The sequence below is a fragment of the Pongo pygmaeus genome, chromosome 7, assembly GCF_028885625.2.
Source record: "Pongo pygmaeus isolate AG05252 chromosome 7, NHGRI_mPonPyg2-v2.0_pri, whole genome shotgun sequence".
NCBI lineage: Eukaryota > Metazoa > Chordata > Mammalia > Primates > Hominidae > Pongo > Pongo pygmaeus.
In genome coordinates this window covers 21346114-21418202 of record NC_072380.2, presented here as the reverse complement: position 1 = coordinate 21418202, position 72089 = coordinate 21346114, and the positions used below count along the sequence as shown (strand labels likewise).

The 72089-nt window shown below is 42.5% G+C and overlaps 1 long non-coding RNA gene across 1 annotated transcript; it reads right to left on the bottom strand.

The window, feature by feature from the left end:
* Positions 1-29129: 29129 nt before the first annotated feature.
* Positions 29130-39479, bottom strand: LOC129042468 (uncharacterized). Its single transcript, XR_008504136.2, has 3 exons — positions 39311-39479; positions 30682-30806; positions 29130-30467 (listed from the first exon to the last, which is right to left on the bottom strand). It is a non-coding gene; the product is annotated as an uncharacterized LOC129042468 (long non-coding RNA).
* Between the last annotated feature and the right edge of the window lie 32610 nt (positions 39480-72089).

Sequence of the window (72089 nt, the reverse complement as noted above, 5' to 3'; positions counted from 1 at the left end):
GGGCAGATGGCCCCATTCATCTCTACTTCTAGTGCCCCTTCCATCCAGGGGGCCAGTTCTCTAGGCCGGTGCTATAAGCCTGAATCAGGATCCAAATGGACGCTGGTCTTTTCTCCTCTTTAGGATGCCATCTCACCCTTTATCCCATGCACAGGGTCAAAGTGATGCTTCAAGCAGCTCTAGGATTCACACATCTACGGGGCTATACTGAGGCCCTGTGGCTGTGCTCCAGAAGAGCATTCTGTTGAGTGTATCTCTTTCACTGGCAGGTATGGCATTTCTTTCTTAAGTGTGCATGAGATTTGGTTGCAGGAATGCTGCTGATATGCTGATTGCAGATAGCTCTCGCCTATGTCAGGCCAAGGATAAATTTGGGGCTCTAATCTGCCTCGGGTCCATCAGCAACCCTTGGGGCTGAGCCTCATGCACAGACTCTTGCCCGAGTATGTTCTGCCTGCAGTGTCACCTCCAGTCTATAGCACCCTAAGGTGATGGCGATAGTGGCAGGGGTCTTTTACATTGCACACCCCTGCTACTGGCATCTGAGGTGGTCCCTCATCCCCTCTGTGCCAAGTATCAGGTAGTCCTGATACAAAGTAGACTTGTATTTGTGACCTTCATCAGGGAAGCACTGTAGCAGCTTTGAGGGGTATTGCAAACTTGAGGGCAATACGTCTCAAGGGCAGTGTGTTGAGGGCAGCATGTGGACAATGAAGAGTCCCATGCAGTGATATAATTGGTGTGAAATACACAATTCCAGGGAACAGCAGAAGCAAGAAAACCTTTATACTTTCTGGGCAAATAGGTTTCAAAGAGCTACAGCATTATAAGTAAATAACAACATTGCTATCTTTTTCTTTTTCTTTTTTCTTTTTTTGAGACAGAGTCTCACTCTGTCATCCAGGTTGGAGTACAGTGGGGGTAATCTTGGCTCACTACAACCTCCACCTCCCAGGATCAAGTGGTTCTTGTTCCTCAGCCCCCTGAGTAGCTGGGATCACAGGCATGTGCCACCACGCTTGGATAATTTTTGTATTTTTTAGTAGAGACAGAGTTTCTCCATGTTGGCCAGGCTGGTCTCGAACTCCTGGCCTCAAGTGATGTGCCTGCCTCGGCCTCCCAAAGTGCTGGTATTACAGGTGTGAGCCACTGTGCCCAGCCTTCTATCTTTTTCCTAAGGTGAGAGATGGAAAGTTAGCCAGGAATGGCACATTTGTTAAAGAACATGAGGAGATGGTTTCTGGGCCCGAGAAGGAAGAGATGCTGCCTGTACTCTACAAAGAATCATCAGGCACACCAATTGGTCAATAAAGATACATCTCTTATTCAAAACTAGGAATTGACAAACTTCAGCCTGTGCCCGCCATAGGCCAAATATGGCCATCCCATTCATTCACATATTTTCTGTGGCTGCTTTCTGTGCTATAACAACAGAATTGAGTGGTGGTGACAGAGACTAAATGGTTTGCAAGGCTGAAAAAAACAATGTTTATTATCTAGCCCTTACAGAAAAAGTATGCTGACCTCTATTCTAAATCTTCATCCATAAATCACTACACCTTACATGGATCCATAGATTATTTTTTTAACCTCTTATTTTGAAACAACTTCAAACACAATTTGTGTGTGTGTGTATGTGTGTGTGTGTGTGTGTGTAGTACTAACAATTCTCATATATTCTGCCCCAGAAACCCCTTTCATGTTTTTCCAATTGACCCAATAATATCCTTAATAGCAAAAGGATCCAATCTCAGGTAATGAGGTCTGTCATGTCTCTCTAGAATCCTTCAATCTGGAACAATCTATGAGTCCCTCCTTGGCTTTCATGACCCTGACTTTTATTTTTAACTTTTTATTTTCAAATTATTATGGATTGACAGGGAGTGGCAAGAAGAGTCCAGAGAGGTCCCATGCACCCTTTGCCCAGTTGGCCTAATAATCCTGTGTTAGGGTTTGCCAGAGAAACTGAACCAATAGGGTGTGTGTTTGTGTGTGTGTGTGTGTGTGTGTGTGTATGTAAACAGAGAGAGAGAGATTTATTATAAGGAATTGGCTCACACAATTATGGAGATTGGCGAGTTCAAAATCTGCAATGTGAGATGGCCAAGCTGGAGACCCAGGAGAGCCATTGTTGCAGATGAAGTCCGAAGTCAGCGTACTGGAGGATTCCATCTTACTTGGGGAGGCTGGTCTTTTGGTTCTATTCAGGCTTTCAACCGATTGGATGAGACCCACCCACATTATGGGGGACAATCTGTTTACTTGAAATTTACCCATTTAAATGTTAATTTCATCCCCAAACACTCTCCAAGCTGACACACAAAATCCACTATCACACCCTTTACGGTAACCACTTACATAGGTACAGTATAATATCAACCAGGAAATTGACATTGGATCCATGGATTTTATAGCCCATTTTAAAATTAAGATTTCTTTATATAGACAGGACTCTACCAAAAAACATTTGCCCAGGGTAGCCCTGCTTGCGGTTTCTAACCTTTGCTCCAGGGAATTGTAGAGTTTTGATAAAAGCAATTCCCAGCTGCTGCTGAAGTATGGGAGAAGTCGGGGGGGTGGTTTCTGGACCCCCTCCCTGCTCTTGACAGAGCTGTTGCTCTTTCATCTTTTTGGCCGATTGAGTTTCACTTGGAGGAAAGGTCTCATTGCTAAAACAGGTTGGATTTCTGTGGCTCCTGGCCATTTTTAGGGCACCCCTGATACATGCTTCTTGCCAAAATTTTCCCCAGACCTGCTTCTTGTTCTCCCCGCTGGCTCCAAGCAGGTCCTTCAGCCTCTTGACTTTGATGCCTGCCCCTGATCTCCCACCAGGTTTGATCTTTCTAACACATGCTTTTGGCATCTCAGGCCTTGGCTACCTTCACTTCTCCCCATTTTCCTCCTCCTCTGACCTCCAGATTCCCTAATATCTCGGGTGAGATCTTGCTTTCCTTTCCTAGCCATAGAGAGCCCCATTTCCTACTTTTGCTACTGGTCACCCTTCTTGAGAAATGGGCAGTAGGTTAAATGCCCTTTCTCCTTCTTCTTTTTTTCTTTTAGACAAAGTCTCCCTCTTTTGCCCAGGCTGGAGTGCAGTGGAGCGATATCGGCTCACTGCAACCTCTGCCTCCTGATTCTCCTGCCTCAGCCTCCTGAGTAGCTGAGATTATAGGCATGCGCCACCACACCTGACTAGTTTTTGTATTTTTAATAGAGACGGGGTTTAGCCATGTTGACTAGGCTGGTCTCGAACTCCTGACCTCAGGTGATCCACCCATCTTGGCCTTCTAATGTGCTGGATTATCGGCATGAGCCACCGCGACCGGCCTGCCCTTTCTTCATCAAAATTTACTTCTTCATAAAAATTATCTCAAAAACAAATCAGATATGATTATATATCACAAGACCACAACCAAAGTGGGATATTTGAATAAACTATTTCAGTCTTTGATCAAGTAGATTAAATGACAAATAAGATTATAGAAGATTTCAGTGATTTATGAATAATTTTGATTTTTTGATAGATATTAAATTTTTAAAATCATACTCTTGCTAAATATATTGTTTTATTTGCTTTTATCATCTACAATGCCAAAATTTGCTAACTTCTAGCTTTTACGGCTAACATTCAGTTTTTAATTAGAATATTGGGTACCTTAATGCTTGAAAATAACTTTACATTTCTAATTATTTAAAGTTTACACCAAAATAAAAACCGTTGACCTGCCTAAAAATTTGAGGCTTTTTGTTTCCTTTTCCTTTCTCTCTTTCTGCTTTTTGTTTCTTTATTTGATTTATTTCATCAAGTTTATAACCACACCTAAAGCAAATTATTTGGACCATTCTATTTAGTTTCAATGTTTATCACCAGGCTTTTTGAGGTCCCCCATCTTCCTACAACTCTTCTATTCTTGATTCCAGTGTTCTAGAGAATGTTGTAAGAAGTTTTTCAGAAAGAGAACTCAAGTATACTTTCTAAACTTAGAATGTTTAAAAACTGATTTTCTGTTGTCATTATGTATAAAATAATTGGGTCACATCCTTTTCCCATAATGCCAGACTATTTTTTCCTTTCTATTTAGAGATTGTTACCAAGTCTATCCCTTAAAACACTGATTGATTTTCTACAGTGTTGAATCCAATGTGGAACATAATTTAGCTGTTATGTTTCTTCATGAAATTTCTACTTATTTTGCCTAAAATTGGCAAAGTCCTCTCACGTTTTTATTGCACACATGAAACATATTTCCTATATTTTCTTCTGTTCCCCACAGTGAATAAGACAGATTCTTCTCTGAGAACTGAGCACGTTGCTCTCCTATGCTGCAGAATGTTTTTGAAGGTTTTATATTTACTCAATGATTCACTTAACAAATATGTATTGAACAGTACATGCCAGGCACTGTTCTAGGCACTTAGGGACATAGTGGTTAATAAAAAAAGACAAAAATCTTTGCCTTTCATAGAATGTATACCCCGGTCTCCCAATGAATATTGACATTAAACAAAATTAAATAAAGTACACAGAATGTTAAATAGTGATGAATGCTAAGGAGAAAAATAAGGCAGCAAGAGCAGTAGGCTAAGTGTTGGGGGGGTTAACATTTTAGGTAGAGTGGCCAGAGAAGCAGATGAGATTGAATAAAGATATGAAGGAAGTGAGGGAAGAATTCATCAGCTATCTGGGGAAAGAGATCTGAAAGACAGGCAGCAATTGATAGTGCAAAGGCCCTGAGGCAGGAACCCACCTGGTATGTTCTAAGAACAGGAAGGATACAATGCGCTAGAGCAGAGCGAGCAAAGGAGAGAGTGGTCGGAAATAAGATGAGTGACACAGCAGGGACAGATCCTGTAGGATCTTGAATTCCATGTGAGGACGTCAGGTTTTACTCTGAGTGTGGTGGGAAAGTTGGAGGAGAGATATGACATCATATTTTGATAATTCACTTTGGCTAGTGTGTTGGGTTTAGTGGGGAAGGGCAGAAACTGAGAAACCAGTTAGGATGCTATTGTCATAATCTAGGAGACATTAGGTGGCTTGAACAGAGGATTAGCAGTAGGGGCTGTGAGAAATGGTCGACTTTAGCTATATTTTGAAGACAGAAAAGGATTCTGGGAGATCGAATTGGTGTGTGAGATAAAGAGTGAGTTGATACTGAATCTGGGGTTTTTGGACTGAGCTCCTGAAAGGTGGAGTTCCGTTAACTGAGATGGAGGAGAGGTGCAGCAGGCTTCGTGGGCAGGAATCTGGAGTTCCATTTTGGTCATGTTGAGTTTGAGATGTCCATTGGACCACTGGGTGGGATGATGAGTAGGCAATTTGATATATGAACCTGGAATTTGAGTGAAAGGCTTAGGCTGAAACGTATTACATTTGGGGGTCATCAACTTATGGATGGTAGCTAAAGCCATGAGAGCAAATGAGATGAGCAAGTGAGAGTGGGACATCACCATGTTGATGGGCCATGGAGAAGAGAGCGACAAGCAAAGGAGACTGAGGAGTGGCGGAGAGACAGGGAGAAAACTGGGCAATTGTGGTGTCGCAGATGCCGAGGAAGAAAGAATTTACATGAGGAGGGTGATCAGCTGTACTAGTGCTGCAGATTGGGTCAAATAATGAACAACTGAGAATTCACCACTGAATTTAGCAACATGGAGGTCACTGAGGTCTTAGAGGAAAGCAACTCTGAGGAGTGATGGGAGCAGAAGTCTGATTGGTGTGAGTTTGGGAGAGAACTAGAGGGAATTGGAGACACAGATGGGCCTACCCTTTGAAGATCTTTTGCTATAAAAGGAAAAAGATAGAAGGGGGCACTGAGAGTAGAAGTTAGGGCAAGAGAGGGTTTTCTTAGTGGAAGAAATAACTTGTGTTTGTATCCTATATTAGTTGTCTATGGCTGGGTAACAAATCACTCAAACTTACTGGCTTAGAACAATATGAGCATACTATTATTATTAACTTTTATTTTTATTTTTTATTATACTTTAAGTTCTAGGGTACATGTGCACAACGTGCAGTTTGTTACATAGGTATACATGTTCCATGTTGGTTTGCTGCACCCATTAACTCGTCATTTACGTTAGGTATTTCTCTTAATGCTATCCCTCCCCCAGCCCCACCCCCGACAGGCCCTGGTGTGTGATGTTCCCCACCCTGTGTCCATGTGTTCTCATTGTACAACACCCACCTGTGAGTGAAAACATGCTGTGTCTGGCTTTCTGTCCTTGTGATAGTTTCCTTAGAATGATGGTTTCCATCTTCATCCATGTCCCTGCAAAGGACATGAACTCATCCTTTTTTATGGCTGCATAGTATTCCATGGAGTGTATTATTTTATGGCTTCTTTGGGCCATTAGTCCAGGGATGGCGAAGCTGGATGCCTCTGGCTGAAGGTTTCTCATGAGGCTGCAATCAAGGTGTTGGCTGGGCTAAGTCCCTTTCTGGAGCAGGGGGTCTTCTTCTAGGCTCACATGGTTGTTGGCTGAGCTCAGTTCCTTGCAGCTGTAGGACTGAGGTCCCTGTTTCCTTGCTGGCTGTCACTGTGGGGCCACTCTCAGCTCTGAGCTGTCACTCATAATTTTCAGGCCCTGATAGCACCTGGCAGCTCATGCCAAGGCCAACTGGAGACTTCTTGGCTCAGTCAAGGCCTTAGCCCTCTTCTAAAGGGCTTTATTCTGATTAGACCAGACCCACCCAGGCTAATCTCCCTTTTGAGGAACCTGAAGACAACTGAAGGGGGAACTGAATCACATCTGTGAGATGCTCTCACCTTTGCCATATAAGGAAATATAGTCCAGGGAGTTATACTACAGCCCTTTTGTCATATTTTCTGGGCTAGAATCAAGTCATAGATTCTGCCTGCACTCAAGGGGTGGGAGCTGCACAAGTAGGTGACTCACTGGGGGTCACCCTTGGGGGTGTCCAACACATGTGCCTGTAGTAAGAGATCAGTAGAGAGAAAAAATGTGATGATACAGGGCAGAAGAGGGGAGAATGCTGGGGCAGTGTCCTTCAGTGGGTGAGAGGGGACAGGAGTGAGTGCACACACAGATAGAGACATGGAGCTGAGCTCGGAGGACAGCCAGGCAGTGCACAACAATGGCAATCAAGGCAGAGAGACTGAATGTCTATAGCTGTGTGTGTGATAGCGGAGCTTGGGGAATGCCTCTCTTCTTGCTATTTCAGTGTCCTCTGTGAGATAAGGTGGGAGGGTGATAAAGGGCTGAGAGTAAGGATGGAAAGAAGGGCTACAGGTTTACTTTAACATATGCTCATATTTATTTATTTTTTTTAATTTGAGATGGAGTCTCGCTCTGTTGCTCAGGCTGGAGTGCAATGACAAGGTCTCAGCTCACTGCAACCTCTGCCTCCCAGGTTCAAGTGATTCTCCTGCCTCAGCCTCCCGAGTAGCTGGGATTACAGGCACCTGCCATAATGCCTGTATTTTTGTATTTTTGTAGCAACAGGGTTTCACTATATTGGCCAGGCTGGTTTTGAACTCCTGACCTCAGGTGATCTGCCCACCTCGGCCTCCCAAAGTGCTGGGATTCAGGCGTGAGCAACTGCGCCTGGCCTAATATATGGTCATATTTCTTATCTGTCTATATTTATTATAATGTATTTTGGCATCATTTGTATTTGCTCTCTAATCTTTATGGAGAGAGAAAAGGGAACCTAAAGACTTGGTGTCAGGGATACATTTGAGATGAATGGACAGGCTGGAGCTGTCACAGGGTGCTTAGATACCAGGCTGAATCACTTCACGTAAGGACTAGATGAGCCACTCAGGTCTTGACCCAAGGAAAAATCAAAATATCAACCAAAATGCACGTAGAGATGAGGCCACTGGCTCAGGATTGAATAGGGGTGGGGCTGGTGGTCTAATCACCACGGCTTGTGGCATTCATGCGTTGAGGACACACTTAACAAGTGATTCAGAATCTGGAGCCGCAAGGCTAATAGATATTGCATATTCAATATTTTCATTTATGGCTCATAAATGCAGGGCTTGTCCTGAGTTAAAAACTGCACAGAATACCTGTATCACAACGCATTTTCCCCACAAAATTTCCCAGATAATTAGTTTTATGGAGTATTGCCATTTGGCACATCTTTACCCCCTTTCCAAGCACTCCTGGGGATAGCTAAACTACTGGAAGAGAAATCTTACCACATAGCTATATTTAGAATCTAAATGAACATAAAACAGTCTGTAGTAGGAATTTCAAGCATTCCATGTAGAGTCTGTATAGAGAAACAGAATGTGCAGACAGCTCCAAGTTTAGAACTCCATTCATCTCACCCACAGTCATTGATAATTTCTCTACAGCATCCCCAGGGTGGCACATGAAACCTTGGGAGAGTCTTGTTTCTCTGGCTAGGCTGCTTACCTTCCTGGTTTTTCTAGAATTCCTTGCTTCCATTGACTTTCATCCCCTCTGTCTTTAGATTTATTCTAGGCACATCCTCACCCCACCTTCCCCAGCCCCAATCATGGAGGTAGCAGGAGCACCCTCTCCGAACTACATCTTTTCCCTCTGCAGGGACTCTGGCCTGGCCTACCCCTGCTGAGCAGTCTTCACTTTCCATCATCAGTAAATCCATGGGTTATGCAGCCCATGGGTCTACAGTCAGTGTGTTCTGTATTGGAGCCTAATATGTTGCTGCACTCATTTTGTGATGGGGAAGAAGGGTGTAAGTTGTTTTTCTGGGGCTGTTGTTTTGTTCCTCTCTTTCTCTGTAGCTTTCTGCTGCTTAATAGCTGGAAAGAAGGATATTGAATATTCCCAGCACAAACAAATGATGAGTGTTTGAGATGACGGAAATGCTAAGCTACCCTCATTGATCACTATACATTGTATGTATAGAAATATTACTGTGTACCCCTTAAATATATGCAATTATTATGTGCCAGTTAGAAAATAAAACTTAATAAATGTGATTTTTGGATCCTATTGTAGGCTAGGAAGGCTCATAGCTAGGGAGGTTTTATGTCATCCCAAGTAAGAAGAGTGTCCCTCTGGACTGGCCAAGCTGGAGGACACCCTGTGTGACACTCTACACACAGCTGGCAGGTCACAAAGTTCTGACAGCAGTTTCCAATAAAGATCTGCTCCCCCAACCCTAAATCCATGGGGCTGGGACTGAAATCGCCCCCATAGGTCTGACAAGAATTGCATGCCAGGTTCTGGACAGAATTACAGTTATAATTAGGCATTCATCAGGTTGCGTTCGGTCCACTCCGTTATTGCTGAAAGTCACTAGATATTGACCATGTGCATCCCCATTGTTTCTATAGGCAGGATCTCTGACATTAGAATAATAAGCTTTTTGTTTAAAGATCCCTTAAGATGTTTCTTATACCTGAATTTCAGCAACCAATTTGGAGACCCCCACCAAGGAATGGGACCTGCATGAGAATGCAGCTTCTTCACCTTCCCATCCCATGACTTCACTCTGCACTCTTAGACCAATCAACAGTCTCCAAACTTTGGCTCACTCCAAAACCCTTAAAGGGCCTAACTCCAAGTCCCCCCCATCTGCTTGTTTGGTGATGCTATAGTTAAACCTCCTTCTCTGCTGCAACTCAGGGTTTCAGCATATTGACTTGTTATGTGCATTGGGCAATGAACCTATTACGGTTACAGAGCCTGCTCTAAAGGTATCACGGTAGAATTTCCCCAAAGAAAACTGACCTTCTTTAGTCAGCTGAGGGTTATGTGAGTGGCCCTATTGGTTTTACAAAGGCTGGTAGGCCTCCATTACCCTGTGAGTTGTAGAGTCTTTGGTAATTTGATCCATTCCTTGCCTGGCAAAGGAGGTTTGATTTACAGAAGGAGCTCCAGGGTCCAGGGGGAGGAAAAAAATTGGTCCCTCCTAATCCCTCCTCCCTTGTATTTGGATGAATAGAGCACTTTAGGGTGTGTTAAAGGGTACAGGAAGGGCCACAAATGCCTTGAAAATGAAACCAATTTAAGGCAAAGGGGTGCCAAGTCTGGTGACCTAGGACCATCAAGGGAAGGAAGGATATTTTGATGCAGCAGGTGGCTGATGGCAGGAGTCTCTCTGGATACAACTTACCCACGTAATGATTGATTTATTCAATAAATGTTTATGGACAATACCATACACTGGTCTGGGCTTTGGGTATACATTGATGGATAAAATATGTATGGTCTCTATTTTTGGAGCGTTGACAACATGGTTGTGTTCAGAGAACAGTTGCTGAGCATAAGTGCTGAGTCTGGGATGCCCACTGTGAAAGGATAATAAATCTTGGGACCCCCAAATCACTAAGCCAAAGGGAAAAGTCAAGTTGGGAACAGCATCAGGCAAACCTGCCTCCCATTTTATTCCTAAACAAGATAGCTACAAAGATTTAAAAAGGCTACATACCTCCCTTACAATTTGCCCACTAGGAAATTCGTTGTGAGCCTCCAAATCTTTACCCTAAAAACGTTCTGTTGAATTTTACCCTGACAATGTAAATTGATAGCTTATCTTCACAGGTGTGGGACAAAGGACAGAACCCTAAGTCATCACTCTGCTCACCTGAGACAAATGCATACCTGATTGCTTCCTCTGATGCAAAAATGCAGATTCACTGAGCCAGACTAAGTCATAAGTGACTATTCCTCTGCCCCCCGCCCCCCTCAGATGTAAATTGTGTATCCAGTGAAAGGCAGATCAATGACTCAGAAGAATGCAACTGCTTGTCTCTTATCTACCCATACTTTAAAAAATATTTCATCCTCTATGCCCAATACCACTCTTTCCCCTTTAAATACTGAAGTTCTCAAAATCACCTTTGGAGAAAAGCAGAGACCTGCCTCCTGGGCATAAGTACTTAACCTAAGCTAAACAAACTTTCTAAATTGATTGAGACCCATCTCAGATACTTTTGATTTATTCTGCCTAAGGCTCCCCTGCCACCCTAGAGGGGCCGAGATTCTCACATCAGTGATCACACGTTTTGTATGTTGTGCTGTACTAGTCTCGAAGTAACTAGAAGGGGGTAACCGTAAGCAATCAAGGAGGACAAGGCATGAGATGTGGGTTGTTGTTCTGAGGGCAATAAGATGAGCTGAGTGTGAACAGGTTGCTGGGCTGTGGGATGGAGACTGGCTTGAAGAGGTGGCAGGGTGGATGTGGGGAGCCTTTAGGAGGACTTGTGGCAGCCCAGGTCAGTGGTCTTTATGTTGTGTGATTATAAACTCCAACAATGGAAAGACATTGAGCTGGTACTTCCAATGTGTATATTTTACAATTGATTTCCAAAAAGTATACTAATCTATTATAAGCCTTATTTTATATATATGTAAAAAATATACGATAGAAATGTATATTTAGGCTGGGTAGAGTGTCTCATGCCTATAACCCCAGTGCTTTGGGAGGCTAAAGTAGGAGGATTAGTTGAGGCCAGGAGTTCAAGAACAGTCTGGGAAAGACAGTAACAGCCTTTCTCTATAAGAAATGAAAAAAATAGCTGGGAGTAGTGGCACATGCCTGTAATCCTAGCTACTTGGGAGGCTGAATTGGAAGGATTGCTCGAGCCCAGGAGTTTAAGGCTTAAGGCTGTAGTGTGCTATGATCACACCATTGCATTCAAGCCCGGGGAAAAAAAAGTTATCTATTTATCTGTTACACATATAAAATATACATAAAGAATATAAAATGAACAATATTGATTTAAAGATAAAATATTACTTAAAATATTTTTGTTTTAACTTATTTGTTAATGCCTCAAAAATGTGATTGAATATGCTTCACAATGTTTATTGTATCTTGGTATATGACTTTGTGACTAAACAATTCAAGCATCAATTTTTAAGTACAGTTTATTTCAAGATTTAGTTTTCTTATCTGTCCATTGCTGGAAAAGACATTTTGCAAAGATACGCAGATACAAAGGCAAGAAACACTTCATTGGTTATACTTACTAAACCATGTTGAAAACAAAACCTTGTTTCTTTTTTTTTATTTTGAGACAAAGTCTTGCTTTGTCACCCAGGCTGGAGTGCAGTGGTGCGATCTTGGCTCACTGCAACCTCCGCCTCCTGGTTTCAAGCGATTCTCCTGCCTCAGCCTCCCAAGTAGCTGGGATTACAAGCACACGCCACCATGCCTGGCTAATTTTTGTATTTTTAGTAGAGATGGGGTTTCACCATGTTGGTCAGGCTGGTCTGAAACTCCTGACTTCGTGATCTGCCCACTTCAGCCTCCCAAAGTGTTGGGATTGCAGGCATGAGCCACTGTGCCTGGCCTGTTTAGTACTTTTCTCTTCTCCTTTATGTCAGTCAGTTGTTCTTTAAGGGTCAGAAGATGCTGCATTTTTTGTAATTTTAACAAACTTGTTAAAAAATTAAACACTTAATTTGAACGATTTTAGACAGGGTAGAATAGTCTATTTTCAACTTTTTAAATTGCGTCTACATGAGAAATTTTAGAAGTAAATGACTTGTATCATTTTTTGCAACAAAATGTAACAATTTTAACATTTTCAAATACCTATTTCAAGATGCTGTCTCCTTAGCACAAAATTCCTTGAAAGGGATTCTTCACATTCATTCCTAACACACTGAACTTTTTTTCTTTTTATATTTTGGAGACAGGGTCTCACTGTCTCCCGGGCTGGAGTGCAGTGGTGCCATCATAGCTCACTGCAGCCTTGAACTCCTGGGCTCAAGCAACCCTCCTGCCTCAGTCTCCCAAGTAGCTGGGACTACAGTGGGTACTACCATGCCTGACTAATTTTTTAAACTTTTTGTAAAGATTGGGTTCTGTTACATTGCCCAGGCTGGTCTCAAACTCCTAGCATCAAGTGATCCTCCTTCCTCGGCCTCCCAAAGTGCTGGGATTACAGGTGTGAACCACCATACCTGGCCCTAAAACGTTAAACTTTGAAGGAAGTTGATTCAATATGTTTATGTTTTGAAACCATCTGTTGGGAAGCATGTTATTGATAGCCACATGCGAGACCAGAACACCAGCAAATTGGGAGCACTTGGCTCTTTTTTTTGTAAAGGAAATGAACAATTTTAAGTTATAGCATACTATGCATTTAGGCAGGTGATCATCTCTGGGGGGTAAAAAGAGTTCAAAAGGTTTTTATAGTCACTTCCTATCTTGTTAAGAAGGGTTAGGAAGATTCTAGTACCATCTGAAAAACAGCATCGTAAGCTTAGCATAGAAAACCAACAGCCTGGTGAAAATGTAAATTGTACCCACTGTGTAAAACAGTATGGAGGTTTCTCAAAAGATTAAAATGAGAACTATCACATGATCCAGCAATTCCTCTACTGGGCATATACATCCAAAGGAAAATCCAAAATCTGCATCTCGAAGGGATGTCTTCACTCCCTTATTCATTGCAGCTTTATTTATAAGCCAAGCATTATGCATATGGCTAAGATACAAAAATAGTTCAAATGTCCCTTGATAGATGAGTGGATAAAGAAATTATTGTATATATGTGCAATGGAGTATTACTCAGCCTTAAAAAAGGAGGTCCTGACATTTTCAACAACACAGATGAACCCCTGGGCTATCACGAATACCAACCCAGAAATACTCTTTCTGCTGGGAAGGTGTGGGAAAACTGACAGCTGACTGGGAAATCCAGAGGTGATTGGAACTATGTGGTCATTCTTTGGGAGCAAGAGAGGGGGCAGAGAAGGGCACGTAGCACATATACATCGTGTGTCCTGCTTTCCCTTGATAGGAGAATCTCTCTATGCTAGATATGGACACAGTGCCTGCTTGCCTCTTTTCCATTGGTTGGAGTTGAGTTTTGTCAATTGGACACTGCCCACCTCTCCAGCCTGAGTTTTCATCAGGTCTAACACCCCTTTTGTCCTACCAGTGGGGATTTGCCCACAATTCTCAAATGTCTTGAGTCTCATTTCTTTGCTTGCATCATTCTCTCTCCTACACTGCTGAGCAGCCTTTCCCTCAAAGAGGCAACTCCCGTCTGTATTTCCCACCTGCACGTCCCGCTGGCCAGGTGCTTCTCTGGTCTCCTGTGGCACCAAGAACAGGTCTTTATCACAACACTTATCAGCCTGTGTTGAAAAGTTGATTTTCCTGTCTGTCTGCTTGAAGAGATGCTGAGCTTCTTGAGGAAATGGAATCTGTCTTATTCTGGATGTAGGTTCTGAATGAACGTTAGAATGAATGAAGGAACTGTGCTGGGTGCCAGACAGGCACTGAGGTATATAGTTGGTGCTGAGCAGGGCAGTGTGGCCGTTGACGAGGAGCAGGGTGGCATCTCTGTGGGGCACCCCCAGAGCTTACTGGCCAACCCCCTTTAAAGCAGGAGTTGTGCTGGGACCTTTCTCCGGGAGACGGACCCTTCTCTCACCCCTCCAGCCCCTCTTTGTCTTCTGGCAGCCAACACAGGTACTGTTTGCTCCCAGACATTTAACCTTTCCTAAATGCCCGCACTTGACTCTCTATCATAGCTACCTTAAGTGGTCTCCCTGCATTCAGTGCGACTCGATTGATAGAAGCTTTCCAAGCAATTGCATTCTCTAAAATCTGAAGAACCCACTTTGGTAACAATTTTTATTCTAGCTGTGCATTTTCAAAGCTATTAACTGTACTTTGTCCTTGAAATGGGGCTGAGCCCTTGCTTGGGGGTCAGATGCTTCTTGTGGGTAAGTCCAGCTCTGGAATGGCAGTGGGTCCCTCCCACTGCTCTCTGAGCTTGGGTGCACGCTTCCACCCCCGAGCTGGCCTGTCCATGCCTTGGCCTCGCTGGGGTGGGTGGTGGTACTGGCTCACGGGGAAACTGGTTATTCCAGAATACTCTCTGTAGGAGGCAGGGCTCCTCGGGGGCTGGACTTCGGTCAAGTGCACAGTGTGCTCTGGTCCTTGGAGATACACATATTTCACAGAAAAGATCTAGTCTCCATCCCAGATGGCTCGATAATCAGCTATGTGGATAGGTAGCCGATGTGTGGGGGGAGGATTGAGTAAAACCAAATCCTGGAAGGAGGATAGAGGGAATGAGACAGGTGGACCCCTCTGTAGAAGGCTGAATTATTGGCCCTGATTCTGTTTCTACACTCTTGGCCCTATGACTTTGATGCCTCCCCATTCCCACTAATTGTGCAGTGAATTTCCCCCTTGACTTGGGGTAGCCTTGTGATTTGCTTCAGCTAGAGGTATAGGGTAGAAGTGAGAGGGTGCCATGTCTGAGGCTAGCCCTTAAGAGAATTGTGTATTTCTGCTTGCTATCACCATGAGGAGCACTTCCCCCAGGTCGTGGCACTGCAACAGCCTGGGTCCCACGAGGGGAGCAGACCCGAGTCTAAACCACAGCAAAGAGCCATGTCCAGCCAGATCTGCAGCCTAAAGCAGAGATGCTCCCTTTCCATTGGCCAATCTATGGATTTGTGAGGAAAAAAATAATAGTTACACTGGGTTTTGGGGTGGTTTGTTATGCAGCTATAACTAACTGACACAATGCTTCAGTGTAAGATTTTAAAAGGGGTAAGTTGTGTCCTTTCTACTCTTTCAGGAACTTTTTCCAAATTTCCTTTTACCCATAGGTAAGATCATACCTTTTTTGTACCAACAATAAAAATTGAATTAATTACAGCACTATTTATGGAACACTGGCAGTGTGCCAGTTTGTCTTGTAGATAGTTACATGTTTTAATTTAATCTTCACAACAGGCCCTGTGATCCAGGTGTGATTATCATCTCCATCTTATAGATGAGAAGCAAGAGGCCCAGAGAGGTTAAGTAATTTGCCCCCAATTCACAATTCACTAGGGCATGGTGCAGCAAGTATATGAACCCAGGCAGACTGGCTCCAGAGCCAATATTCTTGGCTGCTACTAATTGCATCCTTCCTACCTCTTCTCACTTTTTCTTATCAGAAATCCAGAAGGTGAGCTCAATCCTAAGGGAGCATCTGAGACAAATTTAGGAGAGCTTGTCTTTTAGCCCTGAGCTTTAAGAGTAGTTTAGGTGGTTTCCATTTGTTAAGCATTACTGAGCAACCTGGAGAATCTGGGTTGCAAATGACACTGCTGAGGCCAAGGCCAACATAGCCTTCCAGTGTACTGCAGTCCTGACCACAACTGTTTTCTGGCTGGTAAGCTCTTTGGGCCACCCTGAAAGCACAGGACAGAATGTGGCTGTACCCTTCTCTGTCTGTGGCTGTGCAGTGCAGGGGAACAGGCCTTTGAGTCCAAAGAGCTGCTTTCTAGCTCCAGGCCATAACAGCTATTTAGTCTTAAGGGAGCCAGATTTGTGTTAACAAGTGCTAGTACAGTGGTTGTAAACTGAAAATATATAGATGCTAATGATTAGAATTATGGTTGCTAAGATTCATAACTTGAAGACAGAGTTGCCACTCTAAACCCGGCTAGTCATTGTTTGGTTGATGTCCTGGGTAGCTAATGAAATGCTAGAAGCTTGTTCTAAGCATCCTGTAAAGCTTACTTCTATCCCTTCTACCTTCCTTCTTTTGTTTCTTCCTCCTTTCATCCTTCTCTTTCTTCCACCTCTCTTCCCTTCCACTTCTTTTCCTTTCCCATCCATCATTTATTCAACAGCATCTCTTAGTCTGGAGTTGCCTATTTCTAAGATAGGAATTGTAGAGTAGATGCAAAAACCAGTGCATTGCAGCTAAAACCATCTCAAGTTTGCTCCCCCTACCCCAACTCACGTACTGGTATCCGGTGGCCATAGCTTGCATTTCTTTTCCTCTGTGGAGGCCAATTCAATAATATACCCAGTACCCAGTTTCCAGGTCAGAAACACAAGAAGTCCCTTTCCTCCCATCCCACCAAACTTGAGTAATAGGGGATGACGGTGGCAATATCCATCTCAAACTCAAATCCCAGCCTGGGAAAAGAAAGAATGCAGGAGAAGGACAGAAAGCATGTGACATGTGGAAGAAGAGGAAGAGTAAATTGCCCTGGACATGAAAGGAAGGAAATTGCATATATCATAACCGAATCTCATAAAAAGAAGACAGACATGGCTGTTTTAATAGGCTCTGGAAAACTGAAAGGACCCACAGGGAGAAAGTACTGGTAGCAAATGAGATGCAGATTTTGGAAGAGAAGCAGACAGTAGCTATTCCTAGTGGAAGCGGGAAGATGGGGTGGTTTTTAATTAGGCTTATCCTGTAGAAGCCTGGCACAGGCTGAGCACAGGGCATCAGAGGGGCCATTCAAGCTTGGGGCACCTGAGTGAGAGTAATAAGACTCCAAGTGTAAATGGACCACAGTCAGACCCTACCAGGGTCCGGCTAAGCCCCTTAAGCCTCATGTGTAAGGACAGAAGCCAAGGTCAGATACTGATATTATCTACCTACCTTAGGCTACCTACTTTTGGCTGCCTTTGGCTGAGGAGTTGTTAGAAGCAGAGATGGATGACAGGACTGGGGTGGAGATTTGAAGTGTAGGCTATGGGACATTATGCAAATGCAAGCTGAGTGAATTAAGAGGTGTTTGCTTGTTGGGTTTGGACAGATTCATAGGGATGGACTCTGCTGGCAAGGGTTTTGAGGGTGGGCATTTCAGAAGGCCTTGAGTTTTGACCCTAGGTGTGGCCAGCAATGTCCCTGCAGGTTTAAAGCCCTCTGCTTTTGAGCACATCTGGGCATCATTGTTGTAGTTCATCACAAGGGAGATATGGGAAGTGAAGAGACAAGGCTTGGATGTGTGCAAGCTGATGGCTTCTGTTGTTCATTTTGGAGCCAGCAATTACAGGGAAGAAGGTCAGGAGAATGGAGAGGAAATGGCCCTTGACACAGAACATTCCTGAAGCAAATATGGCATAAGTGGAGGTGGAGCAACAGGAGGCAAAGAGGATGGTGACAAGGCACCTGCTTCCTGGGGCGGGCAGGATCTGGCCACAGCAGCAGAAGAGAAGCATGATAGGGCCACAGTTGAGAGCATGGACTGAGAGGCAGTTAGCCTGGTTGAGAATCTTGGCTCTGCCACTGTGGCTGTGTGACCATGGGCAAGTCACCAAAATGTTCCCTGCCTTGGTTTCTCGACTTGTAAAATGAGGACCGGCATGAGAATTAAATGAGTCAATATTTACAAAATGCTTAGGAAACTGTCTGGTATATAGCTGAACCTTGCATAGGGTCTGTTAAGTAAAACACAATAATATAATTTAAAAAGAAAGCACAAAGAGCTCATCCCCTTTAAGATGGTATAGGGGAAATGGGAAGACAAGCAGAGTCCTAGATGCCATGTGCAGAAAAGGCTGAACGGGGGAGTTGCTGATTCATTGAATGTGACTTACAGGGAAGAATGGTGAATATTCATAGCCTGGGAGCCCCTGGTGCTGGAGTCACTGGGAGGATTGGAAAATACTGCAGAAGCTGGCAGGAGCATCCTTTTCTGGGGGAGAGTGATGTAGGTGTGTGGGACCTGAGGAACCGGATGAGGCAGAGGGATACCCCAAAAAAACCTGTTACACAAGCTGCTGCATCCCAGGCAGGACAGTGGAAAACTACTAGATGTCACAATAAAGTCCCTGATGCAGTGAGTAAGCTGCAATGTTTTGGAGTTGTTTCTGTTGTTTATGCCAAATTTTGAGCCAAAAGGAGAGAATGGAAGTGCTGAGGTCAGGAAGGCAATAGGTGTGGTGGTCCCTCAGTAATCTTGTAGGTTCACAGATAAACATTGACCTAAAACTGACAACCAACCAACCAACCAACCAGCCAATCAACCAGCCAGGTATCTATTTTAACAGCAACCAACCAACCAACCAACCCACCCACCAGGTGTTTTAATAGCAGGCAACTGGAGATGCAAGCTTGGGTTAAATTAGACATGAAGGTTTTCTCAGTGGCCACAGCTGTTTTCTCTGGAAATGAAAATCCAGACCTTGGAGCTTCTGCTTCCCCGAGCACACACTAGTCCCCTGGAACAAACCTCTCCTTCCCTCTCTCTCTGGCTCTTCCACCTCTGCCTCCCTGTTCTTGTGACGGCTCTGCAGCACCAGCAAATAACACAAGCACCCTGAAGCCATGAGGGAGCGGTGGAGGAGAGCCATGCCTCCTTCCTAATGACTTTCTCTGGACTCGTTGCTGTTAGAAGCAGTTGTAAGGCAGCAGGGAATCGGCCTTTGAAAGCAAAAGCTCCCAACAGTGGATTTTGTTTTCTGTAAGTAAATTAATTGGACAGCCCTGTGTAAAGGGTGAGAAGAAGAGAAAGAAAATGAGCAGGAGAGAACTAGAGAGCCAGGTAGTGGAGGGCAGGCGAAGCGGGGCTGGTTGAAAGTAGGGTGGGCCATTCCAAGAATTATAATACATTGATAGAAATAATCAAGTTTGCAATCATCCAAAGACTTTATCTATATTATCTGCTCATTGCCTTCTGGGCATCAGCCAGCTGTTACGAAGCTGTTGGAACCTCCTGCTCAGCCAGGGAACATAAGAATGAAGATGGAGAGTTTCCCCTTGCGGAACTCATCCCCACTGGGCCCTGTTAGGCTGTGAACTCATCTCCTGGTGACACCACCTGGCATTTTCCCTCTTCTGCCCCCAGGAGTGCTGACACAGCAATTCACACACAATCACGACCCTTTTTGCCTTAGCCTCAAGAAGTAGGGGTGGGAGGCTCTTAGATATCCACTGGATAAAAGGCAAGCCACCCCCTTTCTTGGGGAAGACTTCTGTTCTGGGAGCTAGTACAAAGATGAGGTGTATTTTGCTGTCTGGAAAGTGGGTTTAGAATCATGGCCAGTTTCATTTATGGAATTTGTTTTGGCCATATGTTCCCATTTATTCTGATTGGGAATGGCTTGGGGAATCTCTTTAAGCTTCAGGGAAGGCAGCTCAGCTTTCTCTGAATCCCAGTGCATCTTCATTGTGAGGTATCACACCAGAAACACACCCAGGTGGGTGCGCACATCAGTGGACCTTCCGATATGGACAGCAAGACTGAAGATGGTTTTAGGATGTTTGCAGGGGTCCAATAGACTTTGACTCTGGAGTTGAAGACAGGAGTTTCTTCCAGCTTCCTTCCATGGGAATAGTTCTGGTCTAGAGACAAGAAACCTGTGAGGCCCTTTTGAGTCTATAATCCACCAACTTGCTGACCTTGAGGAAGCCACTCTGTGTTTATGGGTCTTAAGTTTCCTTCTCATGAAAATGAGGGTTTGGCGATGATTCAAGGTCCTGGGGCTGGGCTTTGGATCTGTGAACCCCCTGAAGCCAGATGTAACATTCTCTGTGTGCAATTGTATGTTTGTACATTTTCCTGGGGTAAAGGTCTACAGCTTCCATTAAGACCTCAAGAGGAGGTCCTGGGAATAGGAATTTCCTTTCCCTTGACATCTAAAAATCCTCTTAGAGTCTACAGCTCAGGCACAGGCCCATCCAAGACAATATTTAGTCTCCTCTCCTGGGCTTTTTACTTACCTCTTCTAGTCCTATTATTACTTTGATATTTGTTGTTGTTGTTTTGTTTTCTTTTACTAGTTATCTGGACCAATGCTTGTCTAGCCTTTCAGTGACCAAAGAGTCCAATCTCTGTGTTGAGAGAGAATCTGACATGGATTTTCATAACATTTGAGATGTGAAAACAGCTTGGGAAACACAGTTTAAATGTCCAAATCTGTATATTTCCAGTAAATTCTTGTGCTTATGGAAGTAGACTCTTGGAAATTGATTGTTGGGTCCCTCGGCTCTTGCTTTCTCTTTAATTCTTAAATATTTTTCTCTTTCTGAAGGAACTTCAGTCTCTTTAGACAAATAGAAGAAGTTTGGATAGCTTCATTCAGAGGGGAAGCATTTTCTGAAATCTCCACATCCTTGTTACCCAAGCTGCACAATACACCTCTCCTTTCTCCAAACATTATTAATAACAATTCCTTTGATTAAAAATTTTTAAAAATTATTCAAGGCTCTTACTTGACTTCCTGACCACCTTGTCAGGCAGTTATCAGATGAGATGATGCCTATGAAGGCACTTTGTCATGGGACAGGTGTAAGGCAGGTGGGTGAGAGAGGATTGTTTTACAACTGATATCAGGAAAGCAGGGTAACTCCCTATACAGTTACCAGCAGTTACCTGCAGGTTGGTTTAACACAGCAACTAACCCCAGGGCTTTGGAAACAGGCAGGTCAGAGGCCAAATATTAGTCCTTTGTATAGCTGTGTTGTGTTGGGCACAGTGCTCAAACTCTCTGAGCCTCTCTTTCCTCATACATAAATGAAATGGTGACACTGATGCTTATATCCCAGGGATGACATGAAGATGAAAGGGTATTTTGACCCTAGAACCTGGAGTACAGTGCCTGGCACATGGTGGTGGCCTGCAGCACTGTAGCCATTCTTATTTTGGCAAGGTTACCACACCCACCTCCATCATGGAATTTTTGCATCTGCCTCTTGACTGTAAGTTATTGGAATATCCTGGAAGAGCAACAACAATAAAGAGAATCAGATATAATAGGAAAAGTAGAGTTCCTCTATCCTACTCCCAAATCAACTTACAGATGAAAGTAAGCCCAGAGAAAGAAAGTTGTTTTTCTCAAACACACAGCTATTTAGAAGGCAGCAACAGGGTGATCAATTACCCTGGCACTGAAGGGTTCCACGGGGTGCAAGACTTTAAAAGCTAAAACTGGGACAATCCTGGGTAAACCAACATAGGCTACTCAACCAAGGCAGTGACAAGGTAAGATTTTGATCCCCTGATTTCCAGCCAGACTAGTAGCCTTTTCAACCTATGAAACAAATGTTCTATACAAAGTCCATTTTCTCTCAGTGTTTACCATTTTCGGCAGAAACTCTCCCACTGATATGTCTGGCCCCCACACTGTTCTAGAGCCCAGAGAAGGTGAAAGCATTGTCCTCTACTCTCCGTAGGGTTCACCGCCACACATCCCCTGACCCTTATTAGGCTCACAGTCCTGGTTGAGTCTTGGGGCTATTTTAGGGCTGCTGCATGGACCAGGGCTGGAGCACAGGGGCTGGATGAACTTGCATCTGTCTGCTGTTAGCCACATTGCTTCTAGGTGTGATGCTTAGGCCACTTGGAGAAGAGGAAGAATAAGACATATTTGTGGGAGCCTGGATTGATCATAGAGAGAATGGGACAAGTGACATCAGATCAAAAGCAAAGTTGGGAGATGGGTGAGAAAAAGAGTAAAGGGTTGAGATTGGTGGCATGAAGTTCTGTAAGTGACATGCCACAACTTCTGCTGGGATACATGTAAGCAACAAAGAACTCATCTCCAGAATATATAAAGAACTATAAATCAGTGAGAAAAAGACAAATAATACATTAGAAAAATACACACCTTAGAAAAATAGACAGAAGGCTTACAAAAGATATCCAAGTGGTCAGTAACACGTGGAAAGGTACAAAACTTTAGTCAATAGCGAACTGCAAATTAAAACCACACACACTTACCATAAAATTGAAACATCAAGTGCTGGTAAGAACCAGCTATATATCAAGCTATCTGATTTATATATCAAGCTATAAAATTGAAACTTCAAGTGCTGGTAAGAACATAGAGCAACTGGGCCTCTCATACTCTGCTGGGAAGAGAATGAACTGGTACAACCACTTTGGAAAATTGCTTGGCAGGACCTACTAAAGCTGACTGCACACACGTATCCCATGAACTAGCAATTCTTCTCTACATGTGCACCCAAACAGAAGTGAATGCTTACGTGCACCAAGCCAGAGATAATGTTCACAGTCTTATTACTCACAAGTGCTAGAAAGAACACAAAGATCTGTCCATAGTACGATGAATAAATAATTGTGATATAATTACATGGAATATGATATAACAATGAAAATGAATGACATTACCATATCTACAAACATGAATTAGACACAGAAAGGTACATATTATATATATGATTCCATTTATATTAAATTCAAAAATAGGCTCAACTGATCACTGGTTTTAGAAATGAGCATGATAATACCTTTCAGGGAGTGAGTGACTAAGTGAGAGCAGGAGCAGAGCTTCTTGAAATGTTCTTTGCCTTGATCTGGGTGGCGGTGCAAGTTTGCTTTATGAAAACTGATTGAGATGAGCCCTCATGATTTGAATACTTTTCTGTATGCACATAGTTCTTCAGTGAATACATTTATTTTAACAATGAATGCATTGTTTCATCGAATGTCTTTCCTTCATGTTCTGAGTCACTGTGCAGCTCTGGGCAAAAAGTCTGGGCCTTAGTTTCCCCAGCACACTATCCTGCTATTCAGAGTTGTTGTGCAAAAGAAAGGTATCCATTCATCCCTTCCCCTTGGGTTCTACCGTAAGGTGGGTACCCTGTGCCAGCCACATTCCCTCTCTAGGATGAAGACTCCCATGGGCAATGGCGTTATTTTCTCCTTCCAGACATAGAACCCTTTTTTTGTTTGTTTTGAGATGGAGTCTTGCTCTGTCATCCAGGCTGGAGTATAATGGCGCAATCTTGGCTCACTGTAACCTCTGCCTCCTGGGTTCAGGTGATTCTCCCACCTCAGCCTCCCAAGTAGCTGGGACTATAGGTACATGCCAATATGCCTGGCTAATTTTTTTATTTTTAGTAGAGATGGGGTTTCACCATGCTGGCAAGGCTGGTCTCAAACTCCTGGCCTCCAGTGATCCACCTGCCTTGGCCTCCCTAATTGCTGGGATTATAGGTGTGAGCCACTGCACCCGGCCAGACATAGGCACCCTCTTATTCCTCTCTAGAGAAATAACATCCTTTGGCCGGGTGCGGTGGCTCACTCCTGTAATCCCAGAACTTTGGGAGGCCGAGGCAGGCGGATCTCCTGAGGTCAGGAGTTTGAGACCAGCCTGGCCAACGTGGTGAAGCCCCGTTTCTACTAAAAAATACAAAAATTAGCCGGGCGTGGTGGCAGGCACCTGTAATCCCAGCTACTCGGGAGGCTGAGGCAGGAGAATCGCTCGAACCCAGGAGGCGGAGGTTGCAGTGACCCAAGATCGTGCCACCGCACTCCAGCCTGGGAGACAAGAGCGAGACTTCGTCTCAAAAAAAAAAAGTAGAAATAACATCTTTTCTGTTTATTCTGGGCCCCACACAGCACCAAGCCACCTGTTCTAGAACTTTAACAAATTGACTCCTGCCAATCTCCTCTTTTTCTGCAGCCTTTCACTTCATTTTCAGGCCACTTAGTCCATTTTCCCCCCTTTTGTCCTTGGTTCTCAAGACAGCCCATTTGGGCTGATCCCTATTTGGTGACAAGTTGTCAGAGCAGCTCAGGCCTGAGTTCTGTTGTGTGATTTAAGCAAAAAAAAAAAAAAAAAAAAAAAATTTGACCGAGGAAATTAGATGGAGGTGATTGCAGCTAAAGTGCCTTTTATTGAAGCTTTTGGAAAACGTAAATGTCATCAGTCTTGTCAAAGCCAGACACAGGAGAAAATAACAGGACTCAAGGCGGGCCAGCATACATGCTGGGGCTCACAAACTTAGAATTAGCCTTCCTATTTGTTATTACTTTTTCCTTGTAGGTAGTGGGAGGGAAGGGGGAGGAGAGGAGAAGATGAATAGAAGGGGAGAGCAGGGTGCGGTGGGAACCTGGGTGCAAAATGTCGAACCTGAACAGTGGTGGTGATTTTTTATTCCTCTAGAGCATGGACAACATCCCTGTGATTTCTGAGCAACTGAGATGAGAGCAGCCAAGAGTTGAAAGCATCAACCTTGGCCTGGAATTGGAGTTGTGGACAGTGGACTAGGCTGGGATGGGAAGGGGGATGTGGTGCTGGGGCCCCTATGCTGTCACCAGAGCGGCTGCAGATTGACCAAGTGCCCCAGTGACGCTGGAGATGACCATCCAGGAAGGATCTGCCCATCATTCAAAGACCACTGCTAATCTATGACACCTGAAACCTGGGTGGACTATAAAGAAGACCAAAGTGTGGCATGTTGCCAAGAATCTAGAACTAGGACTTTGAGGAAGAGTGGATGTTAGCCGTGGATCTGTAATGTGAGGGAAATCTATACATGGAAATCGGTTGAAAGTTGAGTCTGAAACCAATAGATTAGTGAATGAGAAGAAAGGACAGGTGACATGTGAGTTAACCAGGAATCTATGCACAGATTGAGGTTGGGGCATATCGGATGTGACTCAGAGAGCAGACCCTTGGTGCAAAGGTCCGGACTGGTGATGGTCAGCTCTGGCAAGGGCAGGCAGGAGGCAGCAGGTGCTATACATTAGGAGGTAGAAATCTGGGGAAGAGAAATCTAGCCCCTTGGTTCTGGGCCAAGACAGAGTAAGGGAAATAAGATAGAACCCAGTCCAGGTTATAGGGAACAAAGTACGACTTTAAAGAGCAAAATCTGGAGTCCAGTCTTGGAGGAGTAGAATGTTCGAGGTTAGAGTGGAGTTCTAGTGGTAATATTACCTTAAAGAAGATCTCTGAGACTATAATCAAAGTGTCCTCACCTCTCTGAGGATAATATTAACTCCCTGTTCCATAGAGGGTGAGACTCTGTTTGGAAGTTGAGTAACTCTAGCTCCTAAGCTTGGTAGCCGAGCTTACTGAGCCAAACAGTTCATTATGTAAGAGCTGCGTCTGGTCAGTGCACAGTATCCAGAACATGCTGTGTTAAATCTGAGCAAGCCAGACAACAGAGAGCTTTGAATTCAGAAAAAGGAGGGATTGTTTAAGGCTGATGTCATTTGTGAAGGTTTTCTAGAAGAGCTTGAACCCAGAACCCAAGATTTCCATCTCTTCACTAGTTCCTAAGAATTAACACCAGCCAGATGAGAATACCTGGAAGCACCTGCAACACTTCCCACCAGCACTAAATTATTCTAAGTAAATTCCCTTTTCAACTGGGCACTGTGGCTCACACCTGTAACCCCAATGCTTTGGGAGACTGAGGTAGGAGGCTCGAGTGAGGCCAGGAGCTTGAGACCAGCCTGGGCAACATAGTGAGACCCGTCTCTACAAAATTCTTTTTAAAAAATTAACAAATACTCCCCTTTCAAGGATTTACTTCCCTTACTTGTGAAATGAGAGTTTGAACTAAAGAATGTGTATGATCACTTGCTCCACCTATCTCTTGTCATCATTGTTTGCCGTTAGTATGCCCAAGCATGTCACATACCACCTTTTGTTATTCTTTGCTTAATTTCTCCTTCCCCAGACCTCTGAAGGCAGGAAATCTGTCGTTTTCATAGAATATACATAGCAGAGAAACTGTCATGAAGGAGGCACTCAATAACTGTTTATTGAATGAATGAATGAAGTGCAGCCAATATTCTTTGATACCTGCTCACAGGTTTGAGACTGGAGGCCCTCAAGAGAGTCAAAATGCCCTCCCCGCCCCCAACCTCCAGCCATTTCTTCCTCTTTGATGCTCGGTGGTATCTGAACTATCTTCCTTGGGACAGATGATTTTTTTAAGAAATTGATTCCTCATTTCAACCATGATAAATCCAGAGGCAGATAACTGGCAGCCTGAGTTAGGTGTCCACAGAGGGCAATTGGCTTCAGAAACATAGCCTGGGTGACTTACATCCCCTTCCAGCAGCAGGGAAGAGCTGGAACCTGCAGTCCCTGGACAGCACCCGCGTTCCAGGATCAGGGATAATGTCTCTGGCAGCAAAGGCAACACCACCCGCGGTCACTGTGTGTTTCCCTGGGCTGACCCACCGGCAGTCTCCCAGGAAGGATCCTACACTTAGCATTCCACTGACTGCCAGAGCCCAGGACTGGATCCCAGTGTGGTCCTTTCCCACTGACTCTCAGCCCCAGACTGGATCCTGGTGTGTCCTTTCCCACTGACTGCCAGCTGGCCTGGATCCTGGTGTATCCTTTCTCACTGACTCCCAGCCCCAGACTGGATCCCAGTGTGGTCCTTTCTCACTGATTCCCAGCCCCGGACTGGATCCCAGTATGGTCCTTTCTCACTGATTCCCAGCCCCGGACTGGATCCCAGTGTGGTCCTTTCCCACTGACTCCCAGTTCCAGACTGGATCCCAGTGTGGTCCTTTCCCACTGACTCCCAGCCCCGGACTGGATCCCAGTGTGGTCCTTTCCTACTGACTCCCAGCCCCGGACTGGATCCTGGTGTGTCCTTTCCTACTGACTCCCAGCCCCAGACTGGATCGCAGTGTGGTCCTTTCCCACTGACTCCCAGTTCCAGACTGGATCCCAGTGTGGTCCTTTCCCACTGACTCCCAGCCCCGGACTGGATCCCAGTGTGGTCCTTTCCCACTGACTCCCAGCCCCGGACTGTATCCCAGTGTGGTCCTTTCCTACTGACTCTCAGCCCCGGACTGGATCCCAGTGTGTCCTTTCTCACTGATTCCCAGCCCCGGACTGGATCGCAGTGTGGTCCTTTCCCACTGACTCCCAGTTCCAGACTGGATCCCAGTGTGGTCCTTTCCCACTGACTACCAGCCAGACTGGATCCCAGTGTGTCCTTTCCCACTGACTCCCAGCCCCGGAATGGATCCCAGTGTGTTCCTTTCCCACCGACTCCCAGCCGGACTGGATCCCAGTGTGTCCTTTCCCACTGACTCCCAGCCCCGGACTGGATCCCAGTGTTGTTCTTTCTCACTGACTCCCAGCTCCAGACCGGATCCCAGTGTGGTCCTTTCCTACTGACTCCCAGCCCCGGACTGGATCCCAGTGTGGTCCTTTCCCACTGACTCTCAGCCCCGGACTGGATCCCGGTATGTCCTTTCCTACTGATTCCCAGCTGGACTGGATCCTGGTGTGTCCTTTCTCACTGATTCCCGGCCCCGGACTGGATCCCAGTGTGTCCTTTACCACTGACTCCCAGCCCTGGACTGGATCCCAGTGTGGTCCTTTCCCACTGACTCCCAGCCCCTGAGTGGATCCCAGTGTGGTCCTTTCCCACTGACTCCCAGCCGGACTGGATCCTGGTGTGTCCTTTCTCACTGACTCCCAGCCCTAGACTGGATCCCAGTGTGGTCCTTTCCCACTGCCTCCCAGCCCCGGACTGGATCCCAGTGTGGTCCTTTTCCACTGACTCCCAGCCCCAGACTGGATCCCAGGGTGATCCTTTCCCACTGACTCTCAGCCCCGGACTGGATCCCAGTGTGGTCCTTTCCCACTGACTCCCAGCCCCGGACCGGATCCCAGTGTGGTCCTTTCCCACTGACTCCCAGCCGGACTGGATCCCAGTGTGGTCCTTTCCCACTGACTCCCAGCCGGACTGGATCCCAGTGTGGTCCTTTCTCACTGACTCCCAGCCCCGGACTGGATCGCGTTGTATCTTTTCTCACTGACTCTCAGCCCTGGACTAGTTTCTGGTTTTGTCCTACAGCTCATCCTTAGAATTGCAAATTTCCAGAACCTTCCCTTTGGTGGCTCATAGTTCTGACTTAGGGAAACCCCAGTGTCTGAGGTTACTTCCCAGGTGTCCTAAGCCCCTTCTCTCCCCTGGGAAAAGGCACTGAGGCGTTTTTCTTTCTTTCTTTTTGTTTTAAAATCCTCAGCCCCGTGGGCAGTGCTATGATCAGGGGAGGGTCTGGGTTTCTGCCTCCAAAGCTGGTTCCCAGGTGATTGTGACAGCGACTCCCCTGGTCTGGCTGATTCCCTTTCTCTGCATCCACACAGACAAAGGAATCCTGGCCAGGCGGCTGGTTTTGTCAGGCCCTTTTTGCCAAAAAAAAAAAAGACAAAAGAAATCTTAAGGCTGCACATGGCTTTTGGAGAGTCTGCTAGCCCATCTTCACAGGTGGCACCTGCAAAAGTCATCATCCTTTGTAAGGCTGCCATCGCAGAGGGTGAGATGCAGGAACAGAAGGGGAGGCTGAGCCCCCAGCTTACCTCTGTCTTTCTGCTTTGTTCTGTTCTTCCTTCCTTCTCATTCTCCACTCCTGCCTGGAGTCTCATTCCCCTGTCTTGTCTGTTTATTCCTTCAATGAGCATCTCAACTCCTCAGCCACCCACCTCCTCCATTGCCATCACTTCCAACCCATCTCTTGCCAGTAGACGCCTTACTCCCAGCTCCCCCTGACCCACCCTCACCCCCATTCTTTGTACTCTGTACATTTACCACCCAGTGGTAAGCTCAGGCATCCCTTAGGGTACCATCTCCCCATGCCCAACTGGTCATGCTCCTTAGTGTAGAAGAAGAAACTGAGATGTTCTGATTACATTCACGGGCACTTCACCATGACTCCAAGGTCAGTTCCATTAGTTTCATTTTCCAGATGGGCAAACTGAGAGGGAGGCAGTCACTTTCCAAAGTCAACCCAGTTATAAACAACAGTCTGGGTTCTGTATCAAGAATTTCCTGGCCTGAGTTTAATGCCCTTTCCATTACATGACAGCTTCCAAGGGCCAGGGAGATAACATGGCTGGGATGGTCATGAGCTTTCACTTGGAAACAAAAAGTGAAAGACTGTGCCCGGAGGAGCAATTTCTGTCTGTGACTTAGTAATATATTATGAGCATTCTCTCCCAGGCTGGGCCTTCTCTTGCCCACTGGGTATTCCCCTCAGGGGCAGCAGGGGATGAGGAGAGCAGAAACCTCTACTACCCTACTTTACCCTGGTACAGTGGGGAGAACCAGCTGTCAGACAAGGGAGTGGGGATGACCTGGCCAGCAAGCACCTCAATTAGCAAATGCATTTTGGTTGTTGAATTCATTAGTGCAGATTAATTGAAAATGAGAGATGGGGCTGGGTAGAATAGCTGAATCGCACAATTGGAAAAGCCAACCTCCTGGCCTGAGAGGTGCAGGCAGCTCCTGAGGCTGCATTCTAAAACGCTGTTTTCTCCTCCTCAGTCTCCTCCTGAATTCATGAACCTAAAGTTTTGCCAGCCCAGCAGAAAGGCTCTTCCTTTAATGCCTTTCTTCTTGAGAGTTTGGCCACTTAAACCAGGCCCCCTTGAAAGTGGGCTCTGTTTGAGCCCAGCTTTCATTTCCGAAAACCCATTTTAAGTGGCTTCTGTGCATGCATGGCACTTAACACTTGCATTAATGACTTGTGTCATCACAGGAACCCTGTCTTACAAGCAGCATGCCTTGGCCCACCTTGAGCACAGAATCAGAGATGTGGAAAGGTTACATGCTTACATCAGAAAGAACAAGGACATTAACACCCACCAATATAGGTTTGAATCCCAGGTCTGTTGCCTACACACTGTGAGATCTTTCTTCTTGGAGCATCAATTCTTAATTGTAAATGAAGACAATAATGTGTACCTTTAGAATTATCTTTGGGATTATGAGAAAGAAATAAGACAACAGATGTGAATTGTGAATTTTGTAGTCCTCCAATTGGCATATAATAGATCTCAGCAAATGCTTCTTCTCTTCCTCCTACCCCTTTTGGCCCAAACCAGGTTTGCAAATACATTTAAATATTACACCTTCCAACTCAGGTTACATTCTCCCCATCTTCTGTCTTCACTCCTTCCTGCTTTTTCCTGTCAATACATACAATTCAAATGCCTTAGGAATGGTGGTCAATTGTGACAGCTTGACTCCATGACTTTGTTGTTTATGGTTAACTTTACCCTGCAAATTAAGAAATAGATTGATAGGATGTGGCAGCATTGTTCCAGGGTCCCATGGCCTCACATTACAGAAATCCACACTCCGTGACACTAGGTGCTAATTACTTTATGTGAGTTATCTCACTCTTGACCATGTTTTTTTGGGGGAGGTATATGTTAATTTAAGCACTGCTTAATCTTCTGTGTTAGAAGAACACTGTGGCTTAATACAATACATCCTTATTTCTTGCAAAGGAAAAGTCCTGTCTGTGGGGACTGGGGTCAGGAGGTTCTTTTCCATGCATTAGGGACTTGGCTGATGAGGATCACTCAGTGTTAACACATGGCTTCCAAGGTGGCCCTAGGTGTGGAAAAAAAGACAAAAAGGGAAGAGAGAGAAAGAGGAATAACTTTGGCATTTCTTAAAATTTTTGTTTTATTTCCCATCCTGCATGAGTCATCCTTTCTTCTTCTTCCTATTGCTTTGGTCAAAACTCAGGGACGTGGCCACGCCTGACTGCAGGGGAAGCTAGGAAATGTAGTCTACTCCCAGGAAGAGTGGAAGGGGTTTGGTGAACAGCTAGCCAAGTCTCTATCAAAGGTAGGTATTCATATCCATATTTTACAGGTGTGAAAATGAGTGGGTACCAAAAGCAAACAGAAGGGCCCGTTTCTGAATTGGGGCACTTATTTCATTTCTTTTCAACCTTCTGAGAATTATATTTCTAAATTTCCAAGTACACATCTGAAATAACATATTTTTACTAAATAAAAAGATCACATTCAGGCAAAAGGTAAATCAGAAAAAGTTAATTATAGTGATTCTTCTCAAGATAGAATATGTGTTAATAAACAAGTGGATGTAAGACGATAGACTTAGCATGGTACACCCAAACTATTAGTTTTTGCTTATTAGTAAGTCATTTTAAATGTTTTACTATTGAAAAAAAACCTGAATATATATAGAGAGGAATCCAAAATTTGTCTGAAATTTTAAGATTAAAAATGGCACTTCAAATAAAAAACGTGGTTGCAGTGGGCACTGCCAGACCCTTGGACACCTAGGAGTTCAAGATCACTCCTTTTAGTTTTAGTGATAGGAAGATTTAAGATAGTTTAAATTTTTTTAATGAAAAAAATTACATGATACATTTATGTGTAATTTCTGACTAATCTTTACTGTAATTATTCTAAATATCAACTTATGTTTTGGAACTCACACAAAACTTTATTTTGGTTGTTTATGTTCTACCCATTTTTGGACCTCAGCTTTGTGAGTTTGGGGGTTCTAAAGACTCAAAGCATATCTCAGCTGACAGATTACCTCCTCCTTCAGGGATAGTCTGTTTCTTCCCCAAATCGAGGAATATCCTGTTTTATTTCTTTTTTTTTCTTTTCTTTTCTTTTACTTTATTTATTTATTTTTTTGAGACAGAGTCTTGCTCTGTCGCCCAGGCTGGAGTGCAATGGCACGATCTCGGCTCACTGAAACTTCCACCTCCCGTGTTCAAGCGATTCTCCTGCCTCAGTGTCTTGAGTAGGTGGGATTACAGGCATGTGCCACCACACCTGGCTAATTTTGTATTTTGTAGTAGAGACGGGGTTTCTCCATATTGGTCAGGCTGGTCTTGAACTTCTGACCTCAGGTGATCCACCCACCTCGGCCTTTCAAAGTTCTGGGATTACAGGTGTGAGCCACCGTGCCCAGCCTATCCTGTCTTATTTGTTTAGTTTGGAGCTACGTTCAGCTTTTTCTGAGTGAAAATCCTCTTTCTGCTCCACTGGGAATAATAAAACCTTGTATGCTTTTCTTACCATATCAAAAGAACATCACCCCAACTCCTCCTATCTGCTTTATATATTGAATTAACCAATGTAATCTGCATATAATGACTGAGGCTAATTAATAGTTTTCCCACAGCTGGTTCCCTCTAGAAACATTTAGCAACTGCCTTCTAGTAGAAGCTGCCCCAGAAAGAAGAGTTCAACTTAGCAGTATCTCTTTATAATAGAACAGCGCGTTTTCACACTAACTGCCTTTATCGCCAAAGGCGAGAATGGCTCAGTGGTATTGTGGATCAGCAAACATCTGGATGTGTGACTCAAAAGATGGTGGTGAAAGTCCCTTCCCATCTATTATGTATTTCTTTACTTCCTGCTTATTTATTTCATTCCGTTTTACTTTTTCTTTTGCAACTTTTCCCTTACTCCTAAGTGACTTCGCATCTGATAATATCTTCACCAAATTGCATTTTAATGTTTTTCCTATTTTTAAACTCTCTGTGGACCTTAGGTCCACAGAATTGGATCAATTCTATCCTTAGTACATCACTCAGTTTCACCACAGGGATTTATTTAGTTATTTTTAATAATATAATGAGCACTCACCATCAATGCAAATAAAAGCTCAGCCATTGATAATAAACCTAATCTAACCATAAGGGTACCTCCGCCCCTTCACTTCTTCTGGTTTCTTCCGTCTGAGGCAACTCTTATCCTGAATTTTGTATGCATCGTTTTTGCTTTATTTTAAAAATGGTTTTATTTCACCTCTTTGTGGTCCTAGAAAGTCTATTTTGATTTTAGTTATTTTAGACTGTAAAAATGATATAGAGATTTATGTAATCTTTGGGGGGTAACTTTCCCATTTAACATTAAATTGCTAAGATTTATCTCTATTTTCACAAATTATAGCTTATTCACTTCCTCTGTTTATAATATGTGATCATTTCACCCTTTTATACTTGGTTCATTCATTCTCCCATTGATGAGCATTCGGGTAGTTTCAACTTTTTTTGCTAAGATGCACAGTGACAATATGAATGATTTGTATCTATTTCCTATTGTATATGCTTATACATTTCTTTTGAGTATTTAATTAGGAGTGGAATTGCTGGGTTATAGGTTGTATAAATGATCAAATTTAGGAAACATTACCAAACTGTTGTTTAAAGTAGTTGCACTTTGAAAAACCACTGATGGACAACCATTTATGCAATTTATTGCATCAGTCTCAGTTGCAATGTGATCCTATGAATTCACATCTTTTTTTACACTTGATTTTGCTAGACTGGTATGTATTTTGCCAGTTAATTAACTATAAAATGGTATCTCATAGTGATCTTAGTATTCATTTCTATAATTAAATAAATCTTATGATTTTTAGCCATGCATTTCTTCTGTGAAATATCCATTTGTACATTTGTCTATTTCTCTCTCTGATCATTTGTACTTTCTCTATTGATTTGAAAGAATCTTATTTTCTATATGTAATTGTTTGTTGGAGCTGAATAATAGAAATGTCTTCTCCCAATTTGTAAATTTTTTTCACTTTCTTTAAATAATATTTTGAAGAATATATGTATTTTAAGATGGAGTCTCACTCTATCACCCAGGCTGGAGTGCAGTAGTGCGATCTCAGCTCACTGCAACCTCTGTCTCCTGGGTTCAGGTTGATTCTCCTGCCTCAGCCTCCCAAGTAGCTGGGATTACAGGCACCCACCACCATGCCGGGTTAATTTTTGTATTTTTAGTAGAGATGAGGTTTCACCACGTTGGCCAGGTTGGTCTCAAACTCCTGACCTCAGGTGATCCACCCACCTCGGCCTCCCAAAGTGCTGGGATTATAGGTGTAAGCCACTGCGCCCGGCCTATTTTGTTTATTTTCTGTTCAAATCAATTTCTCCGTTTCTTTGCTTCTATTAAAATATCTAATACAATTTAAAAATTATCCTTGTAGAATCTTGCATGTCTTTTGTTAAATACATTCTTAGCTATTCTCTGATACCATTATAAATGGTGTTCTGGGTTTATATTTTCCAGTTGTTTCTTGATGCATTATCAATTGATGTTATTATATATCCGACACTTTGCTAAATACGCCCATTCTTGTCATTTATCCATATATTCTTGCTGGTTGTCCACTTGAAAAACTACATCCTCTACAAATCCTTATGAGTCTAATTTCTTTCTTGATTTATTTTGCTGTCTAAGATTTCCAGTACGAGCTGGAATATAAGTGGGAATTGTAATTATTCTACAATCTACAAATATGGGATCATATTTTACCTAGATTTTAAAACAGATATTCTTCATAAGAAAGTTTTTGTTTACTATGAATTTAATGATAATTTATTATGAGTGGATATTGAGTTTTATCAAATTATTTTCCTGCATTAACTAAAAAATTATATATGTATTCCTTAATGTGGTGAATTATGTTTCTTAATTTTCAAAGTATTAAATTATTATTGCATACCTGGGATAACATCAGTTTGGTCAAAGTGTATTTTCTTTTAAATATGTTTTTAGGTTACTTGGACTTTTTTAATATTTTAAAAACTATTTGCATTCATATTAAAAATGGAATGGCATGAAATTTTTGCTTTCTGTAGTTTTAGTATTTGGGCTATTCTGAACTCATAAATAAGCTAGGGAACATGCCCCCTTTTCTATTTTTTGCAAATATTTGAAAAACTCATAATTGTTTATTTCTTAAAAGTTTAGAAAAATATCAATAGTCAAATATTTTATTTGTGGGAAATTTTAAGGCGCAGTTTTAATTTCTTTAATAGTTCTAAAGCTGTTTATAATGTCTTTTTGAGTTGTTCTAGTTCGTTACTATTTTTGTAAGAGTTTCTTCACTGCATCTAAGTTTTCAAAATTGCTGGCAAGCAGTTGTTGGTAGTATTATTTTATTATCACTTACGTTTTTTTCTAATTTTTTTATTGTGGCAAAATACACATAACATAAAATTTACCATCTTAATCATTTTAAGTGTACCACTTAGCAGTATTAAATACATTTATAATGCTGTGCAAACCTTACCACCATCCATCTCCCATAGTTCTTTTCATCTTGTAAAACAGAAACTCTGTACCCATTAAAATATAAGTCCCTACCACTGGCAGCCACCATTATACTTTCTGTCTCTGTGATCTTGACTACTCTAAGTATCTCATATAAGCGGAATCATATAATACTGGTTTTTTCGTGACTGACTTATTTCATTTAGCATAATGTCCTTGAGATTCCTCAATGTTGTAGCATATGTCAGAATTTCTTTCCTTTTTAAGGCTGAATAATTTATTGTGTGTATATACCACCTTTTGTTTATGCATTCATCTGTTGATGGACATTGGGTTGCTTCTGTGTTTTAGCTATTTTTGGTAGTGCTGCTATGAACATGGGCATATCATTTAATCTCTTTATGCCAAGTACTTTTTTGCAGATTCTCCCCTTTTTTAGTCACAATATTTTTCACTGTGGTTTCTTTCATTTTCTTGTTAGTTTTCAGAGGCTTCTCAAGTTTTTTGTTTTTGACAAATCAACTTTGGCTTTGCTGACATCCTGTATTATACGTTTGTTTCCTATTTTGTTAACTTCCATTAGTATTTTTATTATCTCTTCCATTTTATTTATTATTTTTGGCTTATTGTTTTGTTCATTGAAATAACAAACAATTAGCTCATTAATTTGAGGTTTCATTATTTTCCAACACAGGTGTTTACATCTTGAATTACTATTTTGGCTGTACCCTAAGGTTTTGATTATCATTATCATAGGTTATCAATTGTTAATACATTATCAATTATTTTCATTGTCATTCAATTCTGAATCATTGAACATTTTATTATGAAACAGATGTAAAAATTCTCAACAAAATACTAGCAAACCAAATTCAAATTCAACAACACATTGAAATGATCATTCACCATGATCAAAGGAGATTTATCCCTGGGATGTAAGCATAGTTCAACATAGGCAATTCAGTAAATGTGATACATCACATTAACAGAATGAAGGACAAATACCATATGATCATCTCATTAGATGCAGAAAAGCATTTGAAAACATCCAATACCCTTTTATGACAAAAACTCTCAATAAATAAGGTATAGAAGGAATGCACCTTAACACAATAAAAATCATGTGGGGCAGGTTCACAGCGAACATTGTACTCAATGGTGAAAAACTGAAACCTTTTCTTCTAAGATCTGGAACAAGACAAACATTCCCACTCCTTCTTGCCAGTTCTACTCAACAAAGTATCGGAAGTCCTTGCCAGAGCAGTTAGTCAAGAGATAAAAGTAAAATGCATCTCAATAGGAAAGAAAGATGTGAAAGTGTCACTGTTCGTTGATACGGTCTTATGTATAGGAAACCCTAAAGATTCTACCAAAAAACCCACAAAAAACTGATAGAACTAATAAACAAAGACAGTAAAATTGCAGGATTCACAATCAACAATAAAACAAGTAACATTTCTATACACTAACAATGAACTTTCTGAAAAAGAAATCAAGAGACCAATTCCATTTACAATAGCTTTAAAAAATACGTAGAAAAATAAATTTAACCAAGGAGGAGGTGAATGATTACAAAATGCTAATGTAAGAAATTCATGAAGATGGGGATACATTCTGAGAAATGCATGGTTAGGCAATTATATCGTATGAACATCATAGAGTGCACTTACACAAATCTAGGTGGTATAGTCCACTACACACCCATAACATACTACATATGATAACAGCTTATAGTTCCCAGGCGACACACCTGTGCTTCTTGCTACTGTACCGATTACTGCAGGCAATTGTAACACAATGGTAAATATTTGTGTATCTAAGCATATCTTAACATAGAAAAGGTACAGAAAAAATACAGTATTATAATCTTATGGGACCACCGTCATATATTTGATCCTTTATTGACCTAAACATCACTATGTGGTGCATGACTTTACTTCAGGTGATAGATACATGTTAATTAGATTGATTTAATTATTGCACATGGTATTCATAAATAATAACATCATTTTGTGCCCCATAGGTACACGCAGCTATAATTTGTCAATTTACAATTAAAAAATAAAAATATAAAAACTTACATAAGACATAATTTTTATTATCATTTCTTCTTTAACTTATTAACTAAGCACAATGCATTTCTGAATTTTCAAATTGTAGGAATTTATTTTTTTGGTTTATATTTAACATAAATGAGCTATGTTCAGAAACCAAGGTCTGTATGACACAGTTTGAAATTTGTTCAAGGTTTTCATGTGTGCCTACGAAATTTACAAATTTCCTTTGTAAATTTTTATAATTTCCACATATATAATTAGGGAGTGTCATGCCCTCATATTCAAAAGACTCTTTGGCTAAATATAATACTCTAAATTTTATGGATATTTTTCTGAATACTTCGAAATTATTACTCTATTATCATCATCTTGCATTCAGTGTTGCTTTTTATAAAATCTGTTTCTTGTTTTTAGATTTTTGTTTTTTGAATGCTATATGCTCTTTTCCTTTGTAAATTTTTATAATTTCCACATATATAATTAGGGATATATCCTTAAACTTTTTAATAGTATGTCTGAATGTGGGCTTTTCCTTATCTCTTCTTTATGGATTTTTTTTTATCTGAGATCTTTATTTAAAAGACAATTTTAGAAAATATAGCTCACTATTCAAATATTTTCTCTTTTTTATTTGTTTCTCTCTCTTTCTGGTACTTCTTGTTAATTGAAATTTCAGCACTTTAACTTCTATTCTCCATTTCTCTTAACTTCTTTTATATTTTCTATTAATTTGCCTTTTCATTCTTCATTCAATCTCCTGTCTCCTATCTTCTTTTATCTCTCTCTCTCTCTCTTTTTTTTTTTGTGGGACCGAGTCTTGCACTGTGGCCTGGGCTGGAGTGCAGTGGTGCAATCTCAGCTCACTGCAACATCCACCTCCCAGGTTCACACGATTCTCTTGCCTCAGCCTCTCGAGTAGCTGGGACTGCAGGCACACACCACCATACCCGGCTCATTTTTTGTACTTTTAGTAGAGACAGGATTTCACCATGTTAGCCAGGGTGGTCTCGAACTCCTGGCCTCAGGTGATCTGCCCACCTCAGTTGCCCGAAGTGCTGGGATTACAGGTGTGAGCCACTGGGGCTGGCCACTTTTATCTCTCTTAAGAAAAATTGTCTGAAACTTGGAACTAAGGCAAAGGAAAAGCGCAAGCCCTTTTAGTGTCATACTGGAGCATTGTTTAGTTCCATTCAAAGATTATCTAACTCTTAGGATAATTGCTTTTGACTTATTCTTTATAACTGCTTAGGGCTCATATTGTGTGAAGCTACAGGTTAATCTGTCAATAACTGATAAACAAAAACTAATTTCTGTCTAGTAGAAAAGAATACCTTAAAGGTTTTATTTTTGTTTTCTTTTGCTCTGTAAGATATTAACTGATTTGGTGTCTGATTTAGAAATCATATTCTAGTAATCTGTCTTCCATTGCCTATACGTATATACCCCATCTTTCAAATTCTCATTTGAACCAACTTTAGCATTCTTTTGGAGTTAAGTCTGAGTTAAAATACATTTTTCACTATGACTTGTATGAGAGTCATATCTTTAACTATTTGAAAATTATTCTTTGCAACCTCCTTTTAAGTTTTTTTTGGCTAATTTAAAATGATTGGCTTTCTAATTATTTTGCTTCTAATTATTTTACTTCTGGTGCACACCATAACCTAACATGTTTTTGTTTTGAAATGATTGGGCCCTTACAATGTCTTTTTATTTTGACATATGTGCCTTCCCCTCACCAACAGAGATACTGGGTATTTTGTAAGGAAATGAGTAGTCAGAGAAATAGACCCTGTAACTGTGAGTCCCTGTGAGCTTAGTGTGGATGTAATGAAGAAGATATGCCTGGGGAGGACTGTCCAGCACCAGAGAGCTGGAGTAGCACCTCCACCCCTGCTCCTAAGAAGGTGACAGTTACCCGGTCACCTTCTTCTGTCCTCATGCTGGGGGAGAAGCAGCATCAGGAGGGAACTCTCCTTACATTTGCATCCCGACTCACCTGCGCTGAGGGTTTAGATGAGGAGGGTAGCAGAGACTGATTTTACCTAGATCCACCTGTTTTCGTCAGTCTCCCTCAAGCATAGGGCCTCTGGGGTGCCCTCACTTGATTCCTGAAGGTGCTGGATTCAGAGCCTGAGTCCTTCCAGGTGTGGGGGCCATTGCTGTATGTCCCAGGGGGATGTTGGGGAGAGAGGGAGCAACAGCACTTTAACGGTTTGTTTTCTTCTTCCCTGCTGCCCACAGCCCTGTCTGGTCCTCTTGTGCCCTGTTTCTCCTCTGCAGCTCCTCCAGGGTTGATCTTAGGGAGGGATCCAGACGTCCTAATGGTTTACCATCTTGGAAGGAATGAGAATCAGTGCTGGCACCTCAAAGTGGGATTCTGCTGCCCACTGCCTTCGTGGGCAGATATTCCTAAGATACGACCTATCCCCAGGTCCTGGGATTCAGTCTCCTGTCATAGCCCTGCCTATTGCTTTACTCCTGGTGCCCTGTGAGACCTCCACTGTGCCCAGCTGTTCCCCCAGCCCTGGCTGTAGGGGAAGGGACACTGCTCTCCACTAGTCTGTCTCCAAGGTGGTGCAGTTTCCGTCTTGAATTTCCCACACCACAATGATAGCAGGTTGAATGGACCTCCCTCAAAAAAAATCATGTCCGACTGGAATCTGCGTGTGACTTTGGAAATAGGATCCTTGCAAAGTAATGAAATTAAGCATCTCAAGATGAGATCATCCTAGATTACCGGGGTGCACTCTAATTCCAGTGATGGTGTTCACATAGGAGAAGAAGAGGGAAAACAGGCACGGAGGCAAGGCCACATGGAGACAGAGCGTAGAGTGATGCAGCCACAAGCCAAGAAGACAGGGGCCTAAAGCTGGGAGACAGAAAGGATTCTCCCCAAGCCCTTGTAATAAGCACAGTCCTGCCGACAGCTTGATTTTGGCTTTTGGCCTCCAGCACTGCGAGATAACAAATTTCTGTTGTGTTAAGACAAGTTTGTGAATCTGTTCAGCAGTCATTGGAAACTAACTCAAATAAGAAAGACCAGGCTGTAACCTTTAAGTGTCTTTAGTAAAAGCCTGAGGATAGGCCCAGTGTGGTGGTTCACGCCTGCAGTCTCAGCACTGTGGGAGGCCGAGGAGTTGGGCAGATCACCTGAGGTTGGGAGTTTGAGACAAGCCTGGCCAACGTGGTCAAACCTGCCTCTACTAAAAATACAAAAAATAGCTGGGAGTCGTTGTGCACTCCTGTAATTCCAGCTACTTAGAGGCTGATGCACAAGAATCACTTGAACCTGGGAGGCGGAGGTTGCAGTGAGTTGAGACCACGGCACTGCACTGCAGCCTGGGCAACAGAGACTCCGTTTCGGGGTTTGGGGTGGAGGTCTACAGATAATGGAAGGAAGAAGAGTATGGAGAATAACTTATAAGCACAAAATAGGCCCAGAGCCATCCTGGGACCCTCCCAGGACTGTCCCTCACCAGGGATACTTCCTGCCTCCCTGTGGCCAGAGCAGCGTTTGGAAGTTGTTGGGGTGTGGAGATGCTGGCCCAATTTCTATCCCTCAGCCTAGAGAGAGGAGGAAGTTCTTTTGCTCACAGCTGTCCAAGACTGGCCTTTCAACCCCTCGCAGTCCCAGGATTGACCTTTCCCTTGTTTCAAGAGAAGCTTACCCCCACCTGCAGGCTCTGAGCTCCAATACAATCAATCATCAAATTACCCAAGGTAGGGTTTTCTAGCCTAATTAGGGGCACAACACCCTGTCCAGGTGAGGCAGCTCCAATTCAGCCCACTGCAGTTTGAATTTCCAGGTTTCAAAAAAAATCTCAAAATTGGTGTCACTTGGGTTCATCTTGTTACACTGAATTCATTTAAAATGCTTTAAACCTGAGTTTGTAGGAATAGACGCTCTTCGTGAAATAAGTTTTGCTGACAGTTACAGCTACATGAAGTCAGTGCATGAGTGAAGACCTGGAGGGAATCCAAGAATTGCTAATGATTTTGTTAGGCTGGGAAGAGTATGTTAGGTTTAAGGTGAGATTATAGGTGAGATTTTTGCTGTTTATCATGTCTTGACTTTTAGAGTGTACAATGTTGTTTTTATGGTAAATAAGGATAGACAAAGTTCTGGTGCCGTAAGAAAATTTAGGGGGAAAATGTCAGTTTCTAGGGACCAATTTCTGTGCTGAGAGAACCTTACAGTTCATGTGCATTTCAAATAGTTGATCTGTTGGGGAGGAGAAATGCTTTTCTCTCTTGATCATAAAGAGGAAACATTTTTTCCCATAGAATTAAAAAAAGATCGGTCATGAAGTATCCAGATTGGGTGAGATGAGGGAGGGAGGGAGAGGGAGAGTGAGAGCTGGGGGGAGAGGGAAAGAGGGGAACAGGGAGAGGGAGACAGAAGGGAGAGGGAGGGAGAGAGGGGGGAAAGAGGGGGAAGAGAAAGGGAAATAAAGTGGAGGGAGAAAGGGAGAGGAGAGAAAAAGAGGGGGGAGATACAGAGAGGGAAAGAAAGAGGGGAGAGAAAGGAGAAATTATAGGAGAGAGAAGGAGAGAAAGGAGGGGGAGAGATACAAAGAAGAGAGGGAGAGAGGAGCGGGGGAAAGAAAGTGGGGAGAGAGAGGGAAATAGAGAGCAGGGAGAGAGGGAGAGAAGGAGATAAAAGAGACTGGGGAGAGACACAGAGGAGAGATGAGAGAAAGGGAATTGGGAGAGGGAGGAGGAGAGGGAAAGGAAAGAAAGGCAGAAAAACAGGGAGAAAAAGGGAAAGAGAAGGGATGGGAGAAAGGAGAGAAAGAGTCGGGGGGAGAGGGGAGGGAGAGAGAAAAAGTGAGGACGGAAAGAGATACAGGAGAGAGGAGAGGGAAAGAAGGAAAGAAAGGGGGAAGAGAGGGAGGGAGAGTGGGGGGAGGGAGAAGGAGAAAAAGATGAAGAGTCGGGGAGGGAGAAGGTGAGAAAAAGAAGGAGAGGGAGAGAAGGCAGGTGGGCACCAGGCCAGGGAATGGGGGCAACACGAAGACAGCAGAGAGGGGCCAGGGGAGCACCCAGGTCGCCCCCTTTAATTGGCCCCCCCGCCGCGTTGGGCCAGGGCAGAGGAGGGCGGCAGCAGGAAGCTGTGCAGAGCCCAGCAGGAGGAACCTGGATGCCCCCAGGCACTGGGGCAGCTGCTCTCCCCACCTGGACCACACTTCTTCATCTCCACCTGTTGGCGTCCCAAGGGTTCGGTAAGGCTCGCCCCACAAGGTAGCTTTTCTATAAAATCTTTATTGATCAGCCCTCCCCAACACACACACATGTGGTTTGCAAGTTTCTTAAATATTTATTCTATTCTGGCCTGTATGTGCCTCCCTTTTTCCTTAGCCTCTCCTTTCAGACCCTCCGCAGGCCTCTAGTGTTGCCTTATACGATTCTTCAGGGCGACAAATGTGTGCATTTTCAGTGCCTACATTGCGTCTTCCATGTTGTCAAGAGGGATATGTTTATAACTAATTTGAAGCCCAGTGATGAAATGATAGTTAGATTATGCTGTGATAATAACAGAAATCAGTGAAAAGAACATCAAATTATACTTATCTCTTCATTTGTTAAGCACTAGGTTTAGTGTATATGTTTTAAAAATCAGTTACAATTTAGACAAAGCTGTATTTTATAGTCAAAAACAGAAACAAAAAAGTACTGGCTGGGGACAAGTTGCTCACGCCAGTAATCTCAGCACTTTGGGAGGCTGAGGCAGGCGGATGACTTGAGGTCAGGAGTTCAAGACCAGTGTGGCCAACATGGCAAAAATCCGTCTCTACTAAAAATTCAAAAATTAGCTGGGCATGGTGGCATATACCTGTAATTCCAGCTACTCAGGAGGTTGAGGTGGGAGAATTGCTTGAACCCGGGAGACGGAGGTTGCAGTGAGTCAAGATCGCACCACCGCACTCCAGCCTGGGCGACAGAGCAAGACTCCATCTCAAAAAAAAAAAACTACCAACAAAAGATTGAAAAGCCATGCCACTCCTTATTATCTGTTCCTATCGTCAGAATCTGTTTAGGCCACATGGCCGTAATGTAGTCACCTCTACATGTGGATTGTGTTTTATTTTATTTTATTTTTTTATTGCATATCTTCTTTTATATATATTTATTATACTTTAAGTGTTTTAATAACAGGCAATATGAGGGTGCGTTAAATGATCATAGAAAGCCTTAATGTTATCATGTTCAGTTGAAAAATGGTGTTGTCTAAGGTTCATTTAAACTGGAAGGGCTCATGATTCTGTATTACTGTTATTTAGATAGCAGTCATAACATTTGTTGTTGCTCCCTCGGTGTCAGACACTGTTCTGAATGCTTTGCGTGTGTTTGTTGGTTCCATTTTAATAACCACATGAGGAAACTCGGTCCTTAGGGAGGGGCCACAATAGTTGCAGCCCTGATCCAAACCCATGCCATTTCCCTCCATGTCTTCAACACGATGCTCTCCTGACTCATCATACCTTGTTTTGTTCCAAAAATGTTTTGAGGTGAATGACTTTTTACTCTTAGTTTCGCGCAAACATAATTGCAGTTGTTGACATTACTTTTAATGGCAAGATGCATCATTACATTTGCGTCAACCTGGCAATGACTAGCCAAGTGCAATGGTGTGTGCCTATAGTCCCAGTTACTCAGGAGGCTGAGATGAGGTGATGGCTTGAGCGTAGGAGTTTGAGATGACCAGCCTGGGTAACATAGCGAGACACCATCAAGAAAAAAAAAAAAGACAAACAATTGAAAGCAATGAGCTATATGAAAACATGGAAACATGGTTCTTTTTCTGTAAGCCTGTCTTTTTGAGAAGCTACAAGTTGTATGAAGGTAGCACAGTAGGGGACAATGTGCAGAGGGCCTGCTTGAAGCAGCTCCATACTTGGCTGACTATGTGACCTTGAGCGAGTCTCTGAACCTCTCTGAGCTTTATTTTCTGAATCTGTAAATGAGTGGTTGTAAGGATTGAATGAGTAAATATGTGTCAAGTATCCAGCACAGTGCCGAACACAGAGAGGATGATAGCTAGGTTTGTTGATGTTCAGTGAGTGCATTGAACTTCACTGTGCCCCAGAAATTGCACTGGGCTCTGGGGATGGAGCCCCTAATGCAGTGCTTGACCTAGTGTATTTGATGAAATCATTCTAACAAAATGTAGTAGAAAACAGTTTGGGAGAATTGAAGAAAGTGTACCTGTCTTGATCTGGATGGAAAGAACAGTACAGTCATGTGTCACCTATGCACTGTTAGGCGATTTAGTCATTGTGCTAACACCATAGAGTGCACTTATTTCACAAAGCTGGATAGAATGCCTACCACACATCTAGGCTATGTTGTAGGTGGTATAACCTACGGTATAGATGGTAAAACCTATTGCTCCTAGGCTATAAGCCCATACAGTATGCTGCCATACTGAATACTGCAGGCAATTATAACATAATGATAATTATTTGATAATCTAAATGTATCAAAACATAGAAAAGGTAGAGTAAAAATACAGTATAAAAGATGAGAGGCCCAGCACTATGGCTCATGCCTGTAATCACAGCACTTTGGGAGGGCTAGGTGGGTGGATAACAAGGTCAAGAGATCAAGACCATTCTGGCCTACGTGGTGAAACCCTGTCTCTTCTAAAAATACAAAATTAGTTGGGCGTGGTGGCACATGCCTGTAATCCCAGCTACTTGGGAGGCTGAGGCAGGAGAATGGTGTGAGCCCGGGAGGCAGAGGTTGCAGTGAGCTGAGATTGTACCACTGCACTCCAGCCTGGTTGACACAGTGAGACTCCATTTCAAAAAAATAAAAATAATGGTACACCTGTATAGGGCAGTTACCAGAGTTTGCAAGACTGGAAGTTTCTCTGGGTGAGTCTGGGAGTGAGCGGTCAGTGAATGTGAAAGCCTAAGGCATTACTGTGCACTACTGTAGACTTTATAAACACTGCACACTCAAGCTACACTAAATTTAAAAAAAAATTTCAATAATAAATTGACCTTAGCTTACTATAACTTTTTTACTCTATAAACTTTAAAAACAATTTAAACTTTCTGATTCTTTTACAATAATACTTAGCTTAAAACACAAATACATTGTATAGTTGTACAAAAATATTTTCTTATATCATTCTATAAGCTTTTTTCTATTCTAAAAAGTTTTATTTTTTTTAAACTTTTAATTTATTTATCTTTTTGAGATGGAGTCTCTCTCTGTCACCCAGGCTGGAATGCAGTGGCATGATCTCAGCCCACTGCAACCTCTGCTTCCCAGGTTCAAGCGATTCTCCTGTGTCAGCCTCCCAAGTAGCTGGGATTACAGGCGCCTGCCACCATGCCCAGCTAATGTTTTTGTATTTTTAGTAGAGACAAGTTTTCGCCATGTTGGCGAGGCTGGTCTTGAATTCCTGACCTCAGGTGATCCACCCGCCTCAGCCTCCTAAAGTGTTGGGATTACAGGTGTGGGCCACTGTGCCTGGCCTTTCAAAAAACTTTTAAAACATTTTTGTTAAAAACTAAGACACAAACAAATGCATTAGCCTAGGCCTATGCCGGGTCAGGATCATCAATATCACTGTCTTCCACCTCCATATCTTGTCCCAGTAGAAGGTCATTAGGGTCAATAACATGCATGGGGCTGTCATCTCCTATGACAATGCCTTCTTCTGGATACCCCTAGAAGGGCCTGCCTGACGACATTATGCAGGTAAATATTTTTTATAAGTAGAAGGAGTATACTACTCTTAAACAATAAAAAGTATAGTAAATCCATAAACCAATAAATGATAATAGTCATTTATTAAGTATTATGTACTGTGCATAATCATATAAGCTAGACTTTTATATGACTGGCAGCACGGTAGGTTGTTTACCTGAGCATTACCACAAACATGTAAGTAATGTGTTGTACTTTATGATGAGAACAACAATGTTACTAGGCGATAGGAATTTTCCAGCTTCATTATAATCTTATGGGACCAATGTCGTTTGTGTGATCCATCATTAACCAGAAGGTTATTATGTGGGGCATGACTGTCGTTGGCTGTACTTAGATGGAAGCAGATTTTATCTATGTGGTATAGCTATCCATCTCATGTCTGGTTTTCTCTGTTACCAAGCCAAGGCACATTTCAAAAATTAGAGATTTATTAATTTGGGTCAATCATTGAAATTTTTCCCCCACAGGCTTCTGTAAAATGATACATTAACTTGGTGTTTGCATCAGTTTCCTGATGATATTTTGGTGGCATCTTGCATAGCAGAGCTTAGGGACTCACACCCGGAGATGTGATTAAGTAAGTCTGAATGGGGCCCAGAAACAGCTCAGCTGATTCTGAGGCTAGGGGCATCCAGGAAGTATACCCTAGGAGGAAATAGGTGGAGGGTTGTGGGAAAAATTGGTGGCCCTTTTCACCTGAGGGTTAAAAAAAAGCTCATGAGGGAAGTAGGTTTATGAGCAAGAGCAGGGGCTATGGGGAAATGTCCGTTCACCTATCTATGGGTCATTTTTTTCCTTGGGTAGCTCCTCTATTCCTGTTGGGATGAAGTTCCCTTGGAGGATCCAGGACCCAGGGCCCCCTGCATCCCAATCTGCCTTCCAACCTGTTCTTTTCTGTGTTCTGTCTGAGCTCTGCCACCTCATGTCAGTCCCCAGCCATGTGGCTAATGAGAGGCCTATTCAGACCTCATTAGGAGATCAACTTGGTTTCTTCCATTCCCAGAAGCTAATTATGTCTCTTTCATTAGTTCAATTTTGGCAATTAATGTACTTCCATATACATAAATGGCTGTTTGTTTTCAGGCTAAGTGACATGTGTGTGGCTGTCCTTTCCTCTCCCGACACGTGTTAACCTTTCTGTCTTGTTTCCCTTTCCTTACAAACAGTACCTGAGCGGGGTTCTAGATTTAAGCAACTGAAATTAACACAGCACGTTTAATAGTAAAAAGGGACCTTGGTAGAAATACTGGCCAGCTCATGGGATCAGTGAAGTGCCCAAAAATCGATTCCTAGAAATGAGAGGAAACTCTGGGAGCCCCAAATCCTCTGAAACAATAAGGGCATTTTAATCTCCCATTTAAAAGCATTGCCAGGCAGGGCGGCTGCAGAGTTGGTATAATCAGAAATCATGTTGTCATCTTAAAATTGTGGCCCATTTTCTTACCTGCCTCCCCACTGCCCCTTCCCCATGGTTCTCAGATGGGTCAGGTGGGCCAGGGATGATGTTCCAGCAACCACTTCCTGAAGCTGCAAAGAAGGTTAGTTAAGTTTAGTCTAAAGCTGCCTCCTGACATATTTTAAGTTTGGTGTAAAGGTTTCTCCGGCCATAGTGAGCCATGGTAATTTCCTCCACCATGTAGCTGGATGTGTAACAAAACCTAACTGGATGTGTAAACAGACTGTAACCTCCTCTCCTGCTCTCTCTCTCTGATTGCACAGAATTTCAGCCAATCACAGGTGGCCAATTGTTCGAACTAAGTTCAAATAACATAATTCCCGAGTTGTAACCAATCCGGCTGTTTCCATACATCACTTCCGTTTTCTGTACATCACTTTCCCCTTTGTGTTCATAAATTTCCTCTACTACGCAGCTGCACTGGAGCCTCTCTGAACCTATTCTGGTTTGGGGTCTTCCCAATTCACAAATCACTCTTTACTCAATTAAACTCTTTAATTTGTCCAAGGTTTTTCTTTTGACAGAAGGATTTTCTCTCTCACCTTTCTCTCTCTCCTTTTTCTCCTCCTTTTTTTTTTTTTTTAAATATTACCTGTTAGAAGTCTTTTTAGGGGTCTCTGAGCAGACACTGTCATGTTTCCTTGGTCAGTATTGCATCATTGGCCAACTGCCTACCCAATCTTTGCAGATAGTTGTGATAGGGCAATAGTGTTTCAGTCCTAGGCGCTGGGGAAGGGGTTGGACCCCTCTATAGCACAGAGCCATGTGCCATATGATAAACGTCACGTCTCTGGAAAGAGAAAAGGGAGGAAAAGCTAGTAAGGGGGGAAAGCTAGTAGGTGTTTGCCACAGCAACTTCTCAAGAATCACAAAGAGTGAGAGAAGGACCTTCCAAAAGTGGAAAGGATGCTAGGGAGATATCGATTGCAGATATCCAATGTCAGCCACTGAAAATTCAGATTCCAAAGTTTTGCCAATTTTCACGCTCAAAAAATCAATTACATATGTATAGAATAGGGGTAACCTGCCAGGACTGCAGCTTCTAGGGACAGATAAGGGTTTTTAGATTAATCATATAATCAGAGTACTAATTCTGTGATGCAGACCTTGGCTGCAATACAGGTGAAGATCTACCAGCTCCCCAGAGGGGCCAAGTTCTCTGTTTTCTGTACCTGTCAGTCCATATCAAGAGTGCAGGGAGTCATTATGGATGCCATGTTTCAAAAGGACACTGATGACTGCAGCAAACAGAAAGCTGATCAACTTAACAGCAGGAGGAAGAAGAAAGAGTGTAAGCTTAAGACTGGGGCCTGGTCTGGTGGCTAATGAGCAATGCTAATTTCAAGTGCAATAAGTCCTCACTTAATGGCATCAATAGGTTCTTGGAAACTATGACTTTAAGCAAAACGATGCCCAACAAGACCAATTTGTTTTCCTTATCCAATGTTATGGTGAAGCATTGAATGAAAGAGCATTATTTGAGGACCTGTGATATAATATGTTGTTTCACTTAAATTAGCAGTTTTGAAGAACCTATAGAAAACATTAAGGGAGGACTTGCTATATCTGAAGGGTGACTACAAGAGAAGGGTTAGATTTGTTCTGTTTGGAGCTGGAAGATGGAACAAAGACCATGGAGGTTAGCAAGATGAGATTTCAAAATCCAGCACAAAAATTACCAAAAACTTTACATAGCCTTCACATTTCACATAACCTTCCCTGTGAACACCATTCCCATTTCAGAAAAGGAAACTAAAACTTTGAGTAAATCTGTCACTTACAGATTGTGTAGTATAACATTTGGCTAAAATCCTTGTGTCAGGCCCATGGGAAGCATGGTTTAAGAAGGAGTTTAGTGAGACAAACTAGAGCCCCATTACTGTGGTTGCCCTCAAGGCTGCAACTGGTATTCCCTCTTCTTCTACTGTCCATGCTAAATTATCTCAACCTCAGCAGTAACTTCAGAAGATATTGGGGGGCTTACTGGTGGTGTGACCCACACCTTCATTCCTGAGGTGTCTGAGTTTCTAGAACAGGTGGCTATACAAGGAGTTTCACCATTATAAGGGAGCACGGACATACCAGGAGGTACCCAACTGAATTAGCTGGGTTCTACACATATTCCTCAATGCTGCCATTGTATGAAAGCACCAATACTCAGGGCCCGTGGCCCAGCAGTATATTGACTGGTCTCTTTCTGGGGCATGGACACAGGGAAACAAAAGGGCCCTGGCAGCAGCCATAACTTGTATTTCAATGGGATCTGTTTTGTGTGCTCTGGAAAGTGTGTGTCCCCTTTGGATACCAGGACCTGCAACCCTTTTAAAAGTTTCAGGGTTTCAGGGACAAGAAGCATAAAAGTGCCCCAGGAGCTCATTGGGACTACTCCTGCTGTCTTGGTTCCTGAATCCGTGTGACCTTCCTGTTGGGGTACCATAATGTACCTGAGTGGTCTCTGATATAATGTAGATCCTGTACCCTGAAGGATGGTGCCCCATCCCTTATGTGTTGTCTCTGAGCTGGCACATCAGCTGGGCCTCTAAAAGGCCATTCCAGCATTTTATGAGGCCAACTGGTTTTGGGTGGTTACAGGTTGTCTTAGTCCACTTTGTGCTACTTAACAGAATACCTGAGACTGGACAACTTACAATGAACAGAAATTTATTGGCTTACAGTTCTAGGGGCTGGGAAACCCAATATAAGCTACCAACATCTTGCAAGGGCCTTCTTGCTGCGTCATCACATGACAAAAGGTTAGAAGGTAAGAGAGAGGAAGAGGGGGCCAGACTTGCCCTATTAAAACAGCACCAATCCCACCCATGAGGGTGAAGCCTTTGTGCCCTAATCATCTCTTAAAGGTCCTACTCCTTAATACTGTTGCAATGGCAATTAAATTTCAACATGAGTTTTGGTGGGGACAAACATGTAAACCATAGCATAGATCTGCTTCCACACCTCAGAAGTGGGTCTCCTACTTGGATGTTAATGCTGCATGAGATTCTATGCCTGTAGATCAGACATCCATACACCCTTGGATAGTGGCACCAACTGAGGCTCTAAGAGCAGAAAAGGCAAATTCACACCCAGAATAAGTTTCTGTCCTCATGGGTATGAACTGCTGGCTTTTTTTTTAGGATGTGTTGGGCCAACTATAGTCAATGTACCACCAAGTGGCTGTTGGTCTTCTTGGGGAATAATGACATATCAAGGGTTCAGCATTGGTCTCTGTTGATGACAGGCTGGATGTTCGGAGGCCACAAGACCTAAATTCATCTTGGTAAGTGGGAGTCCATGCTTCCGAAACCCTGTGTGGCCTCCATTTCTGCCACTATAACTACTCCATTTATGTGCTCATCATGCTAGTTTCAACGTGGCCAGTGATGAAGGCTGCCTAATGCAAGATGACTACATCATTTTCACTATTTACTTGGTCAGTGTCTCTTCTGTTGTGGATGTTTTCTAATGTGTATTGATTTGTGGTACAAAAATACTCACACTTTGTGTCCACTCCTAATGTGTTCATTCACATGCCTTTACCCCAGACCTCCTTGTCACTGATCTTTCAGTCTCCTCTCTTCTAGGCTCCATTGGCCACTGCCCAGTAATCTGTACATATCTTCACCTTGGGTTGCTTCCCCTTCCACACAAAGTACAAGAAAAGCTGTACCACATATCCATACACTGGGACAATTTTTCTTCTTCATTGTTTTTTAGGATAGCCATGAATAAAGCTATAATGTAGCCATCATTGAGTTTGGCTTGCACACATATGCCAAACCAACTGGTCCATAAGCCAAACTTGGGGTTTTTTGCTCCTCCTTCAGCTGGTCATACTGGACCCCCACATGGCTTGTGTGACTGTGGTTGCTGACATGGTGTTCTGGGCCAACTGCTCACACAGCTCATGTATGACCTCAGAACTTGCTTAGGCTTGATCCAGCCTTGATCTTGTGGTGATGGCTGCTGGGTATGTCTGACTTTGACTGGCAGGTCCAGGAGAACCAGGTCGTAGTCAGCAGTGCTGGAGGACACATGATCACTTTGTGCCTCATGGTCAATGAAGCCCAGCATTATGCTAAGATCTATTTCTCAGAAGGTGTATAATTTTCTGTTGTAGATGGCATGGCCTTGTTACAGATCCCAAGAACCTATGGTATGGGTTTCTTCCAGGGCCTTTCTAAAAGCTCCATCCAGTGTATTTTCCCACTACTGACACCTCTAGTACCTCAGGATCTGCCAGAGTGTATGGCCCAAGTGCAGGGCTGCTTGCACGGCAGCCTGAAACTTCCACAGAGCCCTTTGCTGCTCTTTGTCCTACTTGAAGCTGGTAGCTGTGATAGTACCCTGTATGGTGGTTGGAACAGTATTCCTAGGTATGGAATGCATTGCTTCCAGAACCTAAAAAGCCTAGCCAGGCACCGTGGTTCCTTCTTGCGGCTGAGATTCAGGATTTGGTCATTTGTCTTTCCTTTGGAGAGGATATCTTGGCACACCCCTGATCACTGGGTACCCTAAAAACATCAGTAAAATGGGAGATCCCTGAATCTTCATCAGCCTTATCTATCACCCTCAGGAACACATGAGCCTTAGGAAGACCTGCAGAAGAGTAGCTCTTGCTTATCCTGTTCAGTCAGCATGATCCCATCAATGTAATGGATGAGTGTGATATTCTGTGGGGTGTCCAGGCAGTCCAGGTCTCTTCAGATGATAATATGGCAGAGGGTAGGAGAGGTAACACAGCCCTGAGGTTAACCCTAAAATAATTATCATTGTCCATCCTATGTGAATACAAACTTTCTGATTTCTCTTTTCAGATCAGAGTGGAAAAGAACACATCTGCCTAATTAATGGCCACACACCATGTACCCAAAACCATATTAATCTGTTGTAATAAAAACCCCATGCCTGGGACAGCAGCTGTGATTGAGGCAATGATTGGGATGTTAGTTTGCATCCAGTCTCCAGGGTCCATCTAATTTCTACAGAGGCCACAGTGTCACACTGGAGGTAGATAGGGGCCACTCTTCCTGCATTTTTTGCCTTTAAGGATGGCACCAATCTCTGTCATCAGCTCCGGGATGCAATATTGTTTTTGATTTACTGTTGTGGCCAGTGCCAGAGCTGTTTCAGAAGTTCCCAGTTGGCCTCCCCAACTATGATAACGTTTTCCTCACAGGCAAGGACCCAATATGGTGGTTACTCCAAATGTCAAGTATATTAATTCCAATTACATACCAGTGGCCAGAGGAAATGACTACTGGGTGGGGCTCAGAGACCTTCCTGGGGTCAGACTTCAACCAGGACTCCGTTTATTACCTGGCCACTCTAAGTACCCACTCTAACAGGAAGACCAGGTTAATGCTTTGCATATTTGAATATCAATGCTAAGGTCAGACCCTGTGTCTAATAATTCTCAAAATACTTCAGTTTCCCCATTTCTCCAGTGTACAGTTGCCCAATTAAATGGCCACCCATCCCTTTGGGAAAGAACTGAGGGAATCATCACATTACAGTTGGTCCTTGAACAACATGGATTTGAACTGTGTGTGTCCACTTATATGTGGGTTTTTGTCAATAAAAGTTACATGGGACATGCCTGCCTTTTCTGCCTACCCTTCCGTCTCCTTTACCTCTTCCACCTTTGTCACCCCTGAGAAAGCAACACCAACCCCTGCTCTTCCTCTTCATCCTCAGGGTACTCAACATGAAGACAATGAGGGTGAAGACCTTTACGATGATCCACTTGCACTTAATGAAGAGTGAATACATTTTCTCTTGATTACTATTTTCTTAACATTTTCTTCTTCACAGCTTACTTTATTGTAACAATACAGATTATGGCCATGCGTGATGGCTCACACCTGTAATCCCAACACATTGGGAAGCCGAGGTGTGAGGGTCCTTTGAGTCTAGGAGTTTGAGACCAGCCTAGGCAACATAGGGAGATCCTGTCTATACAAAAATTTTTAAAAATTTTAAAAAATTAGCCAGACATGATGGTGTACACCTGTGGTTCTAGCTACTTGAGAGACTGAGGTGGGAGAATCACTTGAGCCCAAGAGGCTCAAGTGAGTCTGCAGTGAGATGATACTGTGCCACTGTACTCCAGACTGGGTGACAGCATGAGACCCCTTCTCAAAAAACAAAAACAAAACCAAAACAAAACCCCAACAGAATATAATACATATAAAATACAAAAATATGTGTTAATCTACGTTTATGTTATCAGAAAGTCCTCCAGTCAACAGTAGGCAATTAGTAGTTATGTTTTGGGGGAGTCTAAAAGTTATACATAGATTTTCAATTGGACAGGGTGGGGTGTTGGTACCTGATATGGTTTGGCTGTGTCCCCACCCAAAATCTCATCTTGAATTCTAATCCCCATAATCCCCATATATCAAGGGCAAGACCAGGTGGAGGTAATTGGATCTTGGGGGCGGTTTCCTCCATGCTTTTCTCGTGATAATGAGTGAGTCTCACGAGATCTAATGGTTTTATAAGTGTGTAGCATTTCCCCTTCCACTCACGCCATACTGCTGCTTGTGAAGAAGGTGCTTGTTTCTTCTTTGCCTTCCACCATGAGGCCTCCCTAGCAATGCGGAACTGTGAGTCAATTGAAGCTCTTTCCTTTATAAGTTACCCAGTCTCAGGTGTTTCTTCATAGCAGTGTGAGAACGGAGTAACAGAGTACCTATAACCCCCGTGTTGTTCAAGGGTCAACTATATATTCTCGCCGTAGTACTGCAGGGTCCTTCCTTGTCATTCAGTGGGTTTTGGACCTGCATATTGGCTCGGGTTTGAGAACTGACTACAAGGTTGTGACTTCTTAGGGTGATCACGGTCAGCCACCACCTCCTCTGTGGTTGCCTTTTTGGGAGTTTTGATGATAAGCATCATAATGTTAGTTGCATGTCTTTTTTCCCTTATGGACACCATGCTGTATAAACTGTCTCCATAATGCCCTGTGAGTCAAGTCTCCTAGTATGCCTTTAAGGTCCTTCCATGGGCCACAGTCTCCTGGTGGTAGGTCACTGACCTTCCATAATATATCCCTGCCAGTATGTCCACTTTCTCATCCTCCTTATTCCCTCCTCTATTTTCTTCCAGAACAACTCACTTCCACTTTACCAGTGTTGACTCTTTCTCTAGGCTTCTAAGAGATCCCCTCCCCCACCTCTTAGCAGCAGACATCCTGTTACAATGTCTCCCAAGAAAGAACCCCCAAGGCAATGAATCCCTTCTTATTCAGCCTTACATTCTGACCCTCTTGATCAGGCACCCTTAAAATCGAAATCTAGTAGTACTTCTCTGGCTCCTGCCTGCAACTGCTAGCTGATTCTTGGAACATCTTTGGTGCAGTCCTTTTCCTCCCTTATTATGCTCAGTATATCTGTAGTCAATTAATTCTAGTTATCAGCCTAGCAGCCAGTACTTGCATTTGTGGGGAGCAGGTTGAGGAAGCTCCTGAGGAAGGTACCTGCTGCTTTTCAGGAAGGAGTCCCAGTGAAAGTGCTATCTCTTGTTAGGGAAGAGTGAGAACCTTCCCTAGTTTTTGTAACTCTGAGGATTTAAGGCAGCCTGGAGGACTAACATCTTCATTTCTCAGTGCCACAGGTTTTCCCCACTAGGGTTCTGATCTTACCATAACATACCTTCCTTGTCTGAGCACTCAAATGTTGCTCAGCTGTGTATGCTCTTCCATAGCAGAGTATAAGAACGCATGCACCCCTAGCCATTAACTGCTTGTTTCTCATCATTCCTTTGCAGAACATCAGGACAATTTAGCAGTAACCAACCAATTCTAGCTTCTTTGTAGACACTGTTTCCACATATTTAGAAATGCATGAATCGTTGTGTGTGCAATGGTGCTTCTGTCCACCAGAACATTTTTTTTCACCTGCAATAGTGTTCTCGTCTACTGAGATGTTTTCCTAGCTCAGCCCCAGTGGAGTTTTGAGCAGTTGGGCCTTCCTTTTTTTGCTGTGGCCTCGCCTTGCACCACTTCCCATTTGGGATCAGGAGTGTGGTGAATGGGCCAGTCCAAAGTCCTACACTCATTGCCTGTTTGCTAAAAGCTCGCTCTTGGTACCACTTGTGTTTGTTTGGGTCCTCTTAAAAGCAGATGTCAAGACAAGATTAGACATACAATATATAATTGAGGAGAAACACCTGTGAGGGGAAAAAAGGCAGGAAGATGAAGCAGGAAGAGCAGTCACACTATGCTGTAGGTCCCTATGAGTTTCCTATTGCTGCTCTAAGTATCACAAACTTAGTGATTTAAAACCACACGAATTGATGATGTTACAGTTCTGGAGGTGAGAAGTCTCACTGGCTAATGTCAAGATATTTGTGTGGCTATGTTTTTCCTGGAAGCTCTAGGAGAGAATCCCTCACCTTTTCCAGCTTCTAGAAGCCATCTGCATTTCTTAGCTTATGGCCACTTCCAACTTCAAAGCTAACAGTCACATCACTCTGACCCCTGCTGTCATTGTCACATCTTTTCTGACACTTTTGCCATGTCTTCTAAAGGTGATTAAATGAGGCCCGTCAGAATTATCCAGGATAATCTCCAGCAGAAGATCCTTAACCTAATCACATCTGCACAGTTCCTTTTACCATAGGAGGTACATAGTCACAAGTTCTGGAAATTAGGATGTGGAAAGTTTGGGGGCCTGTTATTGAGCACGCAACAAAATCTTTCCTCTATAAAGTAGAGAGGGAAGGAAGAAGTGGATAGTAAAGATCTCAGACTGCAGCACACTTTTTGAAAAGTTTTGCCTAAGACAAGGGGTGTGGGTCCTTGAGCTAAAGTTGCCTGTCAGAGGAAACATGTGATTCCCAGGGGTGGAACTAGCTTGAGGTCACTGCCTCTCCCAGTCACTGTCTGGGTGATGGATAGCTGGGTTTCCTGTCCATTATGTTCCCCACTGCAGGAGATTTCAGGGCATATGTTGACGGCTGCCATAAATCAATGACTCCTGAATCAGAACTACCCAGGTTTTCATTTTAGCTCTATTACATAGTTAACTATAAGCACTTGGGGAAATCACTTTTACTTCTCTGTGCCTTGGTTTCTCTTTCTGTAAAATGTGGATGATATTGGTACCAAATTAATTAACCTGATAGATCGCAATAGGGTTTTTGGGAGGAATAAATCAGAATAGTACTTCCAATGAATGTTATCTAAACATATCCATTGCTCATGGCAGAATTGTGACTCAAACTCTGTACCTGTGATAATTTTCTGTGCCCTTTTTGGTACACCACATTGCTATGTTGAAAAGACTTCATAATGGGACAGTTATAGGTCCCTGTCTCTGTTTCTTTCTAAGTAAAGGCTTGCAGACCACCCAGAAAAAATACTGTAGGCGAGATTCTTATATTGGGTAGGAACAGGACAAGATGGTCATTTAGTCTCTCTTATGCTTAGATTCTATGATGTCATGACTCCTGACAAGAGAGAAGCCTGCGTGATACAGATGAGTGGGTTGCCCTGTGGGAGGGTCCAGTACCTGCTTAATAAAGCTGCTCATGTTGAACTTGTCACTCAGCTTGTCTGAACATTGGTTCTAGTCAACTTAGATAATCATACTTTCCCACTTATTTCCTTGTTGGGCTGTGGTAATGAGTAAGGAAATAATACCTGCCACTCCCCACCCCACCTAAAATTAGCAATATATGAAATCCTTTTAGAAAAAGAATACCTTTGCGCTCCCTCCTCTCTAATTGTTGACTCAAAGTATTTTTAATTATATCTTACATATTTACAAACATGAAACTAGGCGTAAACTCCTTATGCTTGTATTGTGATATTCTATAAAAGCAAATCAAATTTATAAATTAAATACAAACAAATCCACAAAACCAATAAAGTTCAAATAAACAAAATTAACAACATGCAATGGATTTTTGAAAATGAGAATGAATTACTTGCAATCATACTGGCTGCCTTAGTGTCAGTTGTTTTCAATGACAGTATTTAGCCTCTGTTTGGTAACTAAGCATAATTTATTCTTTTCTCACTAGTTCAACACAATTAGCATGGTAATTCTTACTTGTGATTACTGTATTAAGACAAATTTAAGCTTGGGCATGAAAATGATGTGCCGGATTACTTTGTAGGTATCTGGTTATATGAAATATGCTTTTTATTTGTTTTAGATTATGAAGATAAAACCTTCTAAATGAATCTTTTGAGAAATGATTGGAGAAATATTCAAAATGAAATTATTGGAGAAAACATGGAAATCTCTGGGAATATATCCATGATCAATCACAGAGATAATGAGTGTGAATATCTGAGACAAGATTGAAAGCTAAAAGCAGCTACCTTAAACCGCAGGAAGTACTGCTGCTTGTCAACCCATCTCCTGCCAACATCCCAACAGGTTAAAAGGCTTCCATTTTCTCTTAGATTGCTTTGAATTCCTGGTCAGGCTGCTGGAGACACATAGGAGGCTGCAAGGATAAAGTAAGCCAGCAGGGCAGCATTTCTGTAAGGGGAAGAGCAGACGGGGAAGGGGAATGGCAGGTAATGAGTCAACCAGTTTTCTGGATACAACTTCACCTTTCCCATTACTTTGCAGGCAGGACCATGGTTTTTCCTCTTTCAGCCAAGTAGTAACTCTGGCTTCTCAGGGGATTCTTATTTATAGAACTAGAATAATTTGATTACAGGGCTCCATGGGATCTTTAAAACTTTTACTACAAGGTTAACAAGCCTAATGATGACTTTTGTGCTCTGTTTCTGGAGAGAGTAAAGCGAGGAAGCTTAAAGGCTGTTCTTTACCCCTTTCTTTGTTCCCCTCCTCTCTTTTCCTAATTTACTTTCCTTTTCTCCCTATTTTTTTTCTTTTCTCTTTTTCTGTCTCCTCTTATGGTTTTCTCTTCGTTAAGTACATAGATTTCCTAGGTACTTGTTTCTCTCTCTTTTTTTTCCTATTACTCTTTTCCCAGCCATCACACTTGTGGCTGGTTAATTATTTGACTGCTGAATAAATAAAATAACAGGCTGGGCGTGGTAGCTTGCTCCTGTAATCCCAGCACTTTGGGAGGCCTAGTCGGGTGGATGACGAGGTCAGGAGTTCAAGACAAGCCTGGCCAATATGGTGAAACACTGTCTGTACTAAAAATACAAAAATTAGCCAGGCGTGGTGGTGCATGCCTTCAATCTCAGCTACTTGGGAGGCTGAGGCAGGAAACTCACTTGAACCCAGCAGGCGGAGGTTGCAGTGAGCTGAGATCATGCCGCTGTACTATAGCCTGGGTGACAGAGCAAGACTCCGTCTCAAAAAAAAAAAAAAAAAAATTACTATTATAAATATTATTTCATCATGTTTGCATAATGTTTTTGAATGTACAAAATGCTTGTGTGTATGTGTGTATGTGTATAAAATATATAATTTTGTATGTGTGTATAACTCTTATATGTAAAATCTTTTTTTATCTTTGCACTGACCTGTGACATAGTTGTTGTTTTCCTGTTTTACAAATGGGAAACTGAGGCTCAAAGAAGTAAAGGGCTCTTCTTCCCCTTTCCTATCCCCTTTAGCACCTTCCCTTCTCCAACAACTCAGTCTTCAAAACACGGGCAGGACCAAGTCTGGTAAGGATATGTGCCAGGGTAGGGAAGCTGCAGTGGCTCAGTGTGGAGCATCAGAGCTTGACCAAGTTGCTCAAATATATTGAGTAAATACATGGAATATTCAACAGAAAGTGTGACTTAGGTTCAGGCAAACATTTCAGGCAAACACATTTGACAGAAACTAAGTCTAAGTGGGCTCAGATATAGGGTATTTAACAGAAAAAGACTTCAAAACAACTTTTATAAATGTTTTAAAAATTAAAGAAGTGATGACAATAATTCAACAAATAAGGAATTTCAATAAAGACAAAACTTTTTAAAAAGAACAAATGGAAATTCTGGAGTTGAAAAATATAGTTGAAATGAAAAATTTGTTACATGGGCTTAATAGCAGATTTGAGATGGCAGAAGAGAGTATCAGTGGTCTTGAAGACAGGTCAATAAAAATCCAGTATACATATTTAAAAATAAATAGAAAAATGAGCAGAGACTTAGAGACCCAAGAGACAGCTTCAAGAATACCAAGATATAAAAAATTTCAAACATGGCCCAAACTTCTAAAATTTTGTATAAAACATTTAATTATGAAATGAAGAAATGCGATGAATCTCAAATAGGATGAGCACAAAGAGATAAACATTTAAACACATATTTAAAAAGATGAAAGCCAAATACAAGGAGAAAATCTTGAAAGCTACAGGAGAAAAATGACTCATTATATACAGAGGAACAACAATATTTTAAACTGCTGACTTCTCAAAAGAAACAATAGAGGCCAGGAGGCAGTGGAAGGACATTCTAAACATTGGGAAAAATATTGTTAAGGAGCAGTTTTATATCTGCTAGAAGCATACTTCAAAACTGAAATTAGAACATTCCCAGGAAACAAAGACTGAGAGTAGCAGACAGGAAACACTAAAAGAAGCCTTCAGACTAAGAAAATGACACATAACTAAAATTCACAGGATGAAATGAAGAGCACTAGAAATATGTGGCTAAATACAAAAGATTGTGTAGATATTTTTTTTTACTTCTGTTTATTTAAAAGAACATAAAGCAATACAACACTGTTTTGGGATTATAACATGGATGTAACATATATGAAAATGACAGCACAGGGGATGAGGGGAAAATGGAGCTATCCTGGAGCAAAGTTGTGTTTTACTCTAAGTCAAAATTAACCAGAAGTATGCTGTAATAAATTAAGATGCATATTATAATCCACAGAGCAAGAAAACAACTGAAGAATATGTTGTTAAATCTACAATGTAACAATGAGAAATGTTAATTCCTCAGTAGAGGAATTGAAACAGATTAAAAGCAAAAGAATTGAACACAAAAAAGTGCTTAAAAGAAGCATTAGAAGAGGCAATAGAAGGGGAAAAAGATGAAAATATAGAAAAAAAAAACATCAAGATGGCAGATGTAAATCCAGACATAATTACATTAAATTTGAATGAACTGTGTGATCCAATCAAAAGGGAAAGATTGTCATATTGGATTAAAATAAGCAAAGTACAACTATATGCTACCCATGAAAGAAACCTTTCAGATTCAAAAACAACGAATTGGAAAGTAACAGGTTGAAAATATAGTATGCAAATAGCAACCATAAGAGAGCTGGAATGGCTATATCATTATTAGACAAAATAGATTTTAAATATTAAAGAGACATTTCATAATAAGAGGTCCAATGTATGAGGAAGCTATAACAGTTAAAATAGACATGCACATAACAAAAAAAGGCCCCAAGTATATTAATCTAAAACAGAATTGAAAGGAGTAGACAATTTAACAATTAGAGATGGAGATTTCAATACCACATTTACAATATTTGAAAAAACAGATGAAAAGTCAGCCACAAAATAGAAGACTTGAATAACCTTACCAATTAATGTTACTTAATTGATATTTATAGAACATACCAACCCAAAAGAGAAGATTATGTATTCTTTTCAAGAGCACTTAAAACATTTTCTAGTCTGGGCACAGTGGCTCATACCTGTAATCCCAGCACTTTGGGAGGCCGAGGTGAGTGGATCACCAGAGGTCAGAAGTTCGAGACCAGCCTGGGCAACATGATGAAAACCTGGTTGTACTAAAAATACAAAAATTAACCTGGTGTGGCAGCAGACACCTGTAATTCCAGCTACTTGGGAGGCTGAGGCGGGAAAATCACTTAAACCCAGGAGATGGAGGTTGTAGTGAGCCGAGAAGGTGCCACTGCACTCCAGCCTGGGCAACAGAGCAAGACTCCAAAAAAAAATTCCAAAAAAGGGCTACATGCTAGCCTTTAGTATATATTTCAGTAAAGTTTTAAAGATTAAAATTATTCAAAGTATGCTCCTTGTATATAACAGAATTAAAAACAAAATAAATTTAATCAGCAAATGTTTTGAAATCAAACAAAATGGCTTATAAATAACTTATGGGCTAAAGAATGCACAAGGAAAACTAGAAAATATTTGAACTGATGGAAAAGAAAATGTAACATATCAAAATTTACTGGACGTGACTAAAGCAGTGCTTAGAGGAAAATTTATAGGCTTAATTGCCCATATTAGAAAAAAGGAAAGGTCTCAATCTAAATACCTACCTTAAGAAACCAAAAAAACAGCAAACCAAACTTCTAACTTCTTTTACATTTTTGGAGAAGTTGACAACACAGAACCTGTATTCCTGCATGGAAACACTTGTCTGGAGTTGAGCAGAAGCTACCTCCTTTACAGGCGTGATTTTCATATGTCTAAAGCCCTTCCAGTTCCTGACTACCAATAATATGGCTCTTCTAAGTGCCTGAATTCAAGATCCCTGATGTGTATGCAATTCTGGGAGCTAGTCCCAGGATTATGCAGGTCAGCCTGTGTGGCTTGGCTTTTCTAAAGTATGGACAACTAAAAAATAATATAGCCTTGTGATTTTATTTTTGGCTTTACCTATAAATGTAAGTTATACATACTATATATGAATTAGTAAGGTTTCCTCTAAGATAAATAAATACAAATGCATCATGACAAATCTAATTTTAAAAGAGAAAAAAAATTAGGTACAATGCCTCTGCATACAACTTGATAATAATTTCCCCTAAATCAATCTCTTAAGTTGTCTTAGTGAATGCCTCAGTAGGATGTTGTCAGAAACAGATCATGGCAGGAAAGGAGGCTCAGGGGGAGCATCTGGCTGGTTGAGACAGTGGCTAACAGGTGACACAAATCTGGATTTGACCGCTGCCCTTTCTGATAAGAATGAAACGAAGATTGTTAGTAACTAGCCCTACACCCAGCCTCCTGGCAAATTAGGAATAAGATAATTCTAAAAGAGGTCCTGGAAATAGAAAATTGCCTAGTGTGTTTGGGGAATATAGTCATTCAGGAAATATAATGGGGAGGGGGACAGCCCAGATAAAAAGTCTGATATGCCTGGACAGGGCATCGTCATTTATCTTACAGGCAAGGAAAGTCAATGAAGGACTTTGAGCATGGAAACAAACACAATTAACTATACAAAAGTCAGTGACTTTTGTGGCAGGGAGGTGGATGGATTGGAGGAATGGGCGACAGTGTACGGCCAGTTAGGAGACTATTGGCATATCCAGGTGAGAGATTTGCTTGAACGAAGACAGTGACAGTGGACATGGATTGGGAAGAAGGCTGACAAATGAGATATTTAGGAGGTAAAGTAGGTACGGTTTGGACACTGTTGAGGATAAGGTTGATGGAGGTGTTGTGAGTTATTCACAGCTCTTGGGCTGGGGAGATAGTGTGGATGCTGGGGTAACCTGTTAACACAGGGAGTGGAGGGGGAAGGGAAAGTTAAATGTGGGAATAGGGGATGATAATGAGTACACAGTTTTTTTTTTTTTTTTTTTTTTTTTTTAAGATACATTGAACTTAGGGTTCTTGGATCCCTTTCCAATGTTCTTTCAGTTTAACCAGTTCAGCCTTCCACTGCTTGCTGGCTACTGGCCCAGGCATGGAAGTAACTCTGTTCCCCTAATTTAGTATTATTATTGTCATTGGATCCCATTTGTATGCCAAATGGAACACATATCATTTCTGCTTTGCTCTTGTGTCACTAGACAAAAGCAGCTGGTTGGGCAGATAGCTTCACATAGGGTTCCTGCAGAAATCCTCATTGCACCCCATGTTCCCAGCCTCGTTCTTGTTGATACACAGATAAAACCTGACAACAACAATACAAAACTACTATTTAGCACCTACTATGTGCTAGGCATTATGCTAAAGGACTTAATCCTATGAGTAGGTACAATTCTCATGATCTGTTTTCAAGTGAGCAAACGGAGGCACAGAGACATCCAGCAACTTGGCCAAGGTCATGCAGCAAAAGGGAGGAGCAGGAAACTGAACGCAGGGAATCTGGCTTCATAGCCTATGCATGCAGCCTCATGCCAGGTGGGGTGCTTAGGGCTGGCAAAAATACACTTGTTTCCTCCACAGTGTCCCAGCCCATCAGTGTGACTTCTCTAGCTCAGCCCCTGCCCCTCCCAGTGCCTTGTCTTTGGGACCTTTGGGAACCCATCATCATGCTTCCTCCTCTTCACCTCCTACTCTCCCTGAACCCTCCTCCAGCTGAAAACCCATGCTGGTGAGTCAAGCCTGATGTCTAGTGAATTATGTTTCTCCAGATTGCAACATTAATAAGGGCTGTGTGTTCCTAGAGGATCGTTAATTACAGACACATTTTCATTTCCCACTGAAATACATCCTGTGTTTGTGCTCCATAACACTGAGGCACAATCTTGCCAAACCTGCCTGTGTGTTGCATTTGACATCTGTCTCTGACTTTCCGGCACACAGTCCTTGCAGTTACCTGCTGTCTGCATCTTTCTTCCTCCTTGGTGTGCATCTCTTTCCCCCAGTGCTGAGAATTCCCCCATGCAAGCCTGGATGGGGGTGGAGGTCCCCATTTCTCAACCATCTCCAATCAAAACCCATTGCTATTGCTTCTAGGGACAGTGCAGAGTGGCTGAGGGTGAAAGAACCAAGAAAATGATGCCTTGCTGATGTTCCCCATCAAAGACCTTCCTGGATTCAGGGTGGTTCCAATAATTGGGATGCCTGGGTAAGGCAGGAGGCACTGGGCCCCTGCCTCGGCCCATGTAGCTTTCCGAAGCTGAATCTACTGATGGACTCCACTTTTAGGCCCAGGCTTTGAGCCAAGTAGAACTGAAGCAAAGAACCTGGCAGAGCTCCCTGCTCTTACTATCCGCTGAGGCTTGGAGGCAACAATTCTATCACCATACTCACTCTTTGAGATGTCAGGGCTGAGCCACAGACACCACCTGCTAGTACAGCCCATGAGTCAAAGCAGTTTCTACCCTCTCTGCAGTGTTGATCCCCAGAGACATGGGCTCCCCTGATTTTACACTTCTTAATCAACCTGGACACCTGCTTAGAACTTCTGTCCCCCTGTACATCATTAGATGGGAATATTGATCCCCATCTAATACCATGCCACCTGTTAGAAGCACCTGGGGGAGAATTGGGAAAATTTACAAAACATTCATGTCTAGGCCACCATACAGACAAATTCAGAATCTCTGTGAGACTCCAGCATGTTTAAGAACTGTTCTAATCCTTGCCACTCAAAGCAGAATTCGTGCAACAGCAACACGAAACATTGTGTAGGAGCTTATTAGGAATGCAGAATCTCAGGCCCCACCGTAGGCTGCCTGAATCAGCATCATCTACATTTTAATAAGATCTCCAGGTGATTTGTATGCACTTTAAAGTTTGAAAGGCACTCTAGCTCAAAATGTTTTTCAAACTTTAGTGTGTAAAAGAATCACCTAGAGAGCTTGTTAAAAATCCAATTCAGTAGCTGTGGGAGGGGGCTGGGCATCTGCTCTTTTAACAAGGTCCCTAGGTAGTTCTGATGCAGATGGTCCTGGGACTGTACCTTGAGGTGCACTGCATCTAGGATTTGGGCTGTAGCCTCCTGGGCTGTGGGCCCGCCAACCTTGATGAGGTTCTCCAACTCAGGAAGCAGCTTTGCTTGGACAGGAGGGGTCTCCTGGGTTAGGGAAGCCTGTCTGGCTGCCCTCTCCTGCAGCCAGGAAGATTAGACCCTCTCGCCTCTTGCCTAAGCTGGTGGAGCTCTTTGGTCCTCACTGAGGCAGGTCCTCTGTTCACTTGTCCTCAGCTTGCCAAGGTCTGTAGATTTTAGGAGCTATATGTATTTTTAATTGAGATATAATTCATATAAAATTTATTATTTTAAAGTGGTTTTTAGCATGTTCACTATGTTTTGCAAACATCACCACTATCTAATACCAAAACATTTCTATCACCCTCAAAAGCAACCCTATCATCCTTAGCAGTGAGTCCCAAGATCCTCTGTGCCATCCCCTGGCAACTGCTAATCTACTTTCTGGCTCTTTGAATTTGGCAAGTCAGGACATTTCATATGAATGGACTCCTACAATGTGTGGCCTTTGTGGCTGTCTCCTTTCACTTGCAGTGATGTTCCCAGGCTCATCCTCACAGCAGCATATACCAAGGTCTGCATATTTGCTTTCTCCACTGACCACTTGAGGGCGTGTTTGGCCTTGAGTGGTCACAGGAAAGCCCCTTACTCATGTCTTCATCCTACCTTTACCTCTTTAGCCCCCATCCAACAAGCCTCCAAAGATGGCAGTTTTGGCTACAGGCTGGGTCCCACCAGGGACCGGAACAAGAAGGGGTCTTCCAGGCCACGTGGCCCAATGTCTTCATTTCCAAAATGAGGAAACTAGGGGCAAGAGAGGCTTTCATCTACTTCTGTGCCCCTCCAGAACACTCTGGGGTTCCCCAAGATGGGGAGTTAAGCTGTGGGAAAGGGGAGGAGGAGGTGGTAGATGAATGAGGAGAGCAACTGGGAACAAGAGAGGGGATACCCGGAGGCAGCCTTGTGTGAGTCTGGAACTCCATTTCCCTAAGGAGAGAAAAATGAAACCCAAAGCTGAGATTTATATCTGCGATTTTCAAGTTTTCAGAAGACAGTGCAGAAAAGACACATTTATTGAGAGATTATAAATTCCCTCTTTGCAGATTTATTAGAACTTGTATAGAGCTGGATCATAGATTTTTTTTGGGCAAAAGCCCTTAAACTTTTATGCCCCATCATAATGGTAAATGAAGTCCAGTAAGAAGTTTAAATAATTCTTGATTAAATGATCCTCCCTTGCTGCATGTTCCAAGTTCCTGCCCCTCTAAGGCTGGGCCTGGCCAGTAAGAGGAGACATCTGCAGGCCCCCAGGGAGGTACAAAATCAGGGAACAAAATCTCTAGCATGGTAAAGAGTTGCTTCTAAGCTAGAATCCAGGGTTTAAGCTCAAAAAGGGTGTAGAGTGGGTATAGTCTAGTGAGTAAATAATTGGATTAAACTGATTTTTAAAACAATGTCTACCATGCAGTAGGTCTTTTAAGATCTGGTGTCCCATTTAATGCACTGTGAAATAGAATATTTGTACAAATTCTTCCTTATCTTCTCCCTCTCTCCCTTTGTTTATTCTTTTCCAGCTCTACTGGTCTTTTTGCTAATCCTCAAGCACACCGTGCTCTTTTCTGCCTCAGGGCCTTTGCATCTCACCCTCTTGGCAAGGCTCTTCTTCCAGAAATGCTTATGGCTTGCTCCTTTACTTCTTTTAGTTTTTCTGTTTAAATGTCACTTGTCTGGCTGTCAAAAATAGCCCTCTCTATTACTCTTTTTCTCCTTATTATGCTTTACAACTCAATAATAACTCAAAGAATTCAATGAATATAATGAACAAAAGAATTAAAAATACTTCACAAAAGAAGATATATGGAGGGAAAGCAAGCACATGAAAAGATGTTCCACATCATTAGTTAATAAAATGCCAGTTCAAAACGTGAGATATCACTATACTTCCACTAGACTGGCTTAAATTAGACTGATTATACCAGGGGTTGGTGAAGAAGTGGATTAACCAGAACTTGCACACACTGCTACTGGAAGTTGATAACCACTTTAAGAAATGGGTTAAATAGCTAATGAGACATCTGCTATTTGGCTCAGTCATTCCACTCCTTAGTTTATACCCAAGAGAAAGAAAAGCTTACCTCATTCACAGACTTGCAGGCAGATGCATAGCAACTTTGTTACAGCCCCAAATTCGAAAAGAGCCAAATAGTCACTAACAGGTGAACTGATAAATTGTTATAAACATACAATGTAATATTACCAAGCAATAGAAGGAAATATCAAGACACAAAACAATAGGATGACTGTCAAAAATTATACTGAGTTAAGCCCATGGAAAAGAGAATATACTATAAGATTCTATTTATATAAAATTCTAGAAAATGCAACTAATTGGTAGTGCTGAGAACAGATTACTGATTGCTTGTAGTTGGGAGTGGGGTCAGGGTAGGTGTGAGGAAGTGATTATGAAGGGAGATGAGTAGTCCTTTGAAAGTGATGAATATATTCATTATCAGCGTGGTGGGGGTGATAGTTTTACAGGCATAAAAAAGTGATATAAATTTTAGATTATGTATGAGATGGAGTCTCGCTCTGTCACCCAGGCCGGAGTGCAGTGGCATGATCTCAGCTCACTGCAACCTCTGCCTCCCAGATTCAAGTGATTCTCCTGCCTCAGCCTCCTAAGTAGCTGGGATTATAGGCATGTGCCACCATGCCGGCCTAATTTTTGTATTTTTAGTGGAGATGGGGTTTCATCATGTTGGCCAGGCTAGTCTTGAACTCCTGGTCTCAAGTGATCCACCCACTTGGCCTCCCGAAGTGCTAGGATTACAGGTGTGAGCCACTGTGCCCAGCCAGTTTTAGACTTTAAATATGGGCTATTTATTATACGGAAATTATACCTCAGGAAATCTTTGAAGTAATAACTTTCCACTCCTGGCTCAATAGTGGAATCTGTAGGGCATAGAGTAGGAGATCCTGGCATGGGGAAGCAGAGCTTGTCTCTGGAATGATAGCGTCCTGTGGGCAATGCCTACTCTGAAAGACTTCTTGAAGTCAAAGCCATCGTGGCTATGAGAGGAGGTTAAAGATGGCTTATGCTCTGGTTTATTCTCCTTCAACAATCAAACCTGGGCTATCCTCTGCCCTTTAGGCCAGAAATCTCTTGTTGATTTCTAGCTCTTTCCTCCATTCACCCCAGAAATCCTGATCTCATGGCTTGGATATGATGGGCCTAACATGTGCCTCCACCTCCACTCAGCTCCTTGTGTTGAAGTCTCTATTATTGTGGATATATCGGTTTCTTCCTGCAGTTCTGTCAATTTCTGCTTCATGTATTTTGAAGCTCCGTTTTTAGTTGCACAAACTATAAGAGTCTCTTCATGAGGTGACCCTTATCAGTGTAAACTGACACCCTGTATGCCTGGTAATATTATTTGCTGTGAAATCTACTTTGTCTGGTATTGATAAAGCCATTCCACTTCAGCTTTCTTTTGATAAATATTAACATCTTGGATTTCCCCCTTAAGCTTTCAAATTTAAACTATTGGTGTTTTTATATTTGAAATGAATTGTTTTGTAGGTAGAAGGATATAGTTGGTCTTGCTTGTTAATTTGGGAATCCACCTTTTAATTGGGATAAATTTTATCCTTCACATTTAATATAATTATTGATATGGTTGAGTTTAAATCTATTTTGAAATTTATTTTCTATTTGTCCCATCTTTTCTTCCTTTGTTTTTCTGCCTTCTTTTAAATTAATTTTTATTATTCCATTTTATCTACTTTGTTGGCAGCTTAGTTTTGTTGGCAGCTTAGTTATACTCTCCCTTTTCTAATGGTTAAATTACTGTTGTAGTTTTCTTTTTTTTCTTACATTTTATAATCTGATTTCAAGTAATATTGCTCAGATTCACATATAGTATATGGACTGTGTAGCAGTACATTCCAATTTTTCCCCTCTTGGCCTCTGTACAAATTATTGTCCTATATTTGCATTTATATTTAAAACCCACAATATAATGTTACTATGTTTGCTTTAAGCAGTTACTTTAAATATCTATAGAATAAAGATGAAAGTATTTTGTATTTACCAACATAACCTATTTTTGATGCCCATCTTGGATTTATGTAGAGTCTAATGATATCATTAAAACAACAAATATTGTCTCACACACCTTTTGTGGATTTTATATGTTAGTTTCAAGTGGATGCCACTTAGCTGGGTATTTCAGACTCAGGGTTCTCACGAGGTTGTAGACAAGTTGTTGGCCAAGGCTGTGATCCTCTGAAGGTGCTGAAAAATCTGCTTACAAGCCCACTCCTGTGGTTGTTGTCAGAAGGCAACATGTGGGCCTTCATAGGGCTTCTCATGTGTCATGGCATCTAACTTCTGCCAAAGTGAGTGATCAGAGATAGAGAGAGAGATTGAGATCCTCCAAGATGAAAGCCACACTCTTCCAGTATTTTTAGAACCTGGCATCCTCATATACCATGGCTTGCACCCATGATATTAGTCACCCAGACTAGTCTTGGAACAATGAGGGAGATGACACATGGTGTGAATACTGGACTGGAGATCATTGGGAGTCATCTTAAAGTTTCAAGGCTGCCCACCACACCTTGATCTACCCCGGATTCCCAGCATGTCTTTTCAACTTAGGGGACAACTGGGCTTCTTCTGGATCCCTCTTCCCTGCTTCTGTCTCATCACTTACCCTGGAGGCTTTCTGCAGGTTATAAGGTAGAACAATGATAGGGCTCATCCTGTTTGCTTCCTGTCTCTCAGGGATCATTGTCCAGTGCTACCAGGTGTCCAGTGTCGGAGAACCATAGTTTTATATGTTTTGTCTGTTTTTGTTTGTTTCAGGAAGGAAAGTAAATTTGATCCTTTTTATGCCATCTTGGTTGGAAGTAAAAGTCTTCACGTATTTTGGTATAAAATCCAGCTGTTGACTAAGGCTTTAATCTGATAACACATTTTTTTTTTGTCAGGGACAGTGAAATGGATGGAGGGGGAATGTGAAGGCTCTGTAATTTGGCACCTGAGGTGGATAGTGGTTGTTTGAAGCTGTGGGATGGACGGGTCTGGGTGAGGAGCACAGTGAGGAATCAGACTATGGAACAAACATCTTTCTAATTTTATCAAAGGCTCATCTTAGTGATTTTCATCTCCATCCCATTTGATAATACCTCTTCCCCCATGATATCCCTTTGGTAAGTTTCCATTTCAGTTTTCACAAATTTGATGTATAATCTTGTGGTTTCTCATTTTGCATTGAGATAATGCAAGACTTGGGGTGAGAAGACTCAGGTGAGCCTTGCACTGAGATGGGGGGTGGACAAAAGGGAGTTTGGGGCAGGCCTGGAATGGGGGCACCTGAGCTCTGTCAGGGGAGGATGACAGGAGCCCCTCCAAATGGGTAGGAAACTGTGATGACTGTCTTTGGCACCTAACTGCCTTCATTGACCCCAGCATCATCTGACAATTTGTTAATTCATTTCTAATTTTTTATTTTGATTGAGTATCTACTATGTGGTAGACCCTCGGAGTACAGCAGTGAGCAAAACATGCACATTCCATGGTCCCTTGGAGTTCATTATATTCTAGCAGGGAAGAGACAGTCAAGCACTCATCAACCCTTGTCTACTTCATTGTAATTTTGGTGATTGCCAAGGAGACTCCTAGGTGCTAGGCAGGCATGTGTCAGGGGGACAAGATGAGAGGAAAGAAGTCTGGGAAGAGATCAGGTGCCCAGCTTGTTGCAAGGCTATCCTCCAGATCCCAGCCCTCCATCTCTCCCTCTCCCTGGTGGTCTCAGGCTTTCCTGGAGGGGCTTTTACAGTGGAGCTATTAGCATAAGTCAACACTACTCTGGCTCCTGGGAGCTCAGGTGCTGCCTAGGTGGATTCAGCTGCTCTGTGGAGTCAGTTTTCTTGGCAGAGTCAATATGTATAGGATTAAAACATACACGGATTTTGTTTTACAGTCTCCTGGGAGCCTCAGAGACCTGTGGTTTTCTGTGCAAATATAAAGTCAGTTGATTCTTTCTGAACCCTGATTTTATCAACAGAACTTAGATTTCTTCCCCTATATTTACACAGCCATGCCTGCGGAAACTATGCAGGCCAGATGGGCTGAAAACATTCTGTTGGAGCTGTGTGTGTGTGTGTGGTTGTGTGGTTGTGTGTGGAGGCATGCACGTGTCTTTGCGTGTCTGCATGAGTGCTTATGTATTTGTCTCTGTCATTTCTATGTGTCTATGTGCATGTCTGTATGCATGTCTACATGTGTGTATGTCTGTTTATATGTCTGTACTGTGTGTGTCTGTATAAATGTGTGTTGTGTGTCTGTGCCTGTTTGTATATTTATGTATGTATGTGTCTGTGCATTTCCGTATGTGTGTATCTGTATCTATGTATGTCTGTGTCTGTATGTGTCTGTGTAACTGTGCATATGTCTGTGTGTATATGCGTGTGTGTGTCTCTGTGTATGAGTGTCTAATTCCATGTCTGTGTGTGTGTGTGTGTGTGTGTGCAGTCTGTGTCTATGTGTGTGCCTGGGTGCATGTATATAGAGTGCTTGCTTTGATGTGGTCATTTGTGCAGTTGTTCGGATGAGGTGATGGCTCATTTTCAGTCCTCACTGGATCCCTGATCCGCATCCATCCCTGACAATGTGTGTCCCGTTTGTCTCTCATTTTCATGTTGCGTCTCCTTCCTGATATCTGTTCCCAGCCGTGGGCTTTTTTCCAGTCAGCTCTATCCCACTCAGCATGTTCACTTCTTGCTAACCTATCAGTTTGGTGCTTCTAAAGTGTGTGAATTCATGTGTGTGAAGCTCACATTTAGCACATTTTGTACATTAACTCACATAAACCAGAGGGCCATTCTGTAGGTGGGTATAAGGATGATGATCATTTTCAAATGAGGGAAGAGAGGCTAAGAGAGGCTCAGTAACTTACCTAACATCAATCAGCTAGAAAGTGGTGGGCTTCAACTTTGTAGCAAGTGGTCTGGCTCCAGAGACCAAAATGGCCAGATGTGACATTGTACAAAGGAAGAGGT